Below are 72,089 nucleotides of genomic sequence, written 5' to 3' on the forward strand. Positions count from 1 at the left end.
TAGATCAGCAGAAATGGAAAGGTAAAATTTCACAGCAAGATCAGATCAAGCAGAGACCACATCCAGAAATAGGAAATGAAAAAGAAAGGAAATAGTTGAGTGGGAAAACAATTGTTTTGCTTTCACCATCCAGCCAGGGTCTTCGAAAGAACAGCACAGAAGGTATTTGCACCAAATAGTGCTTAGAACTAGCCAGGGTGTTTGCTTTTAAGCTCACAGGGCACTTACTGCCTTTTCTCCTCAGGTAGTTTATGGCATCTTGGCTATTGGGTGTAAATGTACTCCTCCCACACATAAGAGATGCCCTAGTTTTCTGCCTCACTGAGCCCACACTTGCTATTGGGAGTCCAGAGACCAGAGCCCTCCTGGAAGGCAGGTGGCCTCTGGAGGCCTGCATATTGGCTCCTCCACCCCCAGCTAGATCAAGTGGCACAGTGCAGACAGCTGGAAGGTACTCTCAGAGAGAAATTGAGCACCATGTTCAGAAAGCTCCACTCCATCTTTAACTCCAGCCAGCAAAGGAAAGCAGAGGTGGCTGAGGGTTTCTACTACAGTGGAGCTGGCCCCACAGTGCAGCTGATACGCAGCAGCAGCTCCGTGTATGTGGTGGGGGACTATGGGGAGAGATTCAGTGAGTCCTTAAATAAATACAAAAGCACCAGCAGCATGGACACAAGCCTGTACTACCTACAGGAGGAGGGAGACCGGGTGTGGATGTTTTCACGCACCCAGGACTGTCTACAGTACCTACAGGAACTTCTGGCCCTGCGGAAAAAATACCTGAGCAGCCTCAATGACCTGAAGCCCAAGCCCACCCAGGGTTTCTCCATCACCTATTCCAAATCCTCCAAGGGAGAAAAAAAGGCCCTAGGTGAGTCCACCTCCAAAGAAATAAAGGTAAGTGCCACAGAGAAGTACAATTGAGATGGGAGTTGTTCCAAGAGACTTTGATGTTTCATTGAAACCTAGCTCATTCCTGAACAGCTTAGTTAATGTGCACATTCTAAGCAATGTCTCAGTTGTGCTCACTCTCTATTGCCATCTCTCAGCCTGGGAAGAGTGATTAGTCCCATGCTGATTTTCCAGGTTGAAGCAATAGAAAGGACAGGTTCATGATCCCAGAGAAGCCTGAGGGGAGGGAGAGAGCTGTGGTGTCAGGCAGCACTGTTGTTGTATGGTGCATCTAATTTAATTTAATGCCATTTCATAGATGAGATTATGCTTGTTGATGTTTGGGTGACAGCAAAATCATTTCTCAACAAATTATTGCTATTATTTTTATCATTGCAATCACATCTAAAAATCCCAGTAAAAGTGAAATTTTCATGTGAACAAGAGGTTTTGAACTATCTAGCTGCTTAGCCCCAGGTGAATCAAATAACTGGAGGCTTTGCTCTATCAGAACCCTGGACCCAGATATTTTGGAGACTTGGGCACAGCCACAGAGAGTCTGTACCTTGAAAGAGATTGTACAACAGATTTGCTGGCATTGGAGGCTTCAAGCCAAGACAGACTGAACAGGAAATTAGTGAAGTATATAACTTGAATTTATCTGATCATTTTTACCCATCACAGTATTGGTATACAGTACCTTTCTTTGAACATTTTAATGACACCAGAAAAGAAGGGGGGAGTGACTCTCTGTATCACAGAAGAGCAAGCTGAGGCCCAGTGACCTGATTCTGAAAGCACCCCTAATTCAGTCAATTACTCATTTCTGTATTTACTCAATATTTTTTAATGCTGGACGTTTAAATTTTTTAAAAATATATATTTTCATCAATCGCTTTCCTGATGCTGGGACTCTAAAGTGTTCAGAGCAGACCTATCTCTCCTACATTCTGGCTGTCTCCCCAGAGGGTCCCTTGGGCTGTGCAAGCCCAATTAACTTTGAATGACTGACTGACCTACTATCAAATCTCCAGGGCTTGGCCTCATCCAATTCATTTCAACTGTTGGCATTTTATCCAGGTGAGGCAGTTTAAGTAATCAATTTACCTCCAAAAGTATGTTGCGTTGGGGCCTATACAAAGGGTCCTACTCTTAGGTCCCAGTACTGACCCTGGGCCAGCTAGCTGTAAATTTGTGGGCCAGTCACCACTCTTTTGGGGCCACTTTTGATGATGAGGGGGCAGCAGTGGCTTCTGAACTCCCTTCCAGCTTGAGTTTCCTCGGGTTCCAGACTCTGGTTAGATTCCCTCTGAGCACTACATTTTCAGGGAAAAAAAATGGAGTTCTCTCTTTTGTAAAACTGAGCTTCCTTCTTCTATGCTCCTTTACTAGTTCAACTGTCTGAAGACAGAGTCAGGGTTAGAGCCAGAGCAAAGAGATCTGGCTGAGTAGGAATGGCTGTAAAGAGGGTTACAGGCACAATGTAGTATAAAAGTTTCTTCAGGAGATTCTTCTTACTGTGGTATAACTGGAAAAGAGTTTCAGAAGGACTTCAAAGTCAGTCAGAACAAGATCCAAATTTTAACTCTCTATTTATAAACAAAAACTTTGTGCCTTTGTCAAATTAGGTTTACTTCTCTGGGCTTTTATTTCTGTAGTATACAAATGGAAACAAGAATCTACCTTGTGAGAAGAAAGCAAGATCCTGCCTGTTATAGGACCTGATACATACTAGGTAGTCCAGTGTTTACTGACTGTGAAATGTAAGGTACAGCCTTTAGGCAAGAGTCTCTCCTTCATCACTTCCAAAGAAAGAGCTGTATGCTGAATGTAGCCTGAGAAACATTGGGCACAGGCTCTATATCCTCAAAAGGACAGGCTGGTAAGGTGGCTTGTGCCTGTTTGGCTGTCTGAGCACAGAAGGGGCAAGGAAACAGGAGAGTTCCTTCCTTCTGAAATGTTATCACCTTTCTGCATTGGTAGAAAATTATGTCCAAGGTTTAGGGCTAACAATATTTTTTCTTGACCTCCTGTTATATGCTGAATTGTGTCTCCCCCAAATCAAATGTTTAAGTCCTAACATCAACTACCTCAGAAGGGGTCCTTATTTGGAAAAAGGGTGGTTAGTTAGAGATGTATTTAGATAGGATGATTGCAAATTATTAGTGTTTGCCCTTATATCACTGCTGGCCTTATAAAAGGGAACACTGGGACCCATGCATGTACACAAGGGAGAATGCCATGTGAAGATTATATTTATGTACCACAAACCAAGGAACTACCAGAAGCTAGAGAGGGGACTGGAACATCTTTCCCTAGTACTTTCAAAGGCAGTATGGGAGGGAAGGGGGAGACCGGGCGGGGGGGGGGGAGGGAAAAAAATGTACTTGAAAAGTAACTAAATAAAATTAAAAAAAAAAAAAGGCAGTATGGCCCTGCTGACACTCTCATCTCTGATCTGACTTTTGACCTCTAGAACTGTGACAGAATAAATTTCTGTTGGTCTAAGCTGCCCAGTTTGTGGTACTTTGTAATAGCAGCCCTAGGAAATGAATATACCCCTCTATAGAATCATCCTTTGTTCTTCTCAAACATTAGTCTAAACACATCTCTATTCTACCATTTATCACATCCTGCTGTGGTTGTTAGCATATTCATGTCCCTTGGTGGACTGCAGTGAGCTTGGTGAGCTTGATGAAGTTGAAACAGTATCTTTATCAGTTTCTTACCCCCAGAGCATAACGATGACTATGGTCACTTATGAATGCTTTATAGATATAAAAGTCTGCTGTTTTTTACGTTGTAGAGCATTGGAGATATGGCCTTCATGTAGAGAGTGAACAATGTTCCCTGTAGTTCTGGACACTGTGGCAAGCCCTCTCTCCCTCCCCACAAGTACCAGCCACAGGACCCAAGTTTTCCTTTCTGCTTCTCTTTGGGGGAAAGATAATGACTTTGAAACTGTTTTGTTTAAACGTGATTGGGGGTGGTGGAAGAGAGCAAATGTGGGATATAGGGTGATGGAGGAAGATTTAGGGTGATAAACACGCATTATAATATACAGATGATGTATTGTATAATTATATACCTGAAAACTATGTAATTTTATTAACCAATGTCATCCCAATAATTCAATAAAAACTAAGTCAAAACAAATTAAAATAAACTTTTAGTTAAAACCCTCATTAAGAAATAGATTTTAGATGTTAATCCAGTTTATGGAAACATACAACCAAAACAGAAGTTCTCTCTCTGGTACTCTAATATTTTTCAAAAATATTTTTTAGTTATTATACCCTACAGCATTAAGGCCTTAATTTTATCTATTTATTATTTATTATTTATTTATTTATATTGTTGTTCAAGTACAGTTGTCTCCATGTTTGGTCATGACATACTAAATTGATCTCATAAACCACTATTAGGTCAAGAACCATAGTTTCTCATACCCTCAAGCAAGGCATTCAAATAGGTCCAAATGAAACACTAATATATATCTAAGGCATGATGCACTAGGGTGACAAATGGTATGTTATCCTAGCACTCCAGAGATGCTGATAGCCTGGAAGGGCACCTACATGAGATGATAGAAAGAGGAAGTGAGGTGAGCCTGTGTTGGATGTGGGAAGACCCCTGGGCCCCATGACAATTTGCTCCTCCATCAGAATAATGGGTAATTATAAAAACAAATAAAAATGCTTTTTGTAACATTTTAAAATCAAAACAAAATTTCATATTTGAGGAGATTTTTTTGTCAGTGTTGGACATGAGCTGCAATTTGGGACTCATTGTTTAGATGACCAAATGTTATAATTTCTGACACAGTAAAAAAATAATGTGAAAGAAAGATGGTATATTTGAAATGATCCTGTCCTAAAACATATATTTTCTGAACCTATAGGGAAAAGCCACCTGACTCCCTTGCCCTGAGTACCTGGGGTGTTTCTTCCATCAAAGAGAAACAGTGGGTCTCTTTCATACTAAATCTCCTCCTACCCCTGACCTGCAGCCCAGGCACAACTATGAACAATCAATAGTTATTACTGACTTCTAATCATTCACCAAACCAATATATTGAGAATTAACTCAATATACTTTTTTAGATACTAGATACTAGTATCTAGTATCTAAATACTTTTAGATACTAGATACTTTTTTAAAAAACTGGGACTCGAAAGTATTAAGAGATTTATGTAAGTCTATTCACCTAATGAAGAGAGAGACAGTCTTTATCATGCCAGAACTCATACTCTTGTTAATGTATTCATGGTACCTTTCGATTAAAATATATATTCTGAGCTTGTATAATATATCAGATGTGGTAGTGTGCAACTCAGGATGCTTTATCCTGCATATCTGGGCCAGGGAGAGTCATCCTACCCTGCATGGATTCTGTGCTTGGGTTAAGCTCCCACATGAGGTTGCATGGCTCACTCTCTCCTTATCTAAAACAAACCTGAACCAGAAGAATGACTGGAAGACTCTCTCCTCCCCACAATTCTTGAGTAAAAATTTCCTGTGTCTTGACACTTCCTCTTCACATGGCTAACTCGGATTCCACTTTTACTCTTAGTCTCCTTAGAATTTAAATATTGAGTTTCTACTACCTACTTTTGCACTAGAAAGAAAGCTAGGTAATGAATGGTGTGAGCACTGCTGCAGTAGAAACTTGATAATGAGTGGGTATTGTGTCCTCAAATCATTTCCACAGAAATGTTTCATACTTCCCAATTCATTTTATAGAGTATCTGAGTAAGTCATACACTAGCAGAATAAAGTAGCAACAGATGTTGGAAAACAAGAGAAAAACCATCAACAGAAAATCAAAAAATGTGCAGATTATGCAGCTAATTCAGCTGCTATAGATGAGTTTAGATTTGGCTTTGCACTTTCTGGAAGCTAAATAAAAATAGAGCTGACTTGTTCCAGCATTTTAATCTGAGACAAAGAACAATAACCATTGCTTAAGGAAAATAATATTTTCCCCAGTTTTAAAACTTAAAATTTCTCATATGAAACTTGACATAGGGAACCATGTATTATATGGCTGGTAATTTCCTCAATAATATTTTAATAACAATATATCATTAATTCATTATTTGCTCACTAACATATTTATTGAGTATATACTATGTATCATGGACTATTCTAGACACTGATAAGCAAGTTAAAGTTGTTGTCTTCATGGGTGATCACTCTTCTGGGAGAGCAAGGCAGTGCACCAGAACACAGATTTCTGGTGGCATTGTCTCAGAATTCCTACTGTGACTACCAGGGGGCAGCATTACACTGGGTTTTAGTGAGGGCCTAAAGAGTGGCATGTAGTAGCTTCTGTGAGTGCCTTCTGGACCAAGCAGAGAATTCAGATGACAGCAGCATAGATAGACCATACACTCCTCCAAGATTTTTGTCAAAATTCTCTGAATATGTAGCTCATCCTTTGAGAGTAAAAAGCCTGTAAAAAATAAAAAACTTGTCATATTGTACTTCTTGCAATTCCTCCTCACCCCATCCCAGCATCTCAAAAAGATGTAACTGGGACCTGTCTGGCCTTGGCCTCAGTGTGTTTCTCCCTCACCTTCTTCTTTCCATGGTAATTTCTTCACACTACTGGGAGTGGCTGTGGGCTATCTCATTGTTCTCTTTTGAATCCTCTTCATGAGCATCACTTCTCTCAGCTGGGCTTTCTTTACATTTTAAAATAACATATTTAATTCACATGTCCTAAAACTCACCCTTTAAAGTGTATAATTGAGTGGGTTTTAGTATATTCAGAGTTATACAACCATCACCACTATCTAACTTCAGACATTTTCACCCATTTTAGCTTATTTTTTGTTTTTGTGGTAAAATAAACATAATAAAGTTCACCACTTTAAACATAACACTTCACAGTTCCTTAAATAGTACTGTTTGCTGTCTCCAGATTATGGGTAATTAAGTTCATCACAGATTATTAATTTTTAAGAAGTTAAGTGTTGGGAGATCTGGACAGCTATATATGCAAAAAAAAAAAAAAAAAAGAAACTTGATCACCAACTTACACCATGCACAAAAATAAGTTCAAAGTGGAGAAAAGATTTAAATATAAGTTATGGCACCATAACATTCCTATAAGAGACCATAGGCAGGAAAATCTCAGATATTCCACACAGCAGTATTTTCACCAATATGTCCCCTAGGGCAAGGGATATAAAGGAAAGAATAAACAAATGGGATCTCATCAAAATAAAAAGCTTCTGCACAGCTAAAGAAAACAGTATTAAAATAAGAGAACCAACATATGGGAAAACATTTGCAAATGATACCTTCAACAAGGGTTTGATCTCGAAAAATATAAGTACATGCACAAAACTCACATAACTCCATACCAGGAAGCCAAACAATCCAATTAAAAACTGAGCAAAAGGTCGGACTTCCGCCAAGATGGATGCATAGGTGGGAACATTGTGCCTTCTTGCACAACCAAGTTTAAAGACAACAAAAAATGCAGCCTGAACACAGAAAATTGAACTATACCGAAGTCCAACAACAACGAACCCTTCAGCCAGAATGGTAAGAGGGGTGGAGCCAGCGACTGGCAGAGTGGGGTCCTGCAGGAAAACTCTGCCGACAGACCCAGGCACACAGGCGGCAGTTGGAAGATCCCAGGTGTGGGGTTGTGACAGGCAGACCCAGTGAGGGCGCAAGGCGGTGGGCTGACTACAGTCACACATTCCCGCGCACATAAACCAGGCAAAAGAACGAGCAGTGAGACAGACTGCTGAGACATAACGTACATGCCCCAGGGGTGGGAAGCAGCAGAGGGGACTGCTATTGCCCCTCTCTGACTCTGCCTCCACATACAGTGTCACAACCCAGTGACTCGGGCAGCCTGCCCTGGTGAACATCTAAGGCTCTGCTCCTCATACATAATAGGTGCGAACAGACCAAAAATGGCTCAAGAAGAACTCAAAGCCCCAGAGCCCATACCTCTAAGCAACCAGGAAATAGCAAAACTTTCAGATGCACAGTTCAAACACTGGTGATCAGGATGCTCACAGAACTGGTTGATTTTAGTAACAAATTAGAGGAATAAATGAAGGCTCAACTAATTGAAATGAAGGGAAATACACAGGAAACCAATAGTGATGGAAAGAAAACTGGGACTCAAATCAAGGGAGTGAACCAGAAGGAACAAAAAAATGACCAAACAAAAAAATATGAAGACACAATTCAAAAAAAGGAGGAGAGGCTTAGGAACCTTCAGGACATCTTTAAATGTTCCAACATCTGAATTATAGGGGTACCAGAATGGGAAGAGGAACAGCTACAAGTGGAAAACTTATTTGAACAAATAATAAAGGAGAATTTCCCCAATCTGGCAAAGGAAATAGACTTCCAGGAAATCCAGGAAGCTCAGAGAGTCCCAAAGAAGTTGGACCCAAGAAGGAACACGCCAAGGAACATCATAATTACATTAGCCAAGATTAAAATGAAGGACAGAATCCTAGAAGCAGCAAGAGATAAGGGGACAGTCTCCTACAAAGGAGTTCCCATCAGACTGTCAGTGGATTTCTCAAAAGAGACCTTACAGGCAAGAGGGGCTGCAAAGAAGTATTCCAAGTCATGAAATCCAAAGACCTACAACCAAGATTGATCTATCCAGCAAAGCTTTCATTTAAAATGGAAGGGCAGATAAAGTGCTTCTCAGATAAGATCAAACTCAAGGAGTTCATCATCACCAAGCCCTTATTATATGAAATGTTAAAGGGACTTATCGAAGAAAAAAGAAGTTAAAGAAACATGAACAGTGAAAGGACAACAAACTCACAGTTATTAAGAACCACACCTAAAACAAAAGCAAACTAAGAGGACAGCTAGATCAGGAGGGGAACCATAGAAATGAAGATCACATGGAGGGTTAGCAACAAGGGAGTGGGAGGAGGAGAAGGGGGGAGAAGGTACAGAAAATAAGTAGCATAGATGGTAGGTAGAAAATAGATAGGGAGAGGGCAAGAATAGTATGGGAAATATAGAATCTAAAGAACTTGAGACACGTGGTCATAAACTAAAGGGGGGAATGGTGGGGGAGGAGTGTGCAGGGTGGAGGGGAATGAAAGGGGGAAATAGAACAAGTATAATGGCATAATGGATAAAATTAATTAAAAACAAACAAATAAATAAATTCTAAAAATGAGCAAAGGAGTTGAACAGACACTTCTCCAAGGAGGACATAAAGAAGGCCCCAGAGACATATGAAAAGATGCTCAGGATCACTAGCCATAAGAGAGATGTGGATTAAAACCACAATGAGATACCACTTCACACCAGTGAGAATGGCCATCTTAAACAAATCAACAAACAAGTATTGGAGAGGTTGTAGAGAAAAGGAAACCCTAGTTCACTATTGGTGGGAATACAGACTGGTGTATCCTCTGTGGGAAACAATGTGGCACTTCCTCAGAAAACTAAAAATGGAACTGCCTTTTGACCCAGCAATACCACTGTTGGGATTATACTCTAAGGATCCTGAAACACCAATTCAAAAGAACCTATACACCTCAATGATCACAGCAGCACAATTTGATCTGAGAGAAAGAACCATAACCATTGCTTAAGGAAAGTAGTATTTTCCAAATGCTGGAAGCAACCTAAGTGCCCATCACTAAATGAGTGGATCACAAAATATGGTACCTTTATGCAATGGAGTACTACACAGAAGAAGCTCCTTCCCTTCACAACAGCCTGGGTGGAACTGGAAAGCATTATGCTAAGTGAAATAAGCCAGGCTTATAAAGAGAAATACCATATGATCTCTCCTATAAGTGGAACCTAATTGACAAAACAAACAAGCAAGCAAAATACAACCAGAGACATTGAAATTAAGAACAAACTGACAGTAACTAGAGAGGCGGGGGGAGAGGGACAACAGAGGATAAAAGGGGAAAGGTGATCAAGAAACATGCATAAAGGACACATGGACAAAGTCAAAGAGGATAGGTTAGAAGGTGGGAGGTTGGGTGGGATTGGGGGTGTAGTGGGGTGAAAGGGGAGACACCTTTACTTGAACAATGATTTTAAAAAAGAAATTAAGTGTTTTTCTTTGAATGATGTTATGTGAATTTTTTAAGGAAAATATGTCTTTTTAAGTTGTTAATTGTCAGATAATAACCAGTTCTTCATACTAGCCTTCTGTGAACTTTTCCAAATTACCACTTATGTAAACCCAAAATAATTCATTCAAAGACTGCTAAACCCTAATTAATATATTTTAGAACTTTATGTAAATATATGTATTTAGAACTTCATGTAATATATTAGTAGTACACTAGAAAATGAGTTTCTTAAGAGGTCATGGAAACTCTAAAGATACTTCATTTAGAAATTAGGAGAATATTTTCATTAAAGTTTTGACAAGTTTTAATTTTTTAAATATAAAATAATCTTTTTAAGTAGGAAATTTAAAATTTATTTTTAAATCATTTAAAAATATGTGCTTCAGTGGCATTAAGTACATGCACAATGTAGTGTAACCCACTACTATTTCCAGAACTTTTTCATTAGCCCAAGCAGAAAATTTCTATCTGTTAAATAATAACTCCTCACTTCCCTTGCTCCATCCCTGGTAACTTCTATTTTCTTTTTGTCTCTATGAATTTGCCTATTTTAGGAACCCCATATAAATGGAACCATACTGTATTTGTCCTTACATGATCGGCTTTTTTCACCTAGCATAAAATTTTCAAGGTTCATTCACATTGTAGCATGTGTAAGAACTGCCTTTGTGTGGCTGTTCACTTTGGGCATTTATGAGAGGTGAAGAGGAAATGTTTCAGATTATGCTCTGACTGAGAACAAATACTCATTGACATTTGGGGTCCATACTGAGGATAGTTCCACATTCTTTAAAGGCAGGTGAACTGTAAAGAGCTAGCATACTACCATGAGAACTGGGACATATAAGAGATGAGCCCCAGGGAGGCTGGCCATAGAACAAGAGCTGATCTAGTGAGAGAGTTTGGGTTGACTGCATTGCCCCATGAAGCATTGCCCAGATGGTCTGGCCTGGACACTTCTTGAGGCCAAGTTTACCAGTCACTTAGCATAGCCAGAATAAACTTCATTAATTCTCCTGTTGATCATTTGGTTCTGAGCAGCTTGTATTTCTGATTTGCCTGTCTGGATGAACTAGCTACAAACTATATACCTCTCTCTGCACCCATCCCATCCTCTGTCCCAGCTAAAGAAATTCACCTGCTACAAGAATGATTTAAAGGAAGCCAATGGAATTCTGGAGAATGCCTGCCAAAAGTGATTGAGAGTAGTTTTATTCTGACAATAGCTTTCAGAATCAATTATCTATAGTGGCCATTTATCCTGTTTCATGAAATAAGACCATGTCAACAACTAACAGAAGATTATTTCTCCTCTATGGCAGAAGGGTCTAAATTCTAGTCATCTTCCCTGGCTGGTGTGGCTCAGTGGATTGAATGACCACCTGCAAAGCAAGGGGTCACTGGCTCAATTCTCAGTCAGATCACATGCCTGGTGTTGTGGGCCAAGTCCCCAGCTGGGGGGTGTGTGAGAGGCAACCACATATTGATGTTTCTCTCACTCTCTTTCCCCTTCCCTTGCCTCTAAAAATGAAAAAAATTAAAAAGTAACTAAATAAATAAATTCTAGTAATCTAAAATAATTCCAGTTCTATCCATGCTGTTGTGAAGGGAAAGAGCTCCTTCTTACTTTCTGCTGTGTATTATTCCATTGTGTAAGTGCACCACAGTTTTTTTTTATCCACTCATTTACTGATGGGTGCTCGGGTTGCTTCCAGCACTTGGCTATTGTAAATAGTGCTGCTGTGAACATTGATATGCATAGGCTCTTTTGAATTGATGTTTCTAGATTGTTAGAGTATAATCCCAGCAGTGGAAAGGTCAAAAGGTAGTTCCATTTTTAGTTTTCTGAAGAAATTCCACACTGTTTTCCACAGAGGGTGCACCAGTCTGCATTCCCACCAACAGTGCACTAGGGTTTCATTTTCTCCACAACCTCTCCAGCACTTGTTTATTGATTTGTTTATGATGTTCATTCTGAGCAGTATAAAGTGGTATCTCATTATGGCTTTAATTTGCATCTCTCTGATAGCTACTGAGGCTGAGCATCTTTTTATATGTCTGGACCCTTTGTATGTCCTTTTAAAAAATATTGTATTTATTTATTTTCAGAGAGAGGGGAAGGGAAGGAGAGAGGGAGAGAAATATCAATGTGTGGTTGCCTCTCATGTGTTCCCCACTGGGAACCGACCTGCAACCCGGGCATGTGCCCTGACTGGGAATAGAACCACTATCCTTTGCTTCACAGGCCCGTATTCAATCCACTGAGCTACACCAGCCAGGGCTGTATGTCTTTTTTTGAGAAGTGTCTGTTGAGGTCCTTTGCCAATTTTTTATTTGGGTGGTTTGTCTTTGTGGAGTGGAGTCATGTGAGTTCTTTATAAATTTTGGATATCAAACGCTTATATGAGGTATCATTGGCAAATATATTTTCCCATATGTTTTCATTTTGCTGATGTTCTCTTTAGCCTTTCACAAGATTTTTCACTATGCTAGGTGAAATAAACCAGGCAATGAAAGACAAATACCATATGATCTCACCTATAAGTGGAACCTAATCAACAAACAAATGAGAAAGCACAATATAAGTAGAGACATTGAAATAAAGAATCTATCGGCAGTAACTAGAAGGTAGAAGAAGGGCTATAACAAGGGAAAGAAGGGAAAGTGTCATCAAGAAACATGTGTGAAGGAACCATGGACAAAGCCAAATGGGGGAAGAATTGTATGAGGTAGGGGAAGGTCATGACAGAAAAATGGAGATAACTGTACTTGAACAACAATAAAAATAAAAATGAAAAAAATTATTCCAATTTACCCATAATATATGGGTAATGTGATTTATAAATCACATGTGGGGAGGGAAGCAGGTTCTGAATCTGTTTTACATGGCTGAGAAATATTTTTTAGATCTGTTGGGTAGACTTTCTGCAAACATAGTGATATTAAAATGCAAGTTTTCTCTGATCATCAGTTGTGAGATGGGGGTGGTGGGGTGTCATACAGGTCATCATATGACCTGTATGTGGTTAGCAGAACTGAGAGGTAGTAAAATTCAATATGAACTTCAGAGAATACTCCATTATACTTGGCAGAGCTCTCCATGACAGACAATGTAATAATTATTGATAACAGAGCATATAATTTCTGTAGCTCCTCTCAAACTGCTGGATGGATAATTATATTTTCCAATATATCTTCCAGGTATGTGCTGGAAGCAACACTTCCTCCTCCCTTTTTTCTCTCAATCACATTCTGGTCACCTGCCTAACATCTTTTTTAGGCAGCAGAGAAATCACTTCCTCAGGAAGCCATTTCTTATATCAATAATCTACAATAACACATTGGATTTCTCTCCTCTCTGACTCCCATCTTAGCATTCAGCACTTAGCACATGGCACTGAAATTTTCTGTTCATTTGCTATTTCTGCTACTGGCCATCAGTTCACTGAGTGGGGGCACCATGTCTTTCTCTGGCAAGGCTCCAGACAGACACATAGTAGATGTTCAATAAAGCAATGATCTGATAAGCTCCAACTGTAATTTAAGAAATAAATTTACAAAATTTGATGGAAGATCTGGGAAACTAATAGGTTTGTAGTTTTCAGTCAGTGGAAAATGACCTTTTGTTCTAAAGGAAAATACAGTTTGAGCATATTTATATGAAATCAGATACTAATAATTAAAATATCCAGTGTGTGATGGATTAGAACTCATATCAAAAGGATACTTTTTTAGGTAAACATTTTTAAGGTGATTTTAGTTTTGGAAAAAGCCAGAAATCACAGGGTGCCAAATCTTGGCTGTAGCAGAGACGTGTCACCTCAGTGATTTGATGTTTTGCAAAAAAAGTCTGCATGAGATGTGATGCGTGAGCAGGCATGTTGTTGTGATAAAGCTGCCAATCACCAGTTGCCCATAGCTGTGGCCTTCTGAATCATCTGAATAGTTTCCACAGGAAAATATTCAAGCTTAAGGCAAAATTTGATGTGGATTCATTGCTTTATTCCCTCAGTCATTTTGAATGCAATAGCCACACAGTACACATGCTCACCCAATGGTGTCTACCACCCCCAATGACTAGTACAGTGAAATTGTCATTATTCACACATGCACATTCCAGTCAACTCCCCTTGGCTGCCAGGTTACATCGATGTTGCACAAACCACTCTTATTATATTAACAATGGCTGGATTTTTTCTGGACAGATCTTGTCATATTTATACTAAAAAATTACCTATCATTTATGTGAAATTGGAATTTAAATGCCATTCTATATTTTTATTTTTTTAATTCGACAAAGCTAATGTGTGTGTGGATGTGTATATGTCTAAATTGACTAAACTTGGTTCATACCATGTATCTTTTAAATCTCTTTTTTCAGTTAATATAATATATTGTCAATTCTTTTCTATCTCATTAGCTAGTTTTCACAAGCTCAAGCTTTAATGGCAAAAATGCAACAATCTACAGTCTTTGAACTTTGTTAAAATTACAAATACATACATCTTACTGTATTTAGAAGTGTGATTAATGGGTCAAGAATTGAAGGTTGTGCATTTTTTAAGATTTTTCTACATATAGCTTTCAGAACCATTTTATAATTATACTTTCCTTAATAGTGACTTAGAAAGCCTTTCTTTTAATTTTTAAAAATTACATTCATTGGGGTGACATTAGTTAATAAAATTATATAGGTTTCAAATATACAATTCTAGATATATCATCTAGATGTATAAATCATCTGTATATTGTATTGTCCACTGCTCAAAGTCAAATCGTCTTCTGTTAATATATGTTTGACCCCCTTTACATTTTTTGACTTCCTCCACCTGCTTTCACTCTGTCTATAAGTTTTCTTCACTTTTCCCATTTGATATATGTTGCTTAGCATGATATTCTCAAGATTCATCCATTTGTCAAAAATGCGAAAGCCCTTTTTATTGCTTATTATGAACACCAAGTATCCTCATTAATTTAAAAGGTTTACTGATGTAACAGATAAACTGAAGTATTTTATGTACTTTTATTATTGCTTAAGCAAAGAATAACCCTTTTATTTTATCAAATCTATGTGTATTTCTTATTTATTGGATTGGCCATTTATGTATTTATAAATTTTCTTTTGGCTTTATTAAAGATTTATCTTTTTTTAATAGCATGCTTTCTTTTTAAAAAAAATTATTTATTTATCTTTAAAGGGGACAGGAAGGAGATAGGGAGAGAAACATCAATGTATGGTTGCCTCTCACGTGTCCCCCACTGGGAACTGGCCTGCAACCCAGGCATGTGCCCTGACTGGGAATCAAACTGCGATACTCTGGTTTACATGCCTGTGCTCAATGTACTGAGCTACACCATCCAGGGCTTAAAGATTTATCTTTATTTGCTTCACTTATGTATATGAAGTGTTATTTTTAAATATTTTTATTTATTTTTAGAGAGAGGGGAAGGAAGAGAAGGAGAGAAATATCAATGTGTGGTTGCCTCTTTCTCACTCCCTAGTGGGGGCCTGGCCTGCAACCCAGGCATGTGCCCTTACTGGGAACCGAACCAGTGACCCTTTGGTTTGCTGGCCAGCACTCAATCTACTGAGCCACACCAGCCCTTCTAAAGTAGAATTTTCTGTGATATCTATATTAATGATATGAATATACTGTCTGCCATGTATGTTAAAATATTTTCACTAAGTTATTATGTATCTTTAATTTTATTTGACATTATCTGATGTACAAATACTACTGATTTTTAAGTAATCAAATATGTCAATTTTTCTCTTTGATAGTTCTTCCATTACTTTCATGCTTAGAATTTGCCATTTTGTACATCTTAATAGTTCCATTAAAAACCTATTCTTCTATCAGTGTTTTATTTTGTTATGTAGCAAGAAGTAAGAATTCAAATTGAATTTTTCCAAGTAGCAAAGTTTTTCAATACCTTTATTGACAAATCCATCTCTTCTCTCATTGGATTGTGATGTTTCACTTAATGGATCTGAAGATTTTATACTATGTTTCAAGGACATTAATTATATTTTATCAGTTTGGCTACTAACAGCTTGATAAATGTGATAAATAATTTTTCACTCAGTATTTTGTTAAAGTGAAATGATCCATTAGATGACACTTAAGATGGGGAGCTACCAAGTCTTAGCAAACAAGAATAATGACAGTGATAATAATAATAGCAATAATAACCTTATGATTATAAAGCTGGGAGAAAAAGACTAAGTCTGTCAACCTGTGAGCCTAGAACCTCTAACATTAAAGACAGGAGATGTGCAAGCTATGCTTCCAAAATGACTAATATTTAGTTATGACAGGTAACACAAGGCTTTACCCTAGAGTTTGTGAGAAACTGCTTCCTTTTTCTTACATGTTTTGAGCTGATTTTTTTCATCTTCATTTTCTGCTCCACTGGTGTTTAATTTTTTTTCCTTCAGCTCTGGCTAGTCCACAATTTAGCTTATCTATTTGTATGTAAGTATTTAAATTTTAGTGACTATATATTTTTCCAAGTTATTTCTCCTATGTACAATTCTTGTTTCATAAAATTATATTCTTTTTTTAGAAACTTCTGTTTGATTATGGGTATACATTTCCTTAGATGCCCTAATATAAGCAGGATAAGGTAAATATCTATTTGTACTTGGACTTGAGGATCAAAAGGATGGCAGCAGGCAAAGTAGATGAATTAGTCAAAGCTCTTAAGGTTTAACCTTAAAAGCTCTTTTTAATGATATTAAATTGCTTGTGGATAAATTTAAAGTGTTTTGTGTTTAATTTCACTCAACTGAATGATCCAAGGGAAAATGATCTGTCCAATCTGAGCTAACTCCATATTTGATACGGGAAATTATACTCAATTATACTGATGTTCATATTTCCAGGTATTATTAGTTCAAGAAAGTATTATCAGTATTCCATGAAGACAGGAGTACAGAGTTCTCAAAAATTATCAGATTAAATCCAAAAGTATACATTGGTAACATGTAAACTGGTTGGAGAACAAAAACATTAGATAATGGCATGTGTACAGCATACATTCATTCATTCAACAGATAGTTCTTACTCCATACCAGCCTCCAAAATAGGTGGCCAACAGTCATAGACAAAAAATAATTCATGTGCCCTTATGCAGCCCATACCATAGTCTAAAGCTACAAATCTCAGCATCACTGCTGGTATCACGCTGGTGTATTGAGTTTCCTTGGAAGAGAAAGAGGGACAATTACAACCAAGAATATTGGGATTATGTATGTTGCACAACCTGTCTCATGAATGCAGAGACTGGCAGTGAGTATCAACTGAGAGTCTTATTTGTGAGAGTCATTTGCCAAGTCTATCTCAAAGAAAAGGTCTGCTGGGAGGTATGAGGGTATAATACCATGTGCCGTGGTGGATTATTCACATAATGCAGAATGTTAGTATAGAGGAGAGGTACCTAGAAGCTTTTGTTGCAATGAGTAAGTTGTCCCTCTGAAAAGGTAAAAAGGATTGACAATAAGAGATGAGAAGAAGGCTAGATGTTTACTGGTTGTCCTCTTGGCTTTGAGTGTGTTTAGAATGTCCCCTTACCCTAACCTCTGGAAAAAAATTTCTGCTTACAACTGGAAGTTTATTTTGTCAAATCCAAATCTCTTGCAAAGAAATACTGACAGAGCCCAGAAAAAAAACTAGCAGATTGGAGAAGGCCAGGTACTCTGAAGACAGGTGAAAGCAGCAGCATGGGGACTCAGAAATTAAAATGAGAAGTACAGTAAAGTTGAGTTTAAAAAAAATGTAGTTTTCCATCTGGGCAAAGTAATCTGAGACTCCCATCTGGGGACTGGGAAGCTTGGAAAATGAAAACCCTAAGGCCACTGAAAGTGAATATGAAAAGGCAAACTGGAGTAGAGTTGGATAAATAATACAGATGTTTTCAGAGAACATTTCTTCTCCTTGGGGATGCTGTAGGGCTGATGAAGGAACACAAGCCCTGTGAAACTCAGGTCTGACCAAGTGCAACAGGATTTCAGGCTCTATTACATTCAGACTTTCCAAAGGAGATGTTAGAACTTTCTAGGCTAGAAAAAAAATCAAGCTTGGGAGGGAAGCAACTAATTTACACCTGGAGTTCTGAGTTTAGAGAGGGAGGGCTATTTTGGATCTCACTCATGAGTATTGATGACATCCCATTTTATACCACCACCTCTTTGTAAAGTAGAATTTCCTGTGATATTAGCCTGAATCCTGATCTTTGAGCCTCAGTTGATGCCGCTTTTGTGCTGGCATTCTCTGTGAGAGTCAACCAAGAGAATGTCCTTGTAGAGGTGAGAAAAACTCATGGAAGCTCTAGGAAAGCTAAAAAAAACCCCTCAGCTATGGGTCCCTCCCCCATGCCAGGGTTTCTACAGACTGGTGGTTTTCAACTGCTGTGCATTAGAATCAGTTGATTATCTAAAGTAATTGGTGTGGGAAAGAGCCAAGTATAGATAGTCTTTAAGACCACCCCAGGAGATTCTGATGCTTAGCTGGGATTTGGCTAAATCAAAGAATTATCATGCCAGGCTGAGAGAGAGGCATCCCCTTACTGCCTCCCAGGCTGGATTCATAGACTTGGTCAAGGACTGGTGCTTCTGTTTACAAAGAAGAAAACCAGGGCTAAGTGAGAAGGGGAAGCAATTATTTATTCATGCACCTCTCTCATTTCATGAAGGGTTTGGTGAGAACTGGTAAAGGTAATTGGGGTAAGGGAGTAAAGGAAAGCCTTCTTTTATGATGAGACTTGCTCACACTAGTGTGTATGGGTCAGCCATAAATCATGTCACCATAGTGCCCCAATATCTCACACTCCAGCCACACCAGGATCCAAAAGCTCTTAACAGAGACAAGTTTTATAATGCTAATTTATTGACTGACTCAACAGAGACCTCAGATGTGGGACCTAGAAAATGAAACATTTCAGCGTTGTCTAAGGTGCTTGTCAGTGTCTCAGGGTGTTCCCAGGAAGATAGTGTCTGCTAAGTATAGTAGAAAGGGCAAGATATAGGAGATAGATATGAGTCTTGAATCCTAAAGGTTGATGTTTTGGAAATAACATTCAAATATTTGTGATAATTAACAAGTGTGCAACTGAAAGGGTCTTTGTCCACTAGTTTTGATAGAGAGTTAAGTTGCTAACACAGCAATGTATATACTAGTAGTTTATTTTTTAATTTTTAAATGTTATTCTTGGAGGATAATACTTGAGGAGGTTAGAAAATTCATAAGAGGCCATGGTAAAGAGCTCATATTAACTTAACTAATGGTGGTATGCTCATTTTTTCCTAGATCTTTGATAGTTAAAACACCAAAGACTCTTCTTAACCCTCCTAAATGAAAGCAACTACTCTGGGCTTCTCTTTGCTGATTGCCAAAGTCTACTTCCTGGAGACATTGAGGAATGAATAGCTTACATCAATTATAAGGTTACCCAGATGAAAAAAAATATGATACCCACATGCAAGACTGAGACTCACATTATACTAAGCCAAACAATGATGGTAGTTGCTACTGGATACTTAGAGACACCCTCTCCATGTTGAAATGGATTTTGAGATGCAAAAACTCATGGACCTAGCATTCCTCTTAAATAATATTCATCTTTTGGCAGGGGCTCAGTCTAAATTGTGTGACTTTCTCCATTCTTTCTCTCTCTCTTCCCCTTCACAATAATAAAATCTCAAAAATGATATGTGTGATAGTAGAATGAAGAGAGGGTAGTCTTCATGGAGAAAGAGTTGTATCAGCCAATTTCTTTTTTTACATTTAGTATTATTTTTCTTTTTAAAAAGATTTTATGTATTTATTTATTTTAGAGAAGGGAAGGGAGGGAGAAAGAGGGAGAGAAACATCAATGCGTGGTTGCCTCTGACATGCCTCCTACTGGGGACCTGGCCCACAACCCAGGCATGTGCCCTAAACTGGGAACTGAACTGGTGATCCTTTGATTCATAGGCCAGCACTCAACCACTGAGCCACACCAGCCAGGGCCACATTTAGTTTTACTTTTATTAGATTCAGATTTACAGTATAGTGGTTAGACAATCATACACTTTATAAAGTGTTTCCCTTGATATTTCCAGTATCCAACTGGCACCATACAGAGTTATTACAATATTATTAACTATAATCCTTATGCTGTACTTCATATCCTCATGACTATTGTGTACTTCTTAATCTCTTCACCTTTTTTATAGAGCTCCCTAACCACACTCCCCTCTGGCAGTCATCAGTCTGTTCTCTATCAGTCTGTTCTCTATCAGTCTGTTTCTGTTTTGTTTGTTATTTATATTGTTCTTTAGATTTCACATATAAGTAAAATCATATCGTATTTTTCTTTATTTGACTGACTTATTTTACTTAGCATCATACCCTCTAGGTTCATCCACGCTGCCACAAGTGGTAAGGTTTTATTCTTTCTGTGAACAAATAATATTTCATTGTATATATGCACCACAGCTTTTTTATTTTCTTGCCTATTGTTGGGCCCTTGGGTGTTTTTATATCTTGGCTGTTGTAAGTAATGCTGCAATGAACCCTAGGGTGTAGATGTTATTTCAAATTAGTGATTTGGGTTTCCTTGGATATATACCCAGAAGTGAAATTGCTAGGTCATATCAGCCAAGTCTTCATAGATGCATAGGAGTGAGCAAGATGAGACATAAAAGGCAGAGGGACCAGCAAGAAAAAACACAAGGAGAATAAAAGAATATTGAGTTATCTATATTGATGAGCCCTGTTTTCATCTGACTACAGGGAAGATGCCTGGTGGCCTGGCCTGCTGTGCTCATATGGACTTTCAACTAGTCCTTCATCCTACTCCCAAATCTTGATATATTTGCTCTCGTCAAGTCTGGAGCATTTTCAGTTCCCAAAGTTCAAAATGTCTCTTTCCTCTGCTGCTTTCTCCACCATTGAAGCTCTGGGATGACAGTTCCTCTGCTCAGTTACATCAATTACCCTTTTCCTATTGCTTTCCAGCTGTTGGAAGCTTTTGGAAATCAGTCTTTCACTGATGGCCTCTCTTGTTCTCATCATTGGGGTTTCTACTTTTCTCCCTTTTTTGCTTTCATTTTAGTGGGCTCTTTGAAGAGGGGATAATAATGGAATGTGGATACTTTTCCACTTAAAAAAAAGATTCAGATATATGTTGTGGTTCTTTAATATTTTCTGTAAGAAAAAAACTCTTGCTTTAGGAGTGCTTTCTAATAGTACAAAATGCATACATTTCACCAAAATCTTGTACATGCATTTCCCTACATGCTGGTCTGTAGTTAATTCATATTTATTATTAATAACATTCTACTTTCAAAATATCCATGTAAAATTTAAAAAATATACAACTCTACACATGATCAAAATAGCCAAGGTTAACACAAGGTTAACCTCCCTTTTGAGTTCATTATTTCCTAAATTCCTCAGAGAACTTTTCATGAGTCCACGCACTGATTCTGTTCCTTTCATTGTGAGTTCTACTCAAAGCCCATTATGGTTCTTGAATTTCTATGACGTCAGTCACTTGTGTCCATTGGTGGGCTGTTGTAAAGATGATGATGAAGAATAAAATCCTAAAAAAAGAAGGAAACAGGACAGAGCCCTGAACCTAGTTAAGCACTTGGTAGATTTTTATTAATTATATATTTCATTATTTCTTATACTTTTCAAACAATTTTCTACAATTTTTTCCATGAATTGAGCCCAAGTTTGTCCACTTTAGAAACTGACAACTTTTAGTGGGTATTTTCAACATATCTTGACCTCTCTTTTTTGCTGTGAACATCTCATTATCTACCCAAGGTATTATATAATTACCAGATTAGATGTTTGTCATTAGGAAAAAGGGAAGGCCAGGATATATTAAGTATTTTGCCTAATGGTCAATAACCATTCCTGACCAAGAGAAAAGCAGGTCTTTTCATTGTTTCTCCCTCCCTCCTTGAGATAATAGGAAATCAATTGACCTACAGTAATGTAGATGTGGAGTATCTACCTCCTTTCCACAGAGTACTTGTCAAATTCACCTTTTAAATCCTGCAGATTTATAACTTCACATACATTTAGTTTCAGCAACATTTAATTATTTTTCGCAGTTATGGCTATGAGAGTGGCTCAGGCAACTCTCTTTCCTCCCCTTCACCTGTAACAGAAATCAACCCCTAAGAAATACTCGAGGTTTAGCGCGGATGTGGCAGAGGCCATCGCCTTCTTTGACTCCATCATTGCAGAGCTGGACACAGAGAAACAACCATGGGCTGCTGAAGCAGACCCCATGAATGAGGATGTGGACTTTGATGGTGAGTGCTACTCCTGGGGGCAGAAGGTGTGTGGGTTGTCATCTCTGGAGTGGATTTATATGATGGGCTATCAAGAATCCCACCTCCTAATTACAGGGAAACTCACACCTGCAAGCGAGAGCCTGGCCCTGAGCTTGCTCTTCTCTTGGTGGTTCCTTAGTTTAGTTGTCTCTGTTGCTGCTGCTTCAATTTGCCCCTTTAACACATAAGGCCATATTTGGGCAAAAACTCCTTCCCTGTGGTCCATTGCCACAGATAAGACAGGGTGAAACTTTTGTAAGACTCTATGAGGCAAAGCAACAGAAAAATGATTAAACTAATGCATTAGACAGGGAATTGTTGCTAAATAGATATAGAGATAGTTTCAGTTTTGCAAGATGAAATGTTCTGGAGATCTGTCACTTAACAAAGCAAATATACTCAACACTACTAAACAATACACTAAAGCATGGTTAAGGTAGTAAATTTTGTTATCTGTATTTTACTATAATTTTTTAAAAAGAAAACAGAACAAACTAAATTTTAAAATTTATCTTCTTACCCTACCTGAGCTAGGTTGGCTCTAGGGCAGTACCAGCTGTTGGACACAGCTCTGACCCTGCACCTACTTTTTCATCCCTCTATACCCCTCCCTCCAGCCCTCCCTCGGTTTCCTAAGTCATTACTCTGAAAGGATATGTAAGGCAGGAGAGGGTCAGGGTGCTTCCCTAGGCCCAGCATGGATAGCTGGAGTGATGTGAGTGTTGAGAGCAATACTTTTCTCCTTGTCTAGGTATGTCATGGCTCTGGTGCAGAGCAAAGAATTCAACATGTTCATAAGTTGAGTCCACTTTTAAATTCCATTACTCAAATGTCAGGTTTTTAAATCTTTGACTTGCCCCCCACCCATGGTATAATTAATGACAATTTTATTCAGGGATTACTGAAGTAAAAACTTTTGGTAACAATATTAAATAGTTTTTTAGTGTTTTATCTAATGATGAAAATGTTATATGCTTGTTGTTTGTTGTAGTTCTGGCCTTGACTGCCCTTAATCTGTGAGATTTCAGATCTCACTGGGTTCTGCAGAATTTCACAGGCTACTGCTCCCACAAGCTCATTATACCCTGTAGGGAGGCTGTCTCCCCTCCCCTTCCCTCCCACCAAGTCCCTTCAGTACCCGACAAAACACCTCTTTCCCCAGGAGCAGAGCCTTGGAATCCAGAGCATTGGTGAAAAGATAACAAAACGCACTGAGAATGCATGTCATCTTCATAGTTATAATTTTTGATAATGACTTTATGGTTTTTCTCTGATAACAACAGTAACATACATCCACTGTAAATCAATTGAACCAAATGACACACAAAAATATACAGAAGAAAGTAAAGAATGTGGTCTGTGACCTTTAACAGGAAGCTAAACAATGAAACAAACAAGCAAGCAAAATAAAAACAAAGACACTGAAATAGAGAACAAGGGGACAGTGACCAGAGGGGAGAGGGGAGGGAATTTCAGGGGAAAAAGGGAAAGGATTTACAGGAACTAGTATAAAGAACACATGAACAACCACTAAGGAGGGTGGAAATGGGAGGGTGGTGAGGAACACTGGTGGGGGTGGGCTGGGATGGGGGTAAAAAAAGAGAAAACTGTACTTGAACAATAATTAAATCAATTTTTAAAAATCAAATAAAAGAATGTGATCTGTAACACTACCACACAGAGACAGTAATCACTATTAACATTTTGGTGTTTGTCCTTTTAAAAGGTTTTAAACACAAATACCCAAACCCATTGTATTTTTTAAAAACAAAAACAGGTATTTGTCCCTTACCACCTGGCTCATTTCACTTAATATAATGCTTTCCAGTTCCATCCATGCTGTCACACATGGAAAAAACCAAGGGGGATGGAAGCAGGGGAGGGAGGTAAGAATAGCTGGGGTCAAGAGAGTGGTGGGGTGTAAATGTAGACAACTGTACTTGAACAACAATAAAATAATTAAAAATAAAGCTCCATTGTTTTATAACAAAAAAGAATATCTTTTTTGTGTTGTTATCTGCTATTTTTACCTTAGGCATCTTTCCAAGTTTGTACATATAGACATATGTTTTTATTTTTAATTGACACACAATTTTCAATTGTATTCCTACACCATAAATGCAAAGTTGAATCAGCTACTTTGATTCTCCAGTCCTTTCTAGGAATTTGCTGCTGTATATATGCATTTGTTGTAGGTTCTCAGTTCTGTTCACTCTCTCCATAGCATTCTGCTCCTCCTAATGGTCAGTACTCCTTTCTGGGGACCCTGTTTCTCTCTTTCAGTGGCCACCAGCTCCCAGGAGCACAGCTTGCACTCCAATTGGATCCTGCGGGTGCCACGCCAGCACTCTGAGGATTTGGCTGTGCACTGCATACACGTGACAGATGGCCAGTTTCGAAGAAGCATGGAGTGCAGAACCATTGGCACTCAGAGGAGACTTGAGAGGCACCCCATTTACTTGCCCAAGGCTGTGGAAGGAGCATTCAACACCTTGAAGTTTAAGCCCAAAGCCTGCAAAAATGAGTAAGTGCTTGGGCTACATAGTATAACCAAGATGTACTCAAATCCTCCAGACTCTTGGGATGTTCTTTAAGATGGCTTGAGCCTACACACCAAAAATTATTCTTGTGTATTTTGGGGGATGAAGGTCTTAGTTTTAAAAAACTTTTTTCATATTATATATACTAGCCTGGTTCATTGCTGTCACCACTCCTAACTATTGCTTCCACTCTGTATCTGCCCCCTTTTCTTCTGGCCCAGTTAGTCCTCATGCTTTGTGTCATCTTCTTTCCTTATTCCCCCTAAGTGCCACAGACACACTGTGTATGATAAATTTTTAATGAGAGTTCATGGTTTAAGAGTGCATAGCACCAAGTGGGAACCAACATCAAAGCAATTAAATGCCCATGCCTTAAAAAGACTTTGGCCAGGCTCAGGTGAGGAACTTCTTGCTGGCTGGACACCTCTTGCCATCTTTCCACCATTTTTTGTCTCTCTCCATATCCTTCTCTCACAAGATTAGTGACCAACTCTAACCCAAAATTCCTATAACCTGTTCATTCAGAACAGTAAGTGCTCTCTTGTTATGGCCAACTCAGGTCATAACTGGGGGAACATCCCTGTTTTTACAAAAGCCATTCAATTCTGATGGATTCATGAGTTTTCTAAATAGCATTTTCCTTCCACAACAATGAACCAGGATCCAGCCTTCATCACCCTTTTCTCCTTCAAGCTCAGCTTGAGGTTCAGCTAAGGTCCTTCCACAGTCCCTATGATAACACTTCTTTGTCTTCTACAATGCCCGGCACTGGTCCCCACTGGATGGTAAATCAGAGCACCCCTTCTCTGAGCCAAACTGAACTTACTCTCTCTGCTGCCTCCCTCCCTTCCAGCCTAGGAAGCTCCAGGCAGATCCTCTTCAACTTCTCCAGAGAAGACATGGAATGGGATGCAGAGATCTTTGCACTGGAACGACTGTCATTTCCAGGGGAAGACTACTTTGAGACAGAAAACCCCAAAGGCCAGTGGCTGCTTCGAGAGCGATTCTGGGAGCAGACAATGCCTTGACTCCCTCAGTGATTCAGCTTGGCTCAGGCTGGGGCTCTGAGATGGTGTTTGCCTTCAGTGCAGAATGGGGTGATCGGTAGAGTTAAAAATGGAAACCATAACAAAGGCAAGTCCATGAGCATACTGCTGGTGCTCAGTTAGTGCCAATAATACCCACAGCCTCCTAGAGAACAAACTTTTTGATACTTTGGAAGCTGGGCTTTCCCCACATAGCAGGTAGTAATAGCCTCTCTGGTAGCAGAAGGAATGGAAGGCTTTGAGTGGGAGTTTTCAGGCTCACCCCTTGGCCTTCCCTTGCCTGTTCCCAGCTCTCCATGCATCTGTACAGGTGGCTGCTAGCATCATGCTTTGTACAGAAAATGAACTCACCCAGGAATTTCTGGGCCAAAGTTTTCAAAGACAAAGTTCCTCTCTCTACGGGTCTCTGCATACTGAGGCTACCTTTTTTTTTTGGTGCAGAATTCAGTTCAAGAAGCAGCTCCTTTCACCCTAACATTTTTCAACGTTCTGAAAACTTCTACTGGATTAGGCTATAGATGAAGTCAGTGCCCTGACAGTGGAATAGGACAAGGAATGTGTCAGGCACTGTCTTGGGACCATGCTATTTCCCCCAGACCCTAAACTGAGCTTCACTTCTTATAGACATTTGGCTGGGGAAGGAGAAAGATAAAGTGGTGTTTTTTTTTCCTAATTGTCACCAAGAAAATCCTTATAGATACCCATGCAACCAAGTTATGGACAGATTATGTTTCTCCCTTTCCCCAATTAAAAAAGGCAATCAAAATCTTTAAGTTCTTTTTTTAAAATTTTATTTGTTTCTCCCTTTCCCCAATTAAAAAAAGCAATCAAAATCTTTAAGTTCTTTTTTAAAAATTTTATTTAGTTATACAGTTTTTCAAGTACAGTTTTTTGTCTATTTCTCCCATCCCAGCCCCCCCCACACATGCTCCCCGCCTCCCTCCCATTTCCTCCCCCCCAGTCCTCATCCCTGTGTCCTTCATACTTGTTCCTCCAAATCCCTCCCCTCTTTCCCCCTTAAATTCCCTTCCCTCTCTCCTCTGGTCACTGTCCCCTTGTTCTCTTTAAGTTCTTTTGGACTAGAAAAGATTTTTATGTATCAGTAACTAAATCAAAATTACTTTTTTTTACCTCACCTGAGGACATGCTTATTGATATTTTAGAGAGAGAGGAAGGGAGATTAGGGAGAGAAACATTAATTGGTTGCCTCCTATATGCACCCCGACAGAGAACTGAAGTCACAACCTAGGCATTTCTCACATAGTTTTTGCATGTAATTATGCCTGCCCAAGTTTGAGAATTGATGGTTTGGAGAATACAATGCACTTTGTCCATCTTCACCTGGCTTTTCAGTTTTTTTAAAAAATTTATTTAATTTATTGAGGTGACATTGTTTAATAAAATTATATGTCTCAGGTGTATAATTTCACAATACATAGTCAGTATATTGTATTGTGAGTTCACCATTTAAAGTCAAGTCTCTTTCTACCACCATTTATCCTGCCTTTGCCCTCTTCCTCCTCCCACCTCCGGCCTTTTCCTACGGCAGCACCATACAGTTGTCTGTGTCTATAAGGGTTTGTTTGGCTTAATCCCTTCACCTTTTTCACCCAGTCCCCCAACCCACTTTCTCTCTAACAACTGTCAATCTGTTTTCTCTATTTATGAGTCCGTTTCTATTTTCTTTGTTTATTTCATTTATTAGATTAAACATAGTGAGGTCTGTGTGAAAAGAGTCCAGCCAATGTTAATATAATGAGAGCAGTTTGACACCAATGTAACATGGCAGCCAAAGAGAGTGTTCTGGAATGCACATGCATGAACACTGATGACTTCACTGTAATGTCAGCGGGGGCGTCATTGAGTGAGCAAGTGTACTGAATGGCCATTGCACTGAAAATGGCTGAGCAAGTAAAGCAATAAATCTGCATCAAATTTTGCATTAAGCTTGAGTATTCATCTGCAGAAACTATTTGGATGGTTCAGAAGGCCGTAGCTATGGGCAACTGGTGATTGGCAACTTTATCACAACAATATGCTCCCTCACGCATGATGGCTCGTGCAGTTTGTTTTGCAAAACCTCAAATCAAACAGGTGACTCGGCCCCTGTACAGCACATATTTGGTCCCCTGCAACTTCTGACTTTTCCTAAAACTAAATCGCCTTTGAAGGGAAGAGATTTCAGACCATCAATGAGATTCAGGAAAATATGACAGGGCAGTTGATTGTAATTGGGAGAACTGTGTGAGGTCCCAAGGTGCCTACTTTAATGGGGACTGAGACATCATTGTCCCATGTACAATGTCTCTTGTATCTTGTATGTTCTTTAACAAATGTCTCTATTTTTTTCATATAATATGGCTGAATACCTTCTGGACACACTTTCATATAAGTGAAATCATGTGGTACTTGTCTTCCTCTGACTGGCTTATTTCACTTAGCATAATATTCTCCAGACTCATCCATGTTGTCTCAAATAGTAAGATATTCTTCTTTACATCTGGGTAATATTGCATTGTTTAATGATACTGCAGCATTTTTATCCCCTCATCTAATTATGGGTACTTGGCCTGCTTCCAGATCTTGGTTATTGTAAGTAATGTAACATCTATTTTTAATAACTATTTTGTATATCTTCAGAGATATTCCCAGAAGTGAAATTGCTGGGTTATAAGGCAGTTTAATTTTTACTTTTTTGAGGTAACTCCACACTGTTATCAATTGTGACTGTACCAATCTGCATTCCCACCAACAGGGCAAAAAGGTTTCCTTTTCTCCACATTTCTTGTTTGCCAACACTTGTTATTTGTTAATTTATTGATGATAGCCATTCTGACAGGTGTAAGGTGATATCTCATTGTGGTTTTAATCTGCATTTCTCTGATTACTAATGTTGAGCATATTTTCAGGTCTATTTGCCATCTATACATCCTCTTTATAGAAGTGTCTATTCAGGACCTTGGCCCATTTTTAATCAGATTGTTTGGTTGTGTGTGTGTGTTGAATTTTATGTTGTTTAAAAATTTTGGATATTAATTCTTTATCAAATGTATCATTAGCGAATATGTTCTCCCAGTCAATGGGCTGTCTTTTTATTTTGTTGATGGTTTCCTTTGCTGTGCAAAGCTTTTTAATTTGATGTAGTCCCATTTGTTTATTTTTTCTGTTGTTTACCTTGCCTGAGGAGACATTACAAAAAATATATCACTATGAGAAATATTTGAGATTTTACTGTCTATTTACTTTTAGGATTTTTATACTCTTGAGTCTTATGTAGAATTATTTTTTAATTAATTAATTAATTAATTAATTTTTCAAGTACAGTTTTCTGTCTATTACTCCTATCCCAAGCCACCCCGCCCGGAGCTCCAGACCTTCCTCCCATTTTCACCCCCCCCTTATCTCTTGTCCATGTGTCCTTTATACTTGTTCCTCTAAATCCCTCCCCTATATCCAGTGAAATTCCCTCCCCTCTCCCCTCTGGTTGCTGCCCCCTGTTCTCTATTTCAGTGTCTTTGATTTTATTTTGCTTGTTTATTTGTTTTGTTGTTTAGCTTCCTGTCAAAGGTGAGATCATATGGCATTTGTCTTTCAACACCTGGCTTATTTCACTCAGCATAATGCTTTCCAGTTCCATACATGCTGCTACAAAGGGTAGGAGTTCCTTCTTTCTTTCTGTTGCATAAAATTCCATTGTGTACATGTACCATTATTTTTTGAACCATTCATTTACTGACAGGCACATAGGTTGCTTCCAGCTCTTGGCTATGTAAATTGTACTGCTATGAACATTGGGGCCCATAGGTTCTTTTGGATTGGTGTTTTAGGGTTCTTAGGATATAATCCTAGCAGTGGAATTGCTGGGTCAAGAGGCAGGTCTATTTTTAGTTTTCTGAGAAAATTCTATACTGTTTTCCATAATGGTTGTATCAGTCTGCAATCTCACCAACAGTGTACTAGGGTCCCCTTTTCCCCAAAACCTCTCCAACACTTGTTTGTTGATTTGTTTATGATAACCATTCTGACTGCTGTAAAGTGGTATCTCACTGTGGTTTTAATTTGCATCTCTCTGATGGCTAGAGATATTGAGCATCTTTCCATGTGTCTCTGGATCCTCCATATGTCCTCCTGGAGAAATGTCTGTTCAAGATCCTTGCCCACTTTTTAATTGGGTTGTTTGTCTTCTTAGAGTGGAGTTTTGTAAGTTCTTTGTATATTTGGGAGATTAAACCTTTGTCTGAGGTATCATTGGAAAATATGTTTTCCCATAGAGTTGGTTGTCTTTTTAATTTAATACTGTTTTCCTTAGCCACACAGAAGCTTTTAATTTTGATGAGATCCCATTAGTTTATTCTTTCCTTTATATTCCTTGCTGTAGGGGACAGACATATCTGTGAAAATGTTGCTGCGTGAAATATCTGAGATTTTCTTGCCATTGTTCTCCTCTAGGACATTAATGGTTTCATGGCTTATATTTAAGTCTTTTATCCACCTTGAATTTATTTTCATGTATGGTGTAAGTTACTGCTCAGGTTTCATTTTTTTGCACGTAGCTGTCCAGTTCTCCCAACACCATTTGTTGAAGAGGCTATCTTTACTTCATTTTATGTTACTGCCCCCTTTGTTGAATATTAATTGACTGTAGAGAGTTGGGTTGATTTCTGGGCTCTCTGTTCTGTTCCATTGTTCTATGTGCCTGTTTTTATGCCAGTACCAGGCTGTTTTGATTACAGTGACCTTGTAATACAGTATGATAACAGGTATTGTGATCCCTCCTACTTTGTTTTTCTTTCTCAAAATTGCAGCTGCTATTCGGGGTCATTTATGGTGCCATATAAATTTATGAAGTGTTTGTTCTATGTCTGTGAAATATGCCATTGGTACTTTAATAGGTATTGCATTGAATCTATAAATTGCTTTGGGTAGTATGGACATTGTGATAATGTTAATTATTCCAGTCCATGAACAAGGTATATGTTTCCATTTGTTTGTGTTTTCCTTGATTTCTTTCTTCAGTGCTGTGTAGTTTTCTGCATATAGGTCTTTTACCTCCTTAGTTAGGTTTATTGCCAGATATTTTATTTTTGTTTTTGCTATATCAAATGGGATTTTTTTCTTTGATTTCTGCTTCGGCTGATTCATTGTTAGTATACAAAAATGCATTTGATTTCTGGATATTGATTTTGTAACCCGGTGTTCTGCTAAATTCATTTATTAGTTCAAGCAGTTTTTTGGTAGAGTCTATAGGAGTTTTCATGTACACTATCATGTCATCTGCAAACAGTGACAGTTTTGTTTCCTTCTTTTTGATTTGAATGTCTTTTATTTCCTTTTCTTCTCTGATCTCTGTGGCTAAAACTTCCAATACTATATTGAATAGAAGTGGTGAAAGTGGACAACCTTGTCTTGTTCCTGATCTTAGTGGAAAAGATTTTAGTTTTTGTCCATTGAACATGATGTTGGCTGTAGGTCTCTCATATATGGCCTTTATTATATTGAGAAATGCTCCCTCTATTTCCACTTCGCTGAGTGTTTTTATCATAAATGGGTGTTGTACCATATCAAAAGCTTTTTCCGCATCTATTGATATGATCATGTGGTTTTTGTCTTTGCTTTTGTTTATGTGTTGTATTACATTTACTGATTTTCAAATAGTGAACCATCCTTGCATCCCTGGGATGAATCCCACTTGGTCATGGTGTATGATCTTTTTGATATATTGTTGGATGTGATTTGCCAATATTTTGTTGAGGATTTTAGCATCTATGTTCATCAGTGCTATTGGCCTGAAGTTTTCTTTCTCTGTTGTGTCTCTATCTGGTTTTGGAATTAGAATGGTTTTGGCTTCATAAAAGGAGTTTGGGAGTTTCCATCATTTTGGATTTTTTGAAATAGTCTGTGAAGAATAGGGGTTAGCTCTTCCTTAAATGCTTTGTAGAATTCTCCTGTGAAACCATCTGGTCCAGGGCTTTTGTGTGACAGAAGTTTTTTGAATACTGCTTCAATTTCATTTGCTGTCATTGGTCTGTTCAGGTTTTCTGCTTCTGTTTTCATTGACTTTTGGAAGATTATATTTTTCCTGAAATTTGTCCATTTCACCTAGGTTTTTCAAATTTCTTGGCATACAGTTCTTCATAGTAACTTCTTACAATCTCTTCTGTGGTGTGAGTTGTAATCTCTCCTCTTTCATTTCTGATTGTGTTTATTTGTGTCCTCTCTCTTCTTTTCTTGATGAGCCTACTTAAAGGCTTGTCTATTTTGTTTATCTTTTCAAAATACCAGCTCCTGGATTCATTGATCCTAAGAATTGTGCTTTTAGTCTCTATGTCATTTAATTCTGCTCTGATCTTGGTTATTTTCTTACTTCTACTTGCTTTGGGCTGTCTTTGTTGTTGTTTCTTGAGTTCTTGTAGGTGTACAGTTAGGTTGTTTGTTTGAAATGTTTCTATCTTTTTCAGGTGAGCCTGTATTGCTATAAACTTTCCTCTCAGGACTGCCTTCACTGTGTCCCATAAGTTTTGGGTTGTTATGAATTCATTTTCATTTGTTTCCAGAAACTTTTTGATTTCTTCCCTGATTTCATTCTTGACCCATTTGCTGTTTAATAGCATGCCATTCAATCTCAATGATTTTGAGTGTTTTGAGTTTTTTTCCTTCAGGGTTGGTTTCTAGTTTCAATCCCTTGTGGTTGGAGAAAATGTGTGGTATGATTTCAATTTTCTTGGATTTGTTGAGCCTTGTTTTGTGTCTTATCATGTGGTCTATCTTTGAAAATATTCCATGTGCATTTGAAAAGAATATGTATTTAGCTTCTTTGGAATGAAGGGCTCTATATACATCAGTTAAGTCCATTTCATCTAGGGTATTGTTTAATGCCACAATATCATTGTTGATTTTTTGTTTGGAAGATCTGACCATTTTGACAGTGTGGTGTTAAAATCCCCTACTATAATTGTGTTGCTGTCAATATCTTTCTTGAAGTCCTCTAAGATTTTCTTGATATATTTGAGTGCTCCTATGTTGGGTGATATATATTTACGATGTTAATGTCTTCTTGGTGGATTCTTCCTTGAGTATAATGAAGTGACCTTCTGGGTGTCTCTTTATAGCCCTTTTTTTGAAGTCTATTTTGTCTGAGATGAGAATTGCTACCCCAGCTTTTCTTTTCTTCTCCGTTTGCTTGGAAAATTTGTTTCCAGCCTTTCACTTTTAGTCTGTGATGGTCTTTTGTCCTGAGGTGGGTCTCTTGTAGGCAACATATGTGATGGTCATGCTTTCTTATTTATTCAGCTATTCTGTGTCTTTTGATTGGAGCATTTAATCCATTTACGTTTAAAGTTATTATTGATAGGTACTTATTCATTGCCATTTTTGTACCTGTGTTCTTCTCTGTCTCTCACTTTTCCTTCCTTTCCTTAAAGTAGTTCTTTTAGTGTTTCTTGTAGGACTGGTTTGGTGGAGACATATTTTTTAGATTTGTTTTGTCTTGGAAGGTCTTTATTTGGCCTTCTATCTTGATTGAGAGCCTTGCTGGGTAAAGTAGCCTTGGCTGTAGGCCTCTGGTTCTCATTACTTGGAATATTTCTTGCCATTCTCTTCTTGCTTGGAATGTTTCCATTGAGGATTCAGTAGCTAAGCTTAGTGGGGCTCCCTTGTATGTTACTTCATTTTTCTCCCTTGCTGCCTTTAAGATTCTCTCTTTGTCTTGGAATGTTGTCATTTTAATGTTGATGTGTGTTGAAGTGGGCCTCCTTGGGTTCCTCTTGATTGGGACTCTCTGTGATTTTTGGATTTGTGTGACTTTTTCTCTCATCAAATTAGAGAAATTTTTCATCATTACTCTTTCAAATAGGTTTTCTATCCCTTGTTCTTCTTCTTCTCCTTCTGGCATTCCTATTATTTGGATATTAATACGTTTCATATTGTGTTGCATTTCTCTTAATCCCTCTTCATTCTTTCTGAGCCTCTTTTCTTTTTCTTGCTCTTTCTGGGAATTTTTTTTCCTCCAACTCGCTGATCTGACCTTCTGCTTAATTGATCCTGCTTTTGATACCTTCTACTGTGTTCTTCAGCTCCAAAATTGTATTCTTCATTTCCTCTTGGCCTTTGCTGATAGTTTCTATCTCATTTTTCATGTTGATATAGTTCGCGGTGAGTTCATTGTAGCTCCCCTGTAGTTTCTGGTAGCTCTATGTTAGCTCTTTGAATTTCCTGATGAGCAGTGCTCTTAATTCAATACCTGAGAGTTGACTTGCCTCTATTTTATCTATCATTCTTTCTGAGGCTCCCTCCTTTTCCTTCATTTGGGGATTGTTTGTCTTCCCATTGTTTGTGAGACTCTTCTTGTTAGCCTCATCTTCTAAAATTGATCTGTTCTGACTCCCTGGGTTCATGGTGTGAACCTCTGTGGTAGAATACCTGTGAAATTGAGTGGTACAGTCTCCTGCAGGTATCTTGATGTTCTCCATTTCCACCTACTCCTTTTTTCATGTGTGTGTGATCAGTTGGAGGGGGAGGCAAAATGTTTTATGAAAGCAGAAGAGTATTTTATGATATTTACAGTCACAGCCTGTAGAGAAGAGATAGAAGGTCTTTTGGCTATATATATTGTTAACCATAATCTTCAACCCAACTTGCCACTTTTAAGAAAGGATGGACAAAAGATAAGTCTCTTGTTGGGGAGGGAAGGCTATGAGTTGGAAGTAGAAAGCAGTGAGGTTACAGGGTGGTCAGATTTTGAGGTAAAGTGAGAGTAAAAAATAGTAAATAGGTGTAGTGTGTGAGCAAATAGAGTTAATTAGTCCAGTAATAGAATTCAACAACTTGTAAAGTGGGCTAAGATCTGGGATATTTGTTGGGAAGTATTTACAGTTGTATAGAACAGCTATTATTTAAAATAATATTAGAGCAACAATCATATGACCGACTTTATGTGATCTGTATGAATAGGGGGTATAGAGCTTCGGGTAGTGTGCTAAAGGAAAACAAGAGGCATGAGGTATACAAAATCAGCAATACACTGTGGAGGAAAGAACAGAATCAATCTGTCAAATAATACAATATAAGCAGCCAAGACTAAGGGCCTATACAGAAAGAGGATGAATACAATGATACTATTAAAATATAAAAGAAGTGAGAATAATGAAAAAATAATACAAGTATGCAGCAACTTGTGGCTTCTCTGCTATAGCAAAGTGAAATTTGTCTCTTTGTCTCTATTGTTGAGATGCCCCATCTTTGGGTCCCACTCTGGTCTTCTTGCAGTTCCCAGTTGTTTGTGTCTCTTGTGGGTAAAAGAAAACAAAGCAACAAACAAACAGACAAACAAAACAAAAAAATGCAGAAGAAGGGAGGAAAAAGCAATAAGTTTGGGAATAAAGGCAGAAGGACTAAAACAGGAAAAAAGAAAGGAGAGGAACAAAGTATTGAAAAATAAAGCAATAATAAAATTAAAAATATAAGATTACTAAAAACAAACAAACAAAAAAACCCCCCAAAATCCCACAAAACAAAACAAAAAAACTTCCCTTGTTGTTATTAAACTGTCCAAACCGGTTTTTCTGTTTGCAGCAGGACCTCTCTATGGGTTGGGGTGAAGGTGCACCTGCTCCAGCCAGGCTACCAGACGGGGTTGTGGGTGCCTGTGCACCTGCCAGGCTGTCCGGGTCTCATGGTCTCTGGAAGGGTCCTTCTCAGACCTGTGGCGGGACTCAAATGCTTCCATGCCTTCTCAGGATTGCTGCCAGGCTGGGTGGGAAGCAAGCCAAGCTGTTGCAGGAGAGCACCTCAGTCCACTTTCAAAAAAAATACCTCTCCAGACAGCTTGTCTCTCAGCCCAGCTCAATCCCCAGCCAGACCGGTGACGACAATGCGCCACCGGTGAACACAGAATCCACAGTTGAACACAGCCCTTTGTTCTTGTTACTCTCTGTGTAAACTCTAGCAGACAGGCCTCTGCCTGGCCTTGCTTAGACAGGGAGGGAGGGAGCTGCTGACTAGCACTGGTCGCCTACCGAGGCTGCTGGGTGCCCAGGCTCCTGTGGATGGCACCTCTGGCGCTGGTCCCAGACTGATGCCTCTGAACCCCGACCGGCCACCCAGCCATGGTGGCATCAGCACCAGGGCCACCTGGCCATGGGTGCGGGCACTGCCACCGCCGCTCCTGTCTCCACTCAACTGCCAGAGACCCCATTGACCTGCCACTGACTGGTCCCTCAGAGTCCATCATAATCGCTGCTCTTCCAATTTCATACATGCTGTGGATCTGTTAGTTGATTGAGCTGTTCCTCAGTAGATTTGCCAGGATTTTCACCCATGTGTAAGGGAGCTGGAATCCGCTCCGTCCTATTCCATCGCCATCTTCCTTCCTCCTTATGTTGAATTCTTTAATACATTTCAAATTTGTTCTTGCATATGGTGTAAGAAATCAGTATAATTTCTTTTGCATATACACATCCAATTTTCCCAACAAAATATTTTGAATAGGCTATCTTTACTCCATTATAAGTTTTTGCCTATTTAGTCAAATACTAATTGACTAAAAAAGGGCATGAGTTTATTTCTGAGATAGGTATTTATTTATTATTTTTAACTATTGTTTAAATTATTACAGTGGTTCCCACTTTTCTCCCTATCCCCTCCCTCACCCAGCCCTACACTTTCTCCATCCCAAGTCAATTCCCACTTTGTTGTCTGTGTCCTTGGGTTGTGTATAAATGCTTTTTGTTCAATTCCTTCACCATCTTTTATCTACCCTCCTTCCTCCTTTTCAGCAGCTGTCAGTCTGTTGTATATTTAAGCTTCTGTTACTATCTTGTTCATTAGTTTATTGTGTTCATGAGATTGCACATATAAGTGAGGTCATGTGGTATTTTTCTTTTACTGTCTGGCTAATTCACTTAGCATAATTTTCTCCAGGTCCATCCATGCTGTTGAAAAGTGTAAAAGTTTCTCCTTTTTTTTTACTGCTGCATTGTATAACATTGTGTAAATGTGCCAAAGTTTTTTTATCCACTCATCTGCTTATGGGCACTTAGGCTGTATCCAAATCTTGGCTCTTGTAAATAGTGCTGTTATAAACATAGGGGTTCATTTTTTTTTGTTGTTGGAGTTTCAGGATCCCTGGGTTATATTCCCAGAAGAGGAATCATTGGGCCAAGAGGGAGATACATCTTTATTTTTTTAAAGATACTCCATACTGTTTTCCACAGTGGCTGAACCAGTTTGCATTCCTTACAACAGTGTAATAGGGTTCCATTTTCTCCACGTCCCCACCAATACTTGTTGTTTGTTGATAATAGCCATTCTAACAGGTGTGAGGCAATATTTCCTTGAGGTTTTAATTTGCATTTCTCTTATGATTAATGATGTTGAGCATCTTTTCATATGTCTATTGGCCCTCTGTATGTCCTCTTTGAAGAAGTATCTATTCAGATTTTTTGCCCATTTCTTAATTGGGTTGTTTGTTTTTCTCATGTTGAATTGTATTAGCTCTTTGTATACTTTGTAGATTAAACTCTGGTCAGATATATCACTGGTGGAAATGTTTTCCCATACAGTGGGTTCCATATTCATCTTTGATGCAGACACCAGAGTCTGTATTTTGTGGATGAGGTAAACAAATTCACATGGACTACTGAGTCCTGTGGAGAAAAAGGAATGGCATAGCCACTCTCGAGGGAGAGCACCCCAAACCTTGCCTGGATAGGCTTTTATTGATTTCCAGTCATATTATATCAAAGAAGGTTCTCATTATTTCTAGATTTAATTAAGTGATTACTTCTTTCAGATAACAAAAAAAGAAAAAATGTTGCAAATGCAAGGGAATGCTAAAAATGATTGATTTGGTTACATTTCATCCTTGGGACATCTTGGCACAGACTTTAGGGAGTTGCTTCAGAGATGTACATTAAACACCTGCCGTCTTAACTCAGGGTGGGGGTAGTTTTAGCAAAAGCAAGTCTCATAACAGCCTAGGTACAATGCAGGTCTAATTCACCATGAGAAAGCAGATCTGCACACCTGGCTCCTGTGTACTGCCTTGCATTGATTAGTTTTCTGAATCAGTACTGGGCCATATTTGCCATTGCCATGCTAATCAGTTCCCTATAATCTTGTTGATGGTGTCCTTAGATGTACAAATGCTTTTTAATTTGATATAGTCCCATTTTATTTTCTGCTTTGCTTGCAGTGTCTTAGGAGATGTATCATCAAAAATATTTCTACATCGAATATCTGAGATATTACTCCCTGTGTTTTCTTCTAGGATTTTTATGTTTTATTTTTCATTATTTAAAAATTTATTTAATTATTGTTCAAGTACAGTTTTCTGTTTTTTACTCCCATCCCAGCCTCCCCCCCCAGTACTACCCACCTCCCTCCCATTTCCACCCCCTTAGTTGTTATCCATATGTACTTTATACTAGTTCCTGTAAATCCTTCTCCTTTTTCCCCTGAAAATCCCCGACCTCTCCCCTCTGGTCTCTGTCTCCTTGTTCTCTTATTTCAGTGTTTTTGGTTTTATTTTGCTTGCTTGTTTATTTTGTTATTTAGCTTCCTATTAAAGGAGAGATCATGTCATTTGTCTTTCAACACCTAGCTTATTTCACTCAGCATAACACTTTCCAGTTCCATCCATGCTGTTGCAAAGGGTAGGAGTTTCTTTCTGCTGCATAGAATTCCATTGTGTATATGTACCATAATTTTTTGAACCATTCATTTACTGCTTGGCACCTACGTAGCTTCCAGCTCTTGGCTATTGTAAATTGTGCAACTGTGAACATTGGAGTGCATAGATTCTTTTGGATTGGTGTTTTAGGGTTCTTAGGATATAATCCTAGCAGTGGAATTACTGGGTCAAAAGGCAGATCCATTTTTAGTTTTCTGAGAAAATTCCATACTGTTTTCCATAGTGGTTGTACCAGTCTGCAACCCCATCAACAATAAATTAGGGTCCCCTTTTCCCCACAACCTCTCCAACATTTGTTGTTTGTTGCTTTGTTTATGATAGCCATTCTGACTGCTATAAAGTGGTATCTCATTGTGGTTTTAATTTGCATCTCTCTGATAACTAGTGATATTGAGCATCTTTCCATGTGTCCCTGGATCTTCTGTATGTCCTCCTTGGAGAAATATCTGTTCAAGTCCTTTGCCCACTTTTTAATTGGGTTGCTTGTCTTCTTAGAGTGGAGTTTTGTAAGTTCTTTGTATATTTCGGAGATTAAACCCTTGTCTGAGGTATCATTGGCAAATAAGTTTTCCCATACAGTTGGTTGTCTTTTCATTTTGATGCTATTTTCTTTAGCCATGCAAAAGCTTTTAATTTTGATGAGATCCCATTAGTTTATTCTTTCCTTTATATTCCTTGCTGTAGGGGACAGACATATCTGTGAAAATGTTGCTGCGTGAAATATCTGAGATTTTCCCGCCAATGTTCTCCTCTAGGACTTTAATGGTTTCATGGCTTATATTTAAGTCTTTTATCCACCTTGAATTTATTTTCATGTATGGTGTAAGTTACTGCTCAGGTTTCATTTTTTTCCACGTAGCTGTCCCGTTCTCCCAACACCATTTGTTGAAGAGGCTATCTTTACTCCATTTTATGTTACTGCCCTCTTTGTTGAATATTAATTGGCTGTAGAGATTTGGGTTTATTTCTGGGCTCTCTATTCTGTTCCATTGTTCTATGTGCCTGTTTTTATGCCAGTACCAGGCTGTTTTGATTACAGTGGCCTTGTATTACAGTTTGGTATCAGGTACTGTTATCCCTCCTACTTTGTTCTTCTTCTCAAAACTGCAGCTGCTATTCGGGGTCATTTATGGTTCCATATAAAATTTTTTTACTTGCTATGTTATGACATTTTATTAAATTGTATTAGTTAGTTAGGACTACCATAACAAATCCCACAGAGTCAGTGGGATTTTAAACAACAAAAAACAACAAAAAATTAGGAGTTTAATAAAAAAAGCAACAAAAAAGTTTGTTGCTTAAGCAACAAAAAAATTATTTTCTCATAGTTCTGGAGACTAGAAGTCCAAGATAAGGGTGTTGGTAGCATTGATAATGATACTACCATATAATTTTTTGAGGTGTTTGTTCTATGTCTGTGAAATATGCCATTGGTACTTTAATAGGTATTGCATTAAATCTGTAAATTGCTTTGGGTAGTATGGACATTTTGGTGATGTTAATTCTTCCAATCCATGAACATGGTATATGTTTCTATTTGTTTGTGTCTTCCTTGATTTCTTTCTTCAGTGTTGTGTAGTTTTCTGCATGCAGGTCTTTTATGTCCTTGGTTAAGTTTATTCCTTGATATTTTATTTTTGTTTTTGCTATATCGAATAGGATTTTTTTCTTGATTTGTGCTTCTGCTGTTTCATTGTTAGTATACAAGAATGCATTTGATCTCTGGATATTGACTTTGTAACCTGCTGTTATGCCAAATTCATTTATTAGGTTGAGCAGTTTTGGGGTAGAGTCTATAGGAGTTTCCATGTATACTATCATGTCATCTAAACAGTGACAGTGTTGTTTCCTCCTTTCTGATTTGAATGTCTTTTATTTCCTTTTCTTCTCTGATCTCTGTGGCTAAAACTTCCAATACTATATTGAATAGAAGTGGTGAAAATGGACAACCTCGTCTTGTTCCTGATCTTAGTGGAAAAGATTTTAGTTTTTGCCCATTGAGTATGATGTTGGCTGTAGGTCTCTCATATATGGCCTTTAGTATGTTGAGGAATGCTCCCTCTATTCCCATTTTGCTGAGTGTTTTTCTTATAAATTACCGTTGTACCTTATCAAAAGCTTTTACTGCATTTATTGATATGATCATGTGGTTTTTGTCTTTGCTTTTGTTTATGTGTTGTATTACAATTACTGATTTGTGAATATTGAACCATTTTTTCATCACTGGGATGAATCCCACTTGGTTGGGGTGAATGATTATTTTAATGTATTGTTGGATGTGGATTGCCAATATTTTGTTGAGGATTTTTGCATCTATGTTCATCAGCAATAATGGCCTGAAGTTTTCTTTCTTATTTTATCTTTATCTGGATTGGGGATTAGGATGATGCTGGCTTCATACTAAGAGTTTGGGAGTCTTCCATCATTTTGAATTTTTTGGAATAGCCTGTGAAGAGTAGGAGTTAGCTTTTCCTTAAATGCTTTGTAGAATTCTCCTGTGATACCATGTGGTTCAGGGCTTTGTGCTTTGGGACATTTTTCATTACTGGTTCAATTTCATCTGCTGTTATTGGTCTGTTCAGGCTTTCTGCTTCTTTTTCATTGCATTTTGGGAGATTATATTTTTCTAGAAATTTATCCATTTCACCTAAGTTTTGAAATTTCTTGGCATAGAGTTCTTCATAATAATTTCTTACAATCCTTTGTATTTCTGTGGGTTCAGTTATAATCTCTCCTCTTTCATTTCTGATTGTGTTTGTTTGTGTCCTCTCTTCTTTTCTTGATGAGCCTATTTAAAGGCTTGTCTATTTTGTTTATCATTTCAAAAAACTAGCTCCTGGATTCATTGATCCTTAGAATTGTACTTTTAGCCACTATGTCATTTAATTCTGCTCTGATCTTGGTTATTTCCTTACTTCTACTTGCTATGGGCTGTCTTTTTTGTTGTTCCTGAAATTCTTGTAGGCATAGGGGTAGGTTGTTCAATTGAAATGTTTCTATATTTCTTAGGTAGGCCTGTATTGCTATGAGGGCTGCCTTTGCTGTGTCCCATGAGTTTTGGGTTGTCGTGAGTTAATTTTCATTTGTTTCCAGAAACTTTTTGATTTCTTACCTGATTTCATTCTTGAGCCATTTGTTGTTTAATAGCATGCTATTCAGTCTCCATAATTTGAATGTATTGGGTCTTTTCTCTTAGGGTTGGTTTCCAGTTTCAGTTCCTTGTGGTTGGAGAAAATGCTTGGGATGATTTCAATTTTCTTGAATATGTTGAGGCTTGTTTTGTGTCCTATCATGTGGTCTATCTTTGAAAATGTTCCATGTGCATTTGAAAAGAATGTGTGTTTAGCTTCTTCGGGATGAAGGGTTCTAGATATATCAATTAAGTCCATTTCATCTAGGATGTTGTTTAATGCCAAAATATCTTTGTTGATTTTTTGTTTGGAAGATCTGTCCACTTTTGACAGTGGGGTGTTAAAATCCCCTACTATAATTGTGTTGCTGTCAATATCTTTCTTGAAGTCCTCTAAGATTTTCTTGATATATTTGGGTGCTCCTATATTGGGTGCATATATATTTACAATGTTTATGTCCTCTTGGTGGATTCTTCCCTTGAGTATAATGAAGTGACCTTCTCGGTCTATTTTTATGGTCTTAGTTTGAAGTCTGTTTTGTCTGATATGAGTATTGCTACCCTGGCTTTTCATTTTCCTGGTCATTTGCTTGGAAAATTTGTTTCCAGCCTCTCACTTTTAGTTTGTTTAAGTCTTTTGTCCTGAGGTGCGTCTCTTGTAGGCAGCAAATGTATGGGTCATGCTTTCTTATTCATTCAGCTATTCTATGTCTTTTGATTGGAGCATTTAGTCCATTTATGTTTAAGGATATTATTGATAGGTACTTATTCACTGTCATTGTTATGCCTTTGCTTCTCATTGTCTCTCTCTTTTCCTTCCTTTCTTTAAAGCAGTCCTTTTAGTATTTGTTGTAGAGCTGGTTTTTTGGAGGTGTATTCTTTTAGACTTCTTTTGTCTTGGATGCTCTTTATTTGGCCTTCTATCTTGATTGAGAGCCTTGCTGGATAAAGTAACCTTGGTTGAAGGCCTCTGGTTCTCGTTACTTGGCATATTTCTTGCCATTCTCTTCTTGCTTGGAGTGTTTCCATCAAGAAGTTACTAACCTTATTGGGCCTCCCTTATAGGTTACTTCCTTTTTCTCCCTTGCTGCCTTTAAGATTCTCTTTTTTCTTTGAATGTTGCCATTTTAATGATGATGTGTGTTGAAGTGGGTCTCTTTGGGTTCCTCTAGATTGGGACTCTCTGTGTTTCCTGGATTGGTGCAACTTTTTTTCCCATCAAATTAGGGAAGTTTCCCATCAGTACTTTTTGAAATAGATTTTCTATTCTTTGCTCTTCTTCTTCTCCCTCTGGTATCCCTATTATTCGGATATTATTACATTTCATATTATCTTGCATTTCTGTTAATCCCTCTTCATTCTTTCTGAGCCTCTTTTCCTTTTTCTTGCCCCTTCTGGACATTCTTTTCTACTTGATCCTCCAACTCGCTGATCTGATATCCTGCTTTATAGATCCTGCTTTTGATAGCTTCTACTATGTTCTTCACCTCTGAAATTGTATTCTTCATTTCCTCTTGGCCCTTGTTGATAGTTTCTATTTCCTTTTTTATGTTGATATAGTTTTCAGTGAGTTCATTGTAGCTCCCCTGCAGTTTTTGGTAACTCATTGTGAGCTCTTTGAACTTCCTGATAACCAGTGCTTTGAATTCAGTATTTGATAGCTGACTTGCTTCTATTTCATCTAGCATTCTTTCTGAGGCTTCCTCCTTTCCTTTCATTGGGGGATTGTTTGTTTGTCTTCCCATTGTTAGTGAGACTCTTCTTTTTAGCTTCGGCTTCTCAAATTGATTTGTTCTGGCTTCCTGGGTTTATGGTGTGCACTTTTGTGGTATAATATCTGTGAGATTCAGTGGTGTAGTCTCCTTGATTTCCCCAAATTGCTCGTCTTGGGCTGTCCTTAACGTTGGCTAAGTTTGTCTTTGGGTTTTTGTTGTTTCTTGGTCTTTTTGTGTGTGTGTGTGGTTTCTTCCCAGCAGCTGGTAAACTGATGGTCCCTCTTTCCCCTACCCATTATAATTTGCTGTGCTGGGGAGGGCAGGTTGCATTGAAGCTATTTCTTCTGCATATACAGGGTTTTGAAGATTCTGTTTTGCTCTTGTTCAGTTGTTTGCCCTGTGAAGTTTCTCTGCTGTTTAGCTGTATTTCCAGGTAGGTTTTGGGTTGAGATTTGTGTGGTTTCTACTCCCTCCTTCACTTTCCTCTGTTGTTATCTGTTGGTGGTTCCTTTGTTGTTGGGTTTCCTCTTCCTTTGGGTATCCTGGTGTTCACTGCTTCCATCTCTTCTTTTTCTGTGTGATCAGTTGGAAGGGAAGGCAAACTTTATGACAGCAGGAGAGTATTCTATGATATTTACAGTAGCAGCTGGTAGAGAAGAGATAGGCACTCCCCCAACTATGTACAGTGACAACCGTAATCTTCAATGCACCTAGCCACTTTTCAGAAAGGGTGGAAGGAAGATAAGGCTCTTGTTGGGGAGGAAAGTCTTGTGATTTGGATCCAGAAAGGAGTGAGGTTGAGGGAGGTCAGATTCTGAGGTAAGGTGAGAGTAAGGGATGGTAAATAGGTTTAGTGTGAGAGGGAACAGAGTCAATCATTGCTGTATTATAGTTCAGGCAACAATGTAATGGTCTGAGATCTGGTGGGGGGTGTTGTGTAGTATTTACAACAGCATGAACAACTATTATTTACAATAATATTAGAGCAACAATCATATGACAGAATCTATGATATACCAAGATTAGGGTGTATTGGGCTTTCAATAGTTTGCTAGGACAAGGGGAATTAAAGAACAGTAAATTAGCCATACACTATTATTGAGGGGACAGGGGAAACCTGTCAAGTAACACAATATATCCAGCCAAGGTAAAGAAGACTATACAGAAAGAGGAGGAATACAGAGATACTATTAAAATAAAAGATGTCATAATAATGAAGAAATAATGAAAAAATTCAAATATGCAGTAATTTGTAGTTTTTCTGTTATAGCAAAGTGAATTTTGTCTCTCTGTTTCTACTATTGGGATGCCCCCTCTTTGAGTCCAACTCTGGTCTTTTTGCTGTTCCAAGTCCTTTGTCTCACTTGGGGGGGGAGGGGTGAAAAAGAAAGAAAAAAAGGCAGCAGAAGGGAGGAGAAAGTGGTAGGTTTGGAACGAAAGGAAGAAGGAATACAGTATGAAAGAAGACACGGTAAAAGTATTGAAAGATAAAACCATAATAAAGTTAAAAAATAAAAGATTTTAAAAAACAAAGAATAAAAACCTCTTATTGGTTTCCAGCTGCTCAAGCCTTTTCTTCTGGTCACACTAGCTTCAGCAGTCTGAGGCTTGATTAATGCTGCATTTCTCCCTTCTTAGTGAACTCAGCCAGTCTCACAACTGCTCTCCCCAAATCCTCTCCTCAGCACCCCACTGAGAGCAGACTTTCCCCAGGATTCATAGTCCTGGCCTGGGGTGTGGATGTGGGTTCCCAGCAAGGTTTCTTTGGTCCCACAGGCCAGGGCACGAACCTTTCCCAGTGCTATGTGGGATTGCAAAGGTGAGTCTCAATTCTCCCAAGCCAGTTACCACAGACTCCACATGTGATCAATGCTCTCTGATTTGCTTCTTCATACCCACTCCTCTCTCTGACAATCCAAGCATACAGATCTCTCTTGGCATTTTTCAAACTGCACCCAGCTGGGGAGTGAGGGAGGAAGGGAGCTGCTGACTGGCTCTCTCCCAGAGGCCTTGCAGCCAGCCCTTGGCCCCAGCTCCCAGAGTCTGTGGCAGACCCAGCAGACCCAGCCCAGGCCCAGTGCAGTGGGGGACCCAAGGGTGACTCTCAATTCTCCCAAGCCGGCACCCACAGACTCCATGTGTGATCAAAGCTCTCTGTTTTGCTTCTTCATACCTACTCCTCTCCCTGATACTCCAAGCAAACAGATCTCTCTTGGCGTTTTTCAAACTGTGCCCAGCTGGGTAGGGAGGGAGCTGGTGACTGGCTCTCACCCAAGATCCTTGAGCCAGCCCTGGGATCCCGGAGACTGAGGCGGACCAATCTGGGCCCTGGCATGGCCTGGGCTCTGCGCAGCCTGGCGGAGAGCCTGTGGCCTCTGCGCTGTTTCCTGGGACCTTACTGACCTGCAGCCGTCTCTCCTCACCATCTGGTCATTCAGAGTCTGCTCCAATTTCTGGAGTCCTACCTTCCTATGTGCTGGATCCCTGTTGGCTGTCTGCTGTGCTCCTCCGCAGATCAGCCTAGTTTTTCTCTGGTGCCTGGTGGGAAGCAAAATCCTTTGTCCTACTCCGCCGCCATCTTCCCCTCTGGATTTTTATTGTTTTGTGACTTACAGTTAAGTCTTTCATCCATTTTGAATTAATTTTGGTATATGTTGTAAGTTTGTCATCTAGTTTCATTTTTTTTTTGCATGAACCAGTCCAGTTTTTCCTAATACCATTTATTGAAGAAACTGTCTTTGTTCCATAGTATGCTCTTGCCAACTTTGTCAAATATGAATTGCTTGTAAACGTTTGGGTTTATTCCTGGGCTTTCTGCTCCATTCTATTGATCTATATGTCTGTTCTTACACCAGTACCAGACTGTTTTGATTACAGTGGCTTTTTAGTATAGTTTGATATCAGGAGTTGTGATACCTCCAGCTTTGTTATTCTTTCACATTTTGTTACGGATATTCATGGTCTTTTTTGGTTCCATATAAATTTTTGGAGTATTTCTTCTAGCTCTGTGAAGTATGATATTGGTATCTTAATAGGAATTGCATTGAATCTACAGATTGCTTTGGGTAGTGTGGACATATTAATATTAATTTTTATATCCATGAATATGGTATATGCTTCCACTTATTTGTATCTTCAGTTACTTTTTTCAGTGTCTTATAATTTACCAAGTTCAGAATTTTACACCCATAGTTGATATATTCCTCAGTATTTTTTAATGTAATTGTAAATGAAATTGTATTCTTATTTTCCCCTTTTGAAAGTTTATTATTGTTGTAAAAATATGCAACTGATTTCTGGATACTTATTTTGTATCTTGCTACTTTATTGAATTTATTAATCCATTCTAGTAGTTTGGGGGGGATTTTTAAAAATTCTCTACATACAGTATCATGTCATCTACAAATAATGACAGTTTTACTTTCTTCTTTCCAATTTGAGTGCTTTTTACTTCTTCTTCTCATTTGATTGCTATGGCTTGGAATTCCAGTACTATGTTGAATAAGAGTTATGAAAGCAGACATCCTTGTGTTGTTCCTAATATTAAGGGAGATACTTTTAGTTTTTGCCTGTTGAGTATGATGTTGGCTGTGTGTTTGTCATACATGGCCTGTATTGTGTTAGGTATGTTTCCTCTAGTCCCTCTTTGCTGAGAGTTTCTATCATAAATGAGTGCTGGAATTTATTATATGTTACTTCTGCTTCTATTGATATAATCATGTGACTTTTATCCTTAATTTTGTTTACATTATGTATCACATTACATAATTGATTTGTGGATATTATACCAACCTTGCAACCCCAGAATAAAGCTCACTTGATTATAGTGCATTATTTTTTAATGTATTGCTGGATCTTGTTTGTTAATAATTTGTTGAGGATTTTAGCAACTATGTTCATCAGTAATATTATCCTATAATTTATTTTTCTTTGTAATGTTCTTATCTGATTTTAGAATTAGGATAATGATGGCCTTATTAAATAAGATTTGGACTCTTTTTTCCTTTTGAATCTTTGGGAGTAGTTTGAGAAAGATAGGTGTTATTTTATTTTTTTGAATATTTGGTAAAATTTGCCCATGAGCCAACAAAAGTTCCACACTTTTGTATTTTGGTAGTTTTTTGATTATTGCTGTAACTTCATTAGATGTAATCAAGCTATTTAGATTTTCTGATTCTTTGTGATTCTGTTTTGAAGTACTGTATGGTACTAGAAATGTATACATCTTGTTTAGTTTGTCCAATTTGTTAGCATATAGTTATTTGTAACATTTTCTTATGATTCCATTCATTTTTAATGTCAGTTGTTACTGATTTTACTTATTTCTGATTTTACTTATCTAGTTCCTCTATCTTTTTTCCTTGATGAGTCTAGTTAAAGGTTTGTGAATCTTGTTTATCTTTTAATAGACCCAGCCCATGGTTTCATTGATCATTTGTATTGTTTTTTTTTTATGAGATTCTATTTCATTTAATTCTGCTCCAGTCATTATTTTTTTATTCCACTCACTATGAGCTTTGCTTGATTTTCTATTCATAGTTCCTTTATGTGTAAAGTTATATTGTTTATTTGAGATTGTTCTTGTTTCTTGAAAGAAGCCTGTAATGCTATGAACTTCTCTCTTATGACTCCTTTTGCTGTTCCCCATAGGTTTGGGATTTTTGTGTTCTCATTTTCATTCGTTTCAAGGTATCTTTTGATTATTTCTTTTGATTTTTTCCCTTGATCTCATTGTTAACCCATTCATTGTTTAGTATATTTTTTTAGCTTCAAGGTCTCTTATAGTTTCTCAGGGTGTGTGTGTGTGTGTGCATGTGTGTGTGAATCATTTGTAGTCACATACCATTATAGTTAGTGAAGATGCTTGATATGATTGTTTTCTTAAAATTGAGACTTGTTTTGTGCCTAACATGTGGTCCATTTAAACAAATGTTCCATGTGCACTTGAAAATAGTGTGTGTTCTGCTACTTTGGGGCGAAACACTCTGAATATATCAATTAAATCCATCTGATCTGGTTTGTCTTTTAAGGCTGCTGCTTCCTTATTGATTTTCTGTCTGGAAGATCTATACATTGACGTCAACTGGATGCTAAAATCTCCAACTATGACCATATAAGTCTAGATCTCATCCTTTTGTCATAAATAATTGCTTTATGTATTTAGGTGTTTTATGTTGAATGCATAAATGATTGCTCTGTTCATCATTATATAGCATCCTTCTTTGTCTCTTACTATAGCCTTTGTTTAAAAGTCTACTTCTGAGATATAATTATTGCCCTCTAAGGTTTTTTAAAATTTCTCCTTACCTGAAATATCTTTTTCCATTCCTTTACTTTTAGTCTGTGGGTATTTTTTTATTTAATTATTGTTCAAGTACAGTTTTCTGTCTTTTACTCCCATCCCAGCCCACCCCCACAGTGTTCCCCACCTCCCTCCCATTTCCACCCCCCTTAGTTGTTGTTTATGTGTCCTTTATACTAATTCCTGTAAATCCTTTCCCTTTTTCCCCTGAAATTCCCTCCCCTCTCCCCCCTGGTCACTGTCCCCTTGTTCTCTATATCAGTGTTTTTGGTTTTATTTTTGCTTGCTTGTTTGTTTAGTTGTTTACTTTCCTGTAAAAGGTGAGATCATATGATATTTGTCTTTCATCACCTGGCTTATTTCACTCAGCATAATGCTTTCCAGTTCCATCCATGCTGTTACAAAGGGTAGGAGCTCCTTCTTTTTTTCTGTTGCATAGGATTCCATTGTGTAAATACACCATAATTTTTTGATCCATTTATTTACTGGTGGACACTAAGGTTGCTTCTAGGACTTGGCTATTGTAAATTGTGCTGGTATGAACATTGGGGTGCATAGATTCTTTTGGATTGGTGTTTTAGGGTTCTTAGGTTATAATCCTAGCAGTGGAAATGCTGGGTCAAAAGGCAGGTCCATTTTTAGTTTCCTGAGAAAATTCCATACTGTTTTCCATATTTGTACCAGTCTGTAATCCCACCAACAGTGAACTAGGGTCCCCTTTTCCCCACAACCTCTCCAACACTTGTTGTTTGTTGCTTTGTTTATGATAGCCATCCTGACTGGTGTAAAGTGGTATCTCATTGTGGTTTTAACTTGCATCTCTCTGATGGCTAGTGATATTGAGCATCTTTTTATGTGTCTCTGGATCTTCTGCATGTCCTCCTTGGGGAAGTGTCTGTTCAAGTTCTTTGCCCATTTTTTAATTGGGTTGCTTGTCTTCTTAGAGTGGAGTTGCGTAAGTTCTTTGTATATTTTGGAGATTAAACCCTTGTCTGAGGTATCATTGGCAAATATGCTTTCCCATACAGTTGGTTCTCTTTTTATCTTAATACTGTTTTCCTTAGCCATGCTGAAAGTTTTTATTTTGATGAGATGTCATTTGTTTATTCTTTCCTTTATGTCTCTTGCTCTACAGGATATATCACTAAAAATGTTGCTTCATGAAATATCTGAGATTTTCCTGCCAATGTTCTCCTCTAGGACTTTAATGGTATCATGGCTTATATTTAAGTCTTTTATCCACCTTGAATTTATTTTGGTGTATGGTATAAGTTGATGCTCAAATTTAATTTTTTTCCACGTAGCTGTCCGGTTCTCCCATTCTGTGTGTATTTTTTTATTGTCAGGCATGTCTCTTGTTGGCAGCATATATTTGGATCTTGTTTTCTTTTCATTCAGCTACCCTATGTCTTTTCATTGAAGCACCCAAGCATTGTACATTTAAAGTACAATGAGGCATACAATATTGAGGCATACATATTTGTTGCCATTTTTTTCCTTTATTTCTATGTTCCTCTTTTTTTCTTATTCTTAAAAAAGACTCTTTAAAACTTTTTGTAATTTTGGTTTGGTGGTAAAAATTCCCATTAGGTTTTTTTTTGTCTGGGAAACACATTACATCTACTTAAATTTTACATGATAGCCTTGTTGGGTAAAGCAGCCTTGGTTGTAGGTCCTCACTTTTCATCACTTGAGATATTTTATGCCAATTCCTTATGGCCTGAAATGTTTCTGTTGAGAAATCCATGACAGTTTTATGGGAGTTCCCCTGTAAGTAAATAACTATAATTGTTCTAAAGATTTCGAGATTTTTTTTCTTTGTCTTCAACTTTGTCCATTTTAATTATGATGTATTCATATGGGTCTTTTTAAGGCTGCTGATTCTTCATTGATTTTCTTTCTGGAAGATCTATACATTGATGTCAATTGGAGGTTAAAATCCCCCACTATGACTATATTATTCTATGTTTCATTCTTTTGTCCATAAACAGATGGGCCTCTTTGGGTCCATCTTCTTTGGTACTTTCTGCACTTCCTTAACTTGGGAATCTTTTTTTTTTCCACCAGGTTAAGAAAGATTTTAGCCATTATTTCTCTAATAGGTTCTTGATCCTCTGCTCTCTCCCTCCTCCTTCTGGTGGGTGCCCCTATGATGCAAATATCGTTACACTTTATTTTGTCTCATAGAACCCTGAAATCATCCTCATTTTTTAAATTGCCTTTTTAAATATTTTTCTGCTCTGATTTGGGTATTTTCTGCAATTTTTTCTTCCAATCACTGATTCAGTATTCTGCTTCATTCAACCTACTCTTTTTAAAATTAATTTATTTATTTTTAGAGAGTGGGAGGAGATGCTGGGAAGATGGCGAGGGAGTAGAACAGAGCTGATTCTAGCTCCTGTACTCATGGGTGAAAATCCTGGCAGATCTACAGAGAAACAGCACAATAAACTATCAGTTACCCAGCATTTATGAAATTAAAAGACCAGAGATTGTGACTGGCGCTGAAACACCAGACAGCGGCAGAGTCAGCTCCTGGAGCTGGGACACACATGGCCCCGCCATAGCAACAGGCCTGGGAGCCTGGGAGTCAGGTACGGGAGCCTGGACACTCCAAACCCCTGTGAGGGTCCTGGGCAACAGAGGAGTCAGCTATGGGAGCTGGGACATTCTCAGCCCCAGTGCTGCTGCCATAGTGACAAGTCTGGGTGCCAGGGAGTCAACTGTGGGAGCCAGGACACTAGAGGCCCCTGTGCTGCTGCCATAGTAATGGGCCTGGGCACTTGAGGAGGCAGCTACACTAGAGCCAGGACATTCAACAGAGGTAGGCCACCAACACTGGGACCAGCATGAGGACCAGCGTGAGAGTAGGTGGAGATGGAGAACATCAAGAAATTTCAAGGAGTCTGCACCACTGAACTTCACAGGTATCAGACCACATTAGTTCACACCATAAACCCAGGGTTTCAGAACAGATCAGTTTTAGAAGCTGAGACTAACAAGAAGAGTCTCAAACAATGGGAAGACAAAGAAACAATCCCCAAATGAAAGAAAGCAGAAACTTCAGAAAGAATGTTAGATGAAATAGAGGCTAATCAACTATCAGATAGTGAATTCAAAGCACTGGTTATTACGAAGTTCAAAGAGCTCACAATGAACTACCAGAAACTACAGGGGAACTACAATGATCTCTCTGCAAACTACATCAACATGAAAAAGGAAATAGAAACTATCAGCAAGGGACAAGAGGAAATGAAGAATACAATTTCTGAATTGAAGAACACAGTACAAAGTTTCAAAAGTAGGATAGATGAAGCAGAGGATAGGATTAGTGAGTTGGAGGACAAGGTAGAAAGCATCTCACAGAAAGAGCAAGAAAATGAAAAGAGGCTCAGAAAGAATGAAGAGGGATTAAAAGAAATGCAAGACAATGTGAAACGTAATAATATCTGAATAATAGAAATGCCAGAAGGAGAAGAAGAAGAACAAGGGATAGAAAACGTATTTGAATGAGTAATGAGAGAAAATTTCCTGAATTTGATAAGAGAAAAAGTCACACAAATCCAGGAATCACAGAGAGTCCGAATCAAGAGGAACCCAAGGAGGCCCGCTTCAAGACACATTATCATTAAAATGGCAAAATTCCAAGACAAAGACAGAATCTTAAAGGCAACAAGGGAGAAAAAAGAAGTAACATACAAGGGAGCCCCAATAAGGTTAGCTACTGACTTCTCAATGGAAACACTCCAAACAAAAAGAGAATGGCAAGAAATATTCCAAGTAATGAGAAACAGAGGCCTACAACCAAGGCTACTTTATCCAGCAAGGCTCTCAATCAAGATAGAAGGCCAAATAAAGAGCTTCCAAGACAAAAGAGGTCTGAAAGAATACGCCTCTACCAAACCAGCTCTACAAGAAATACTAAAAGGACTGCTTTAAGGAAAGGAAGGATAAGAGGGAGACAGAGAGGAACATAGGTACAAAAATGGCAATGAATAAGTACCTATCAATAATAACCTTAAACATAAATGGATGAAATGCTCCAATCAAAAGACACAGAATAGCTCGATGAATAAGAAAGCATGACCCACACATATGTTTCCTACAAGAGACCCACCTCAGGACAAAAAACCATCACAGACTAAAAGTAAAAGGCTGTAAACAAATTTTCCAAGCAAACGGACAAGAAAAAAAAGCTGGGGTAGCAATTCTCATATCAGACAAAATAGACTTCAAAAAGAGCGCCATAAAAAAATACCCAGAATGTCACTTCATAATACTCAAGGGAAGAATCCACCAAGAAGACATTGACATTGTAAACATATATGCACCAAACATAGGAGCACCCAAATATATCAAGAAAATCTTAGAGGACTTCAAGAAAGATATTGACAGCAGCAGAATTATAGTAGGGGATTTTAACACCCCTATCAAAAATGGACAGATCTTCCAACAAAATATCAACAAAGATATTGCACCATTAAACAACACCCCAGATGAAATTAACATAACTAATATATATAGAGCCCTTCATCCCAAAGAAGTTAAATACACATTCTTTTCAAAAGCACATGGAACATTTTCAAAGATAGACCACATGATAAGACACAAAACGAGCCTCAACAAATTCAACAAAATTGAAATTGTACCAAGCATCTTCTCTGACCACAAGGGACTGAAATTGGAAACCAACCCCCCCAAAAAAACCCCAAAGCACCCAAAATCATGGGGACTGAATGGTATACTATTAAACAATGAATGGGTCAAGAATAAAATTAGGGAAGAAATCAAAACGTTTCTGGAAACAAATGAAAATGAACTCACAACAAGCCAAAACTTATGGGACATAGTGAAGGCAGTTCTGAGAGGGAAGTTCATAGCAATACAGGCCTACCTAAAGAAGATAGAAACATTTCAAACAAACAACCTAACCCTATGCCTGCAAGAACTCGAGGAACAACAACAAAGACAGCCCAGAGCAAGCAGAAGGAAGGAAATAACCAAGATCAGAGCCGAACTAAATAACATAGAGATTAAAAGCAAAATCCTAAGGATCCATAAATCCAGGAGTTAATTCTTTGAAAAGATAAACAAAATAGACAAGCCTTTAAGTAGGCTCATCAAGAAAAAAAGAGGAAGGACACAAATAAACACAATTAGAAATGAAAGAGGAGAGGTTACAACTGATACCACAGAAATAGAAGGGATTGTAAGAAATTATATGAAGAACTGTATGCCAAGAAATTTGAAAACCTATAGGAAATGGACACATTTCTACAAAAATACAATCTTCCAAATCTCAGTGAAAAAGAAGCAGAAAACCTGAATAGACCAATAACAGCAAAAAATTGAAGCAGTATTCAAAAAACTCCCATCACATAAAAGTGCTGGACCAGATGGTTTTCCAGGAGAATTCTACAAAGCATTTAAGGAAGAGCTAACCCCTATTCTTCACAGACTATTTCAAAAAATCCAGAAGGATGGAAAACTCCCAAATTCTTTTTATGAAACCAGCACCATCCTAATTCTAAAACCAGATAGAGACACAACAAAGAAAGAAAACTTCAGGCCAATATCGCTGATGAACACAGATGCTAAAATTCTCAACAAAATATTGGCAAATCGCACCCAACAATATATCAAAAAGATCATACACCAAGACCAAGTGGGATTCATCCCAGGGATGCAAGGATGGTTCAATATTCACAAATCAGTAAATGTAATACATCACATAAACAAAAGCAAAGACAAAAATCACATGATCATATCAATAAATGCCAAATAAGCTTTTGATAAGGCACGACAGTAATTTATAAGAAAAACACTCAGCAAAGTGGGAATAGAGGAAGCATTCCTCAACATACTACAGGCCATATATGAGAGACCTACAGCCAACATCATACTCAATGGGAAAAAATAAAAGTTTTTCCACTAAGAACAGGAACAAGACAAGGATGTCCACTTTCACCACTTCTATTCAATATAGTATTGGAAGTCTTAGCCACAGCGATCAGGCAAGAAAAAGAAATAAAAGGCATCCAAATAGGAAAGGAGGAAGCAAAACTGTCACTGTTTACAGATGACATGATAGTGTACATGGAAAATCCTATAGACTCTACCCAAAAACTGCTCCAACTAATTAATGAATTTGGCAAAACAGCTGGTTACAAAGTCAATATCCAGAAATCAAAGGCATTTTTGTATACCAACAATGAAAGAGCAGAAGCAGAAATCAAGGAAAAAAATCCCATTCGATATAGCAAAAAGAAAAATAAGATATCTGGGAATAAACCTAACTAAGGAGGTAAAAAACCTGTATGCAGAAAACTACACAGCCCTGAAGAAAGAAATCAAGGAAGACACAAACAATTGGAAACATATACCTTGTTCATGGATTGGAAGAATTAACATCATGAAAATGTCCATATTACCCAAAGCAATATACACATTCAGTGCAATACCTATTAAAGTACCAATGGCATATTTCAAAGACATAGAACAAACACTTCAAAAATTTATATGGAACCATAAACGACCCAGAGTAGTAGCAGCACTTTTGAGAAAGAAGAAAAAAGTTGGAGGGATCACAATACCTGATATCAAACTGTATTATAAGGCCACTGTAATCAAAACAGCCTGGTACTGGCATAAAAACAGGCACATAGACCAATGGAACAGAACAGAGAGCCCAGAAATCAACCCAACTCTCTACAGTCAATTAATATTCGACAAAGGGGGCAGTAACATAAAATGGAGTAAAGATAGCCTCTTTAGCAAATGGTGCTGGGAGAACTGGACAGCAATGTGCAAAATAATGAAACTTGAGCACCAACTTACACCATACACCAAAATAAATTCAAGATGTATAAAAGACTTAAATATAAACCGTGACACCGTTAAAGTCCTAGAGGAGAACATCGGCAAGAAAATCTCAGATATTTCACACAGCAACTTTTTTACTGATATGTCCCCTAGAGCAAGGAATATAAAGGAAAGAATAAACTAATGGGATCTCATCAAAATAAAAAGCTTCTGCGTGGCTAAAGAAAACAGTATTAAATTAGCAAGACAACCAACTGTATGGGAAAATATATTTGCCAATGATACCTCAGACAAAAGTTTAATCTCCAAAATATACAAAGAGCTTACATGACTCCACTCTAAGAAGACAACTAACCCAATTAAAAAATGCGAAAAGCACTTGAACAGACACTTCTCCAAGGAGGACATACAGAAGATCCAGAGACACATGAAGAGATGCTCAATATCATTAGCTATCAGAGAGATGCAAATTAAAACCACAATGAGATACCACTTTTACACCGGTCAGGATGGCTATCATAATCAAAGCAACAAACAACAAATGTTGGAGAGGTTGTGGGGAAAAGGGGTCCTTATTTCACTGTTGGTGGGATTGCAGACTGGTACAACCATTATGGAAAACAATATGGAATTTTCTCAGAAAACTAAAAATGGACCTGCCTTTTGACCCAGCAATTCCACTGCTAGGATTATATCCTAAGAATCCTAAAACATCAATATCAAAGAACCTATGCACTACAATGTTCATAGCAGCACAATTTACAATAGCCAACAGTTGGAAGCAAACTAGGTGCCCATCAGTAAATGAATGGGTCAAAAAATTGTGGTACATATACACAATGGAATTCTATGCAGCAGAGAGAAAAAGAAGGAGCTACTACCCTTTGCAACAACATGGATGGAACTGGAAAGCATTATGCTGAGTGAAATAGGCCAGGTGTTGAAAAACAAATACCATATGATCTCACCTTTAACAGGAAGCTAAACAACAAAACAAACAAGCAAGCAGAATAAAAACAAAGACACTGAAATAGAGAGCAAGGGGACAGTGACCAGAGGGGAGAAGGAAGGGAAGTTAAGGGGAAAAGGGGGGAGGGATTTGGAGGAACAAATAGGAAGGACACAGGGACGAGAACTAAGGTGGGGGGGTATGGGAGGGAGGTGAGGAGCAAGGGCGGGGGAGTCCGGGATGGGAGAAATAGACAAAAAAACTGTACTTGAAAAGTAAGTAAATAAAATTAAAAAAAAGAAACAGCGCTTAAATGAACATCCTTAAAAAAAGAGAGAGAGTGGGAAGGGAGGGAGAAGGAGATGGAGAAAAACATCAATGTGTGGTTGCCTGTCATATGTCCCCCATTGGGCACCTGGCCTGCAACCCGGCTTGTTCCCCAACTGGGAATTGAATTAGTGACCCTTTGATTCACAGCTCATGCTTAATCCACTGAGCTACACCAGCCAGGGTTGAATGAATAATATACTAGAAGGAATAAAGAGTATATTATTTACTCTTTATTCCTTCTAAAGAGTAAATAATATACTCTTTATTCCTTCTAGTATATTCTTTATTTAGATACTGTAGTCTTCATTTTCAACTGTTTCTTTTCTGTATTTTCTATGTCCTTTTTTTTAATGCTTGTATCTCTGTTGAAGTTCTTACTAAGTTCCTTAAGTATTCTTATAACTTTAAAAAAATCTATATGTGTAAAATGTTGGCCTGCATTATATGTAGTTCTTTTTCTTGAGATTTTTTTAATGTTCTTTTGTGGGGAATGCTTCTTTGTCTTTCTATTTTGGCTGCCTTTTTGTATTTTTTGTAGGTATTAAGTAGATCTTCTATGACTTCCAGTCTTGGTGCAGTGGCCTTATATAGTAGGTTTCCTGTGGGACCCAGTGTTGCAGTCTCCTTGATCATCTTAGCTGGGTGCTATAGGAATGTCACTTGTGTGTGTTATGTGGGCCTTCTTGTTGTAATTGAGTCTTGATTGTTATTGGCCTATTCGTGTGTGAGGCCAACCCACACATGGTTGTCTGGGAGGGACAACCCCACCTACAGTTGAGTGTATGAGTGTGAAGGTGCTGACCATATAAGGTGGAATTAATCTCAACAGGGTTTGATGCCTATCAAGATTTCCCTTTGGATATGCCCCTCATGAAGCTAATTGGGTCCTTCTCTGACATTCTTCATCTTCTCTGAAGCTGGCCACTAGATGTATTGGTTTTAAGGAATCTGGGATGGTCTCTAATGTAAGCCAGTATCAGATACTGCCTGAGACTGGCTCTGGGCAACTTGGTTGGAGCTACAAAGAGATCCACACTTTGTGGTTGCCTCTGCTGGCTTTGGGTGTTTATGGGAAAGACCAAGCTGCACATCAGGGACCATTTTTACCAATATTAAGCTTGGGGAAGATCAGCAAATGTCCCAAGTAACACTGAAATCTGTCTCTACTTGCCACCTGACAGTCTCAGAAACTAAAAGAGCCTCTAACAGTACTCAGTTGTATGAGATAGGTTTTCTGTGAGTTACCAGAAAACCAGATGTTCACCAGATCGATACAGGTTCAAATTCAGCACCAAGTGCTGGGTCTGAGGCCACTCTGCAAATGTCCCAGAATATATACCAAGTTTATCTGCCTCCCACCTTGTTATTACAGAGTTTTAATGGGTTCTCAGGGAGTCAGCAGAGTGAGGCTGGCAGTTAATCAGGCCCAAGCAGGACAAGATTTGGCTGTATGAAGGGGAAACTCTGAATGCTTAGGCATACAAAGAAAAAATGACCCTCATCCTTGAGTAACACAACTTAATCTGTCCAAGATTGTGCCATGAATCATAGCTCAACAAGGAGGGGCCATTGGAAATTGGGAAAGTGGAGCCACTGGATCTCCCTTGAGAGGGGCATGCCAGTCAGACTTGAAGAAAAGTGGGAAGAGTAGCCCCTGCCCCTAGAGCCATACCACTCAGTCTGTCCCAGATTCTACCCAGTGCTTGCCAGTGTGAGGTCACCAGTAGTTAAGAGGGTGGGGCCATCTGGAACCCTGGTGAGGCTAGAGGATCTACCATGATGCAGAGGTACCAGCTAGGTTCTCAGGACAGTTCAGAAAATTGTTCCCACCCCAAAGCCACATCACTCAGTAACTGACACCCCATGTCTGCCTGGACATATATACCCCAGCACAAGTAGCTGACACCTAAGCAGGGCATGAACTTCACAGGGTGTGGCAATTAGGAGTCCAGAGGGTGGGGTTATTATATTTTCTTAGACAGATGTCATAAGAATGGGAGTGCTCTTCTAAAGAAAATTGTGTCTGTGGTATAGGGAAATGACTCAACACAGGGGTCCTAATGGCTCTTCCCTTAGTTCTCTCTCTAGGGCCAAAAATCCTACTTTCTTTTCATATCACTCCAGTCTGTTGGGCCCTTTCTCTACTGAATCCCATGGTGAGGAGTTGAGAATCAGATTTTGTTGCACTGGCCTTTTAAGAGGGCTCCTGCGTCACTAGCAGACCTTTGTTTCTCCTTGGAGACAAAATTCCCATTGATTTTCAGAGACACATATAATATGGGCTCCTCCTACTAGCTCTGGAGTTCTGACCTGAGAACCTGGCTTAGTTGTTGCAACTGAGACATTCTTCTAAAATCTCAGTCATGGCATTTTTTTGTCTTTGCCCTCCCTACTAGTCTCAATGTGGCTTCTTCCAAAAAATCTTTAGTTATTAGATTCTATTCAGCTAGTCTTCATTTGGTTATTCAGGTTGATTTTTCTGTATTTTAGTTACAATTCCAGCTTCGTCTAAGGAGGAGGTGGGTGCAACATTCACTGAAACTGCCATCATCCTGGGTTTCTCTCAGTTAAAAAGAGATCATCTTGACATTCTCTTATTTTTTAAAGAAGGAAGTCATGGTAGGAAGATGACAGCAAGGTTGATTGTGCATCCACTTGATTGTTTGAACCCACTTGATTGTGCATCCAACTGTGAAATCTAGCTAATCTGCCAAGGAACATAGTGAACAGCCAACAGAATTCCAGCTGATATGAAGTTTGGAAGTCAAAGGTTGCAAACAGTGGTTAAAAAGAGATGGTAAGGAGATTTTGCAAGCTGGTGAGAGGGTGCCCAGGCCCTGTACCAGAGACTGTGGCTGCCACCAAGCTTTGAAGGAGAGCTAGGTCAGTGATTGTGATCTGGCAACTCCCTCCCCTCCAAGGGCAGCGAGTTTATAGACCTCACCAGGAGAAACCTGGACACTTAAAGTCGCTGGGGGGATAAAGATGCAGTAAGAGACACTGCTATAGCTAGCAGTATAACCCAGTTAGGACTTTGGTCACTGGCTAGGACAGTACCAGAGAAATTGGGGAGCCAGATGACACCTGGAGATGGGATAAGAGTTTGGCCATGAATGTCAGTGGCCCATCTCTGGGTTGGTCAGAGAGTTGGTCTGAGTGAAAAGCCAGGTACTTGTTAGGAATGGCCTATCACAAACAAGGGGAATTTGCTCAGAAAGGGCTCTCAGCCACTGTGCAAGGACTACACAAATGTAGCAGATGGGCCAATGAAAAGGGAGGGGGTGTAATTAATTCCCCCTCAGAATACCTCAGGGATTGATCAAAGTGGGTAGCAGGGCCTCAGAGAGGTAGGAGCACCCAGAGAGATTTAATTCAATAGGAGAACTAAATTGCCTTGAAGGGACTTCGAATATGCTCAGGTCCAGACCAAAAAATATGGAGGAGGGGTGCAGTTTTCTACCTGTGAGTGTACCTCATGAGTTAATCAAAGGGTTGCACAACAAGGTGGAACATAGGCACCAGCTTGAGCACATGCACAGTGGACAGTGTGGGCCACACAATGCTCTGAGGGTGTGACCTAGAAACTGGACAACTGTGAAAATTATAGCCCACACCAAGCTCTCATTGTCACAGAACCACATGAAAGGGAAAAAAATGGAGACCCTCTCTGCCTGCAGCATCCAGGAAAAACAGCAATATGCACTTGACAGATTTAGCAAGTGGTAAAGTCAGTAAGAGGTTTTGTGCTTTTTTTCCAAATGTAACACAGTAAGACCTGGAGCTGTGAGAAGACCAGAGACAAAGTCAGAAAAAAGTCTAAAGCTAACACCAACAGGTGACACAAATCCCACTTTGCTAGCCATCACAAACTTGCTTTTTTGTTGCTGTTGTTATTTCTATTTTTTATTTATTTAATTTTTAATTTTAATCTTTTAAATTTCTGTTCTTTCTATTGAGTTTTTTGTGTGTTTGATTGATTTCACGGTTTGATTGTTTTTTTAATATATATTTTTTATTTATTTTTCGAGAGAGGGGAAGGGAAGGAGAAAGAGTGGGAGAGGAATATCAATGTATGGTTGCCTCTCGTGTGTTCCCTGCTGGGAACTGGTCTGCAACCCAGGCATGTGCCCTGACTGGGAATCAAACTGCGATACTCCGGTGCGCAGGCCCACACTCAATCCATTGAGCTACGCCAGCCAGGGCTTGATTGTTTTTTTTTTTAATTTATTTAATTTTACAGAGAGGGGTAGAGAGGGAGAGAAACATCAGTGTATGGTTGCTTTTTGAATACCCTTTCTGGGGACCTGGCCTGTAACCCAGGCATGTGCCCCAACTTGAAATAGAACTGGTGTCCCTTTAGTTCACAGGTCTGCACTCAATCCACTGAGCTATGCCAGCTGGGCTGATTAGTTTTCTTTATTCTCAATTTCATACTGCATTTTAATATTACTCATTTCACTTCACTCATATTCCAATATAAACTAACACTTTTTATTTTTTATGCAGATTACATGTTTTGTACCATATTAGTGTTATTCCAAATCTCACACAGTACTCTTCATGTCTAAATCCATTTCACAATCTTTCTGAGCTTTACTACACTTCTGGTTAACTTTATTCTCTCACACACTATGCCAAGTTTCTATCCCTTACTCTCACAACATCTCATCATCTAACCTCACATGAACTCTCTGTTTTCCAAAGTCAGCTCACATTTTCCCTCCTTCTAATAAAAGTCTTATCTTTTTTAACCTATTTTTAAAAAATGGTTAGTTGGGTGAAATATTGTTATTGCTGTACTTGAAAGAACCTCCTATCTGCTCTCTACTTGTTTAAAGGACTACTTTAAATCCCATAGAATACTCTCCTTCTGTCTTACTCTATTTCACCTTCACCCTAGACCTGACCATATACAAGGCAAGGTGGGATTTACTGGCAAACCAGTAAACCCTCTGGAGAGGGAAATCTACCAACAAAGGAGCCACTAACAGGTAAAGCCCAAGGATAACAAGAGAGCCCACACAACTTCAGAGCATCTAGACAAGGTGATCAGAGAGACCATAACAATGAGTACCACAGAACTCTTCCACATAAGTTCACCCTAAGAAGACATCTGGCAAGAAGAGAATCAGGAATGAAAGAAACAAACAAAAAGAGTCACCTAAAGTGGGGAGACAAAGAAAGGACCCAAAATGAAAAACAATGCAAGACTCTCCAGTATAAGAGCTAAGTGAAATGGAGGCAAGCAAACTGTCAGATACAAAATTCAAAAGAACGGTGATAAGGATTCTCAAGGAACTCACTGACAACTACAAGAAACTGAGTAGGAGTTACAACAGTATGAAAAACAAAATAGAAACTATGAACAAGAACTCAGAAGAAATAAAGAATAAAATATCTGAAATAAAAAATATACTAGAAAGAATTACAAGCAGGCTAGATGAAGCACAGGACCAAATTAATGAGCTTGAAGACAAGGAAGAAAGAAACACCCAGGTAGAGAAGCTGCATAAAAAAAGACTAAAAAATATGAAGATAGTTTAATGGAACTAAAAGACAACATGAAACACAGCATTCAAATCATAGAAATACCTGAAGGAGAAGAAAAGGAGCTAAGGATAGTAACATGATTTGAAAAATAACAATAGAAAACTACCCAAACCTGGAGAGGGGAAAAGCCAGGCAAGTTCAGGAAGCACAGAGTCCCCATCAAACTAGACCCAAAGAGACCTACTCCAAGAAACAACATAATTAAAATGACAAGTTTTAAAGACAAGATGGAATCTTAGAAGCAGTAAGGGAGAAATAAGCAGTAACATACAAATGAACTCAGATAAGACTAGCAACTTATTTCTGAACAAAAGCACTATAAGCCAGAAGTGAGTGGCAAAAATTTTCCAAGTAATGAAAACTGAAGGCCTGCAACCAAGACTACTCTACCCAGCAAGGCTCTCAATTAAGATGGAATGGACAAATAAGAGTTTCCCAGACAAAAGGCTGAAAGAATACATCTCCACTAAACCAGCATTGCAAAATATGCTGAAGAAATAGCTCTAAGAAGAGGAAGAAAAGGAGTGAGAGGGAAGAATACAGGTACGAAGGGGGGAGATAAATAATACCTATCAATAATAACCTTAAATGTTAATGGACAAATTGCTCTAACCAAATGCTCCAGGGGCCAGCATAGATGAAGGCATAGGTAGAAACACTGTGCCTTCTCACACAACCAAATTTAAAGACAGCAAAGATTTAGAAACAAAACACAACCAGAACAGACAAAAAATTGAATTGTACGGAAGTCCAACAACCATTTATCCAGACAGGTAAGAGGTGTGGAGTTGGCAGCCAGCTGAGAGGGGTTGAGGCAGGAAAAAGCAGTGGTTGGTAGACCTGGGTATGCAGCTGGCACAGGGCTAGCAGACCTCAGGCATGGGGAGGAAACAATCAGACCCAGTGAGGCATGCAAGGTGGTTGGCTGACCACAGGCACATATTCGCGCACAGATAAACCAGGCAAAAATGAGCAGTGAGACAGATTGTGTAACCCAGGGCCTCAACAATGGGAAATAAAGCCTAATAGCAATGATTAAAAACACTTGTGGGGGGTTGAGGTGCTGGTAGAGACTCCCAGCCTCACAGGAGAATTCATTGGAGAGACCCACAGGGTCCTAGAACATAAACAAACCCACCCACCCAGGCACCAGCACCAGAAGAGCCCAATTTGCTTGTGGGAAGAGGCAGAGGGGACTGAAATCTGAGAGAGAGTGGAGCAAGCACTATTCTTCCCTCTCTGACCCCGCTCCCACATAAAGTGTCACAATCCAGTGACAGTGGGAGGTGGGGCTCTGCCCCTCATATGTAACAAGCATAACCAGACCAAAAAATTATGGCTCAAACAGAGAACAAATCAAAGCCACAGAGCCAATACTTTTAAGTGACCAAGAGATAGCTAACCTATCAGATGCATAGTTCAAAGCACTGGTGATCAGGATGATGACAGAATTGGTTGATTTTGGTTGGAAATTAGATGAAAAAGTGAAGGCTACACTAAGTGAAATGAAGGAAAATGCACAGGGAACCAGTAGTGATGGAAAGAAAACTGGGACTCCAATCAATGGAGTGGACTAGAAGGAAGAAACAACCAAACAGAAATGAATGAAGAAACAAGAATTCAAAATAATGAGGAGAGGCTTAGGAACCTCCAGGACATCTTTACACATTCCAACATCCGAATTATAAGGGTACTAGAAAGAAAAGAGGAAGAGCAACAAGTGAAAAACGTATTTGAACAAATAATAGAGGAGAACTTCTGCAATCTGGCTAAGAAAATAGACTTCCAAGAACTCCAGGAAGCTCAGAGAGTCTCAAAGAAGGTGAAACCAAGAAGGAACACACCAAGGCACATCATCATTACACTAGCCAAGATTAAAACAAAGAAGAGAATTCTAGAAGTAGCAAGAGACAATGAGACAGTCATCTACAAAGAAGTTCCCATCAGACTGTCAGCTGAGTTCTCAAAAGAGACCTTGCAGGCAAGAAGGGGCTGGAAAGAAGTATTCCAAGTCATGAAAGGCAAGGAACTCCATCCAAGATTACTCTATCCAGCAAAGCTTTCATTTAGAATGGAAGGGCAGATAAAGCACTTCTCAGATAAGGGCAAGTTAAAGGAGTTCATCATCACCAAGCCCTTATTATATGAAATGTTAAAGGGACTTACGGAAGAAAACGAAGATAAAAAAGATGAACAGTTAAAGGACAGCAAACTCACAGTTATTAAGTACCACATCTAAAACAAAAGCAAACTAAGAGGACAGCTAGATCAGGAGCAGAACCATAGAAATGAAGATCACATGGAGGGTTAGCAACAGGGGAGTGGGAGGAGAATAAGGGGGGAGAAGGTACAGAGAGTAAGTAGCATAGACTGTAGGTAGAAAATAGATAGAGGGAGGGCAAGAATAGTATGGGAAATAGAGAATCTAAAGAACTTATGACACATGGACATGAACAAAAGCAGGGGAATGTGGGCAGGAGGGGGTATGCAGGGTGGAGGGGAATGAAGGGGGGAATGAGACAACTGTAATGGCATAATCAATAAAATATATTTTTAAAAACCCTAAGGCAGACTATGAACAACAAATTGACTATAAAAGCTCCCCTCCGCCCCCCGCCACAAAGAGTAAGGCAGTTACAGTTATAGAGATGCAAAAATAAACAAACAAAAATTATGTCATGGCTGTATATTATCAGGGATAATTTCTTCCCAGATACTCTTTCCTTGTTCTCTCCCTCTCATTTCACTCTTCAAGCTACAGAGATTTACTCTAGTAACCTCCCTGTGGTATCTTTCCATTGCCACCTTGTCATCTGCAAAGTAAAATGCTTGGGTTTCTCACTGCAAATCAGACTTAGATGACAGTAGATGAGAGGTCTTTAGGATCTCATTAAGTATCATAAGGCTATGTATTGAATGAAGTTGTGTATTTACAGACATGTGTCTAATTTGGGAAATGATGTTTGAACTCTGCACCAGACATTGGTTAAAGATGAGAATATACTGGGTGATTCAATTTATGTGACTTTTAGGAGCAAGCAAAATTAATCTATAGAGGAAACAGTGGTGGTTGGGAGTGATGAGCTGACTGAGAAGAGATACCAGGAATATTTCCATATAGACATGGAAATATGGTGATGGACATGTTATACCTCTCTATTAGGTTGTGAGTTACACTAGTGTAGACAAGTGCATGGAATTACATACTGAAGATTGAAATGCCCCTCAGAACAGTAATCCCAGGTAATGAGAAAGGCCTTGTGTCATGGAGAGAGAAGGAATTTTCCATATGCTGAAAATTCCTTGCTAGGCTGTGTATGCAACTGACAAACATAAAACATGAGTCAAATTTTCAAGCAGTTTTTAATAACCGGGTACACTTTTCTTCATGCATGCATTACTATGTCTTTTCAAATGTTTACAAAATACTTATAAAAAATATTCCTTTGGGTGGCAGTTGTAATTAGGAAAACTGGCAGCAAAAATTAATACATATCATAAAAGAGGGATAATTATTCCACTGCTATGTATAATATTATTATCTCCCTCCCTTGTTACCCTGAGGATGAAGCTGTCATGGCCCACAAGTGATATGCCATAAACTACTGAACAACAGAATCAAAATAAGCTTGTGGTTTTTATGTGAGATGCTGAAATTTATTAGAAAATTAGAAAGCCTAGTTTTCACCAAGTTCCTGAGATCTGCCATCTGCTGCATGAGAAAGAACATTGGGATATTTTTTAAACCATTTACTTATTGTGAAATGTGAGAGTGCTGATATGTTTGAAACAGCAGGGTTGGGGGCTGAGTGGAGTGGGATTCATAGGAGAGAGCCAGAACAAGCCCACTTGGCAAGGGAGAAAGAAGACTGTCAGCTGAGTAGTAGCAAAGTATTGGAAAGCATAATTATGGAAATCACCTATCTCAGAGCCTTTTTTCTCCTCCTGACCACATGTTCCTTCCGCACAGGCCAGCTTTTGAGAATATACAAAGCCTTGATTTCAGAAAGGAAGATCAGGGCATAACCAGTCTCTCCAAATATTAGGTCTCTCCATGGAGAGGGTGGTGGAAGTAATTCAGGAGGTAACAGATAAAAAAGCTAATAAAGCTTAATGGATGAAGAAGCAAGGATAGCTTTCTAAAGGGTAGGGGGTGCAGAAGAGGTGGAGGCAAGAGTGGAGAGGAATCTGAATGGGGGGACAGTGTAGGAGTGTCTATTGGAAAAGGAGAATTTTTAAAATAAATTGTTTGGAATTTTACTGTATGTGTTGGGGATCTAAAGATAAAGATGACTTGTACTTTAAGGAGGGCATTTATTTCAGGGGGCTGCCTCAGTCTATAGCATTATTGGATTCCGAAAATGCTGCTTTGACCATGAATCACATTCTTATAATTGTTCTATCTCTCCAGAGCACTGAACCTGAATGGCTCGCCTAACCCCTTGATTTTATTGTCGTTATTTATTTTTACTCTTGCTTTTACATTAAAGCTGACATGTCTATTGGAATTACTACTGACAATATTTGTTGGACCTTATAAGTGGCTGAGTTTCTTGCTTCTGATTTCAATCTTAAACATATAGACCTTTAGCAAATAGCATACTTACACCTGAAAAGAAGTGGTGATGGGGAGAATGGTGAGGCTTTAAGGCACAGGGAATTTAACAATAGAGAGTAAAGTTCCGGTCAAGACAGACCATTCTTGGATTATAACCAAGGAATTTTTTAAAGATTTTATTTATTTTTAGACAGAGGGGAAGGGAGGGAGAAAGAGAGGGAGAGAAACATTACTGCGTCGTTGCCTCTCACACACCCCCTACTGGGGATCTGGCGCATAACCCAGGCACATGTCCTGACTGGGAATTGAGCCTGCCACCCTTTGGTTCACAGGCACGCACTCAATCCACTGAGCCACACCAGCCAGGATGTAACCAAGGAATTTTAACTAAAGAACTAAGAAGACAAAAAGGAAAGAATAAACAAGTGGGATCTCATCAAAATAAAAAGCTTCTGCATGGCTAAAGAAAACAGTATTAAAATAAAAAGAGAACCAACTGTATGGGAAAGCATATTTACCAATGATACCTCAGACAAGGGTTCAATCTCCAAAATATACAAAGAACTTACACAACTCCACTGTAAGAAGACAAGCAACCCAATTAAAAAGTGGGCAAAGGACTTGAACAGACATTTCTCCAAGGAGGACATACAGAAGATCCAGAGACACATAAAAAGATGCTCAATATCGCTAGCTATCAGAGAGATGCAAATTAAAACCACAATGAGATACCACTTTACACCAGTCAGGATGGCTATCATAAACAAAGCAACAAACAAGTGTTGGAGAGGTTGTGGGGAAAAGGGGATCCTAATTTATTGTTGGTGGGGTTGCAGAGTGGTACAACCACTATGGAAAACAGTATGGAATTTTCTCAGAAAACTGAAAATGGACCTGCCTTTGACCCAGCAATTCCACTGCTGGGATTATATCCTAAGAACCCTAAAACACCAATCCAAAAGAATCTATGCACACCAATGTTCATAGCAGCACAATTTACAATAGCCAAGAGTTGGAAGCTATTTAGGTGCCAAGCAGTAAATGAATGGATCAAAAAATTGTGGTACACATACACAATGGAATTCTATGCAACAGAAAAAAAGGAGCTCCTACCCTTGGTAACAGCATGGATGGAACTGGAAAGCATTATGCTGAGTGAAAGAGGTCAGGCATTGAAAGACAAATACCATATGATCTCACCTTTGACAGGAAGCTAAAGAATAAAACAAACAAGCAAACAGAATAAAAACAAAGACACTGAAATAGAGAACAAGTGGGCAGTGACCAGAGGGGTGAGGGGAGGGAATTTCAGGGGAAAAGGGGAAGTATTTATAGGAACTAGTATAAAGGACACATGGACAACAACTAGGGGGTGTGGAAATTGGAGGGAGGTGGGGAGCACTGGGGAGGTGGGGTGAGATGAGAGTAAAAGACAGAAAACTGTACTTGAACAACAATTAAATAAAAAAAATTAGAAGAAAATAAATGAAAAGACCTCTCAGTAGGCAATCTTACCTATTAGGCAGTCTTCCATCAGGACTGCAGGAGTATCCTCAAGGACAAGTTTAGGGTTCTAAGAGTAATCTGAGCCAAGAGCCCCACACTGGCCCCCTGGTAGCATAGCTGATACCCTCAGCCTCTACACTCCCCCACACTCATCATTGTGCCACCACACAGGTAGATTACCAAAAATAAAATGTCAAATGAAAGTATAAATGACTTTGCAAAAGCCTACCAGGTTTCAGAAATACTGGCCTCTTACTTAAGCCATTCTAGGAAAGAATGCCTAATGGAAACTCAGACACTAGCCTCTCTGAGGAGGACTTATTAGAAGAGGAAGCAAAGAGTTTCTGAATTTTCCGTATGATGAAAAGGGAAGTGACTATAAATTGCAGGGTCCAGCATGCTCAGGATATGCTTGTCCCCCAAGCCGTCTCCTACAAAAGGGCAGCAGACTGGAGAGGGCTGTTTCTTCCAGTGCTCTGCAGGTCTCTGTGAACTCCAGGACCAGGGGGCTCCACGCTGGCAGAATAGTGCTGTTTTTGTGTTGGCACCTCAAGGAGATCAGGTTTCAGACTGAACTCCCCCTCCCCCAGGGTTTAGCATTAACTCTGTGCACCCCCTAGGGGACCTGGTAGCAGATCCCGTACATGCACTCACCCATGGGACAGCCTAACTTTTTATTTCCTTGACAGTAAAGGGTACAACAGTTAGCTCCTTGCCTCAAGGCCAGCAACAAGCTCCTGATATCTCTGTTGACTACCTGAACCTCTCTACAAGACAGGTTTCTGTAGATGCTGGGGATTCTCCTAAACAAGTGAGGGCTGACAGGATGTTCCAGAGCTTGGTGCTCCTCCAGGGTTGGCCAGACCCGAAGATAGCTTCTGCAGCAACATGGTAAGCAACTCTCAGCATCCTCTGTCCTGACTTCCCTTCAGCATCCATCTGTTGAGCCACTCTTGCTCAAAATGCATACTATCTAAGAATCCTTATTTCCCGAGAATTTGCTATGTGACAAATGCCTCCTACCTATTATTTTATTGAATCCTGTGAGGAAGAAAATATTTTCATCCCCATGTTCCAAAAGAAACAACTGAAGATGAATGAGATTTGGTGAAGGGCCAGGGTCAAACAGCTAATGAGACATGGGACTGGCAATCAACCTACAGACTCTGACTCCAGAACCATTATTCAGTAGCTCCAACCACTGTCCTCCAAAAGAATAAGCACTGTTCTTTACAGTTTAGCTATTGAGCTGACAGAACTCAGAGAGATTAGGTTAATTTACCCAAAGCTACATAGCTATAAGGCACAGAGACAGAAACCCATCTAGCTCCAGAGCCCAAGCTGTTTCATCTAACTCATACTCTATTATGGATTCACTGAAACTGTATTACATCCTTCAGCCAGATGGCAGGTATAGTAAGTAAAACTGGTTATGGAATGTGCAAAGTCATTTTTATAAGAGAAGATTTAGGTGAACCTTAACATTTTTGGACTATAAAAAAATTGCTTCTCATTTTCAAAGATGGAAGCAAAGTAGGTGGGAGCAGAACCCACTTTCCCCTGCGCCAAGCTGGAACACCTAGCTAATCTTCTGAGGAGCACAGTGAACAGCCAATGGAATTCCAGCTTATATGAAGTGGGCTCTGGAGGCCAAAATTGTAGAGGACATTGAACAACAGATAGTAAGGAGACTGCATTGGGACAGCAAGGTCCCTTGGACCATTGTGGGGACCAAGGCTGCTGTGGCCTCTGGCACAGCACCTGCCACAGGATCCTTGGAAGAGAGTCAGGTTGGCAGCTCCCTCCCCTACCAAAGCAGGGACCACAACATGGCACCAGGAAAGACCTGGATGCTTGAAGTTGCTTGGGAGAATAAAGTCAAAGTGGGAGATGCACAGAGGTGGTGCTCACCTGCTGGGACTGTGGACGCAGGCTAGGTCATTACCAGAGAAATTGAGTAGCTGGGTGATATCTAGAAAAGGAAGAATAATTGAACTGTGTGGGACCATGACCCAGATAATCTCTGGTCTGTTTAGAAAGTTGGGCTGGGTGAAAAGCTGGGTGTTTGTTAAGAATGGTGGGCTTAAACAAGAGATTTTACTCAAAAAAGGCTCTGAGCTGCTGTTTAAGGAACTCTAGTGCAGAGGCTGGATGGCATACCACTGCTGGCTCATGAAGAGGGAAGAAAAGGCACACTGTACAGACTGTTCAGAGGAGGGCAACAGGACTCAAGGAGTTAGCAGTCCCCAAGGAGACAATTTAGTGGGGGAGCTGAAATTCCATGAAAACCCAGCACCCAGACCAGCAAATACGGAGAAGGTGGTATGTGAGTTACCTCTAATTAGCTGCCCCCACTGTCCTGCACCAGGCCTGCCCCTTTAATACACCAATTATGCCACACCTCACTGACAGCACAACTGCAGTGTTAAAGGGGCTAGGCTGGCACAGAGGGACAGTGTGAGGCCCAGCAGCACACAGAAGAACTGGGCTAGAGGTGGGGCAACTGTGAATATTGAGGGCCTAGACCTGGCCCTCATTTTTCCAAAACCCTAGGAAAGGACAAAAATGAAGAAGCCCAGCTTGCTTCTGCTTGTTTCAGTTACAAAGACCAGCAGAATTTACTTACTGGATTTAAAGTCAGCAGGAGGCTTTTTTTCCCTCTTCTTCCCCACCCCAAATTTTTTCCCAACTGAGACAATAAGACCTGGATCTGTGAAAGGTCCAATAACAGATGCAAAAAGGGAACACAAGGCGAACCCCAACAACTAAGACACTGAGACAAGTTTCACTGTGCTATCCTACAGAACTTGTTTATTTGTATTATTTTTTTCATTATTTTTACTTCTTTTATTATATTAGTATTTTTTTATTTCTCTTATTTCTATTTCATTTTCTTCATTTTATTTGTTTCTTTAGTTGCATTATTTGACTGGTTTTCCATGTTCTTTTTCATATTGTATTTTAATTTTCCTACTTTAACTTTGCTCATGTTCCAATAACAAAATACTCCTGGTCATGTACTTTCTATTTTCTTATTTAAATCATATATTTCTTGTCATATTATTTTTGTTTCATTACTATTGTAAATCATTATTTTACCACATAATTATAAATACTGTACAACACCCATCCCTGATGTTAGCCCATTTCACTATCTTCCTGAGATTTATTACTGTGGTGGTGAACTCTATTGTTTCCCACACTAAGCCTATTTTCTATTCTTTACTCTCACTATATCTCATCATCCATCATCCATCAACCTTGCACAAGTGCTCTGTTTTCTAAATTTGCCTCACAATCCTTCTCCCCTCTAACAAGAGTCATATCTCTTTTTTACCTTTTATAGAAAGTGGCTAGTTGGGTGAAATATCACATTTAACGCTATACTTATCCAGGATTGCCTATCTCTTCTCTACTTGTTGGTACTTTAAATCTCATGGAATACTCTCCAGCTGTCTTAATCCATTTTGCCCTGCCCCTGACACTGATTACACACAAGATTAGGTGGGAACTGTGAACACAAATATACCTGCTGGAGGAGAGGAGCCACCAACAAAGAAACCACCAGCAGGGAAAAACCCAAGTACAACAAAAGAGCCCACATAAACAGAAGAAGGGGCAACCCTAAAA

The 72,089-nt window shown here is 38.9% G+C and overlaps 1 protein-coding gene across 1 annotated transcript; it reads left to right on the forward strand.

Moving 5' to 3' along the window:
- The first annotated feature begins 477 nt into the window (after positions 1-477).
- Positions 478-25,891, forward strand: CUNH13orf42 (chromosome unknown C13orf42 homolog). Its single transcript, XM_037133207.2, has 4 exons — positions 478-897; positions 22,155-22,302; positions 24,607-24,847; positions 25,717-25,891. Exons 1-4 carry the CDS (start codon positions 478-480, stop codon positions 25,889-25,891), a joined length of 984 nt encoding a protein of 327 aa, XP_036989102.2.
- Positions 25,892-72,089: the final 46,198 nt, after the last annotated feature.

This window comes from Artibeus jamaicensis, unplaced genomic scaffold (genome assembly GCF_021234435.1).
Source record: "Artibeus jamaicensis isolate MK-2021 breed Jamaican fruit bat unplaced genomic scaffold, CSHL_Jam_final contig_410, whole genome shotgun sequence".
NCBI lineage: Eukaryota > Metazoa > Chordata > Mammalia > Chiroptera > Phyllostomidae > Artibeus > Artibeus jamaicensis.

Bases quoted from the DNA above. Each gene is read 5' to 3' on its own strand.
- CUNH13orf42 (XM_037133207.2), top strand. From the start codon at position 478: ATGTTCAGAAAGCTCCACTCCATCTTTAACTCCAGCCAGCAAAGGAAA. The intron at 898-22,154 runs GTAAGTGCCACA...CACCTGTAACAG, and splicing joins CCACCTCCAAAGAAATAAAG to AAATCAACCCCTAAGAAATA. The intron at 24,848-25,716 runs GTAAGTGCTTGG...CCTCCCTTCCAG, and splicing joins CCCAAAGCCTGCAAAAATGA to CCTAGGAAGCTCCAGGCAGA.